Source organism: Solanum stenotomum, chromosome 11 (genome assembly GCF_019186545.1).
Source record: "Solanum stenotomum isolate F172 chromosome 11, ASM1918654v1, whole genome shotgun sequence".
Classification (NCBI taxonomy): domain Eukaryota; kingdom Viridiplantae; phylum Streptophyta; class Magnoliopsida; order Solanales; family Solanaceae; genus Solanum; species Solanum stenotomum.
In genome coordinates this window covers 45,055,998-45,113,116 of record NC_064292.1, presented here as the reverse complement: position 1 = coordinate 45,113,116, position 57,119 = coordinate 45,055,998, and the positions used below count along the sequence as shown (strand labels likewise).

Here is a 57,119-nt window from a genome sequence, read left to right as displayed (position 1 = left end):
GGGGGGGGGGGGGGGGGGGGGTAAGGGTGAGCGAAAAAAGAAATGATCTACCGTCTATATAATGAACAAGTACGGATAAGTATATTCACACTTTGTTAAGTAACAACAAAAAACTAGGCTGTCAAAAATTAACCCGGAAGTCCGTAATTTTCTTCTTTATTTTTTGGTCTGAACTCAGCTATCTGCCATAACTGGAATCATGATGCCACAAATAAACAGAATAGGAACAAATGGACACTTCAATAAACAGACCAACAGGGTAGAAATTAACATTCTGCAACCCAACCCCCCTCCCCAAAAAAATAACATGCTCCATGAACCATTTATGCATTCGAAGAAGAGGAAGAAGATAAGGACATGAAAATGCTCGGACAACTTAGGCATTTACCAAGTAGATGGCTGAAATCGATCTGCCAGCAAACCATCTCTTGTGCATGGCTTGTTGAGCACGAGATGCAGCCTCAACACTATCAAACCGCAAGTACACGTAACCAGAGGTGTTCCTGCCAAAAGATACATCTAGGATCAATAGCTGACGAAAATGACATTAATTGACCAGTAAGTAGCCAGCCAGTATAGCTGACTACTGGATCATGGTATTTAAGAATAAGAGTTGTCTAACAGGAATGGAGAACTAGCCACTTAAAAATCCACAGGTCAGTCAACAATCAAATTTGAAGCCACGTGTCATAGTTCAGTTTGATTGTCAAGCTAAAAATCTCTTTGGTCTTTCACCTTTTTAAGAACAAAAGCGAGCCTTATTACTGTCTAGTAGATAAAGAAAGACCGGCAGCTAAAAAGAGGAAAAGTATTATCCTATCCAGAAGTACTCAAACAAATTAAAGGATCTGCCAGGAAAAGAAATGAAGCATTTTACTATTTTAGAAGTCAAAACAGCACAAAACTCGACATCATATAAATTAACCACATACTTGTCCACGTGGATATGCTTGACCCTGCCATACTTCGAACATTCCTCCTTCACATCATCTTTAATATCCAAATCAAATTCTGGCTCCGTCTGCAGCACATAATTGGAAGATCAATATATTGTGAAATAACAGAGAATCAGATATGCACCTCCTCTATCCATGATGGTTCAGAAATGTGCTGTTAAATATGAAACTCCACAGGGACACAAACCTCAGTTGCAGGATCAAACATGTTTTTTAATAACAAACACTCGCTGGGAATTCCAATGGGTTCGGGAGCCATGGAAGCAATGAGTTGTGTTGGGAGCATATTCGGAAAAGCTGTTGCCCCACCCATTGGCATGCTCATTGCTGACTGAGCTGCTCCATTAAGTGCAGGAACTCCTAGTGTACCCGCAACACTGCAGAGGAAAAATTTGAGCATTAGATTTTGCCTGTAAAAACATGCTACAAATACACTCCCACTGCAAAAAAAAAATTGGGGGGGGTCAGCATAAAAGAGGGAGAAAGCTGGCAAACCCTGAAGCAACACCACTGCGGTCCAATTTTGCCATAAGCATGGCCCTTGACTGAGCATTCAATGCCTGGAATACAGAAAAATGATTCAGATAAGTGTGCACTTTATGATAGAGATAGCAATTACTAGAAGCCTACGGTTCTCATTTGACAGTTTTTTCCCAATCTCTGCACAAGTTTAATATCAAAGAGAACGAATTCATCAGATTTCTAATGTAACAGGCATCCATATGCAGGGGTACCAAGAGAAAAAAGAAGATCAAATATACATTTTCGTTAACTTACAGGAAAAGGAAGACTTCCCACTAATTTTCATATTATGAATGAAATTAGGCTATAGCTTACTGAGTAGCTTCAGAATGGACAGTCTTTTTGAAAAAAAATACAAAGTTCCATCCCCTATACTTCATACTTCCTAGAATGGATTAACTCAGATCCACTGCTATTGAGCTGCTTTGAGGATGGCTTGCCAAGTATAACAACAATGATATACTCATTGAAATCACACAAGTGGGGTCTGGTTTAGCCAAAAGTGAGAATTATGCACCAACTAGCTGAAAAAGGGCATTTGATGTGTGTGCACTTAAATAACTATTCTTTTACATGGCGTATTAGAAAGAACAAAGCATGATCCCCTATCGTAAACTCATTCAGTTTTTGCACAAGTTCCACACAAATTTCTGTTGCAAAAAATATATCATGGTAACGTTGAAGAAATTACATAGCACTCGCCTGTTGCACTTTTATATGAGTATTAAACTAGACAGAGTATAAGCTATTAATTGAACTTCTGCAATTACATTAATTGAAGGTAATGAAAGGAATATTAAAATGATGATTGAAAAGTTAGTTTGGTAATGCAAACATCACATCGATGTTTATGCAAAGATATGACACTTGGGCCCAACTCATGTCTCATCTCTAAAAGCTAGCTTATTTGTGGTGGTGGTGGGAGGGGTGGGGGTTGGGGGGGTGGGGGGGTAAGTCCAAGTCCATTTAACAAACCACCCGGCCATTCCACATAGGATGAGGAACTCTAACCCCTCACCCCAGCAGGAACATGGACCGGTAGCCCAAATAGGGATGGACCTAGCTTTGATACCATGTAAAGATATGCACCTGGGCCTAGCTCAACCCCATAGTTAGGGATTGAACTCTCGAGAAATTGTGGATATTGTATAATATATTATTACTTAACAAACCACCCGTCCATTCCACATAGGATGAGGGACTCTAACCCTTCACGCCTAGGCCCAACAGGAGCATGGACCGGTAGCCCAAATAGGGATGGACCTAGATTTGATACCATGTAAAGATATGCACTAGGCCTAGCTCAACCCCATAGTTAGGGATTGAACTCTCAAGAAATGGTGGATATTGTATAAAATAGTATTATTTATGGGGCCGTGCTAAAGTCTCACATTTTTTAACATCCCAAAATGGGAAAAAAGAAGTGCTGTAAATTTCCTAGAACATGTAAAAACAAGAACTAAAACTCGAGTAGAAATCTGCCTTACAGTGGCTTCATCACAAAATTAGAATTTCCCTAGGAGGAAGAGATATCACTCATTGACAACAACATAAACCAGATGGATGAAGTCAAAGCAGAACCTTCCTAGCCTTGATAATGGCTCCATGTTACATTCTTACTCGGTTTTATGCTTGGTGTTCATGGTTTTGTTTCTCTGTTTTCATCTGTGAACCAAACCCAGACCAAAACAAAGAACCACTTCCTTGTTTCGGTTTTGTTGGTTTTTCCCACATGAAAATACAAATTCATTTCATTATCTACTAGAGCTAAGGCATAATTTCTCATATGTCTATGTTTAGCGAGAATCAAACAACTTGATTAAACCTATTATCTATTAAAAGCATATATCTGCGACAAATTTCACTATGAGACGTGACAACTATTCACTTCCATAGAACAAACAAGTGAAACAACCATGATCCACAATTGTTTTCAAACTTATCTAGCCTCAATGGTTAAAACAATAAATAAATCACTTTGAAATAACTTCAGTATAGAAGATTAGAGTACTCAAGACGACATTGTTTATTTTCAAAAAAAAAAACATCTAAAACAACTTTTTATGGTTAAAGATATAATAAACATATTTTTTTATGATCATAAAATTTATATATTAATGAATTATTTAGTTGGTTTGGTTCATTTTTTCTTGAATACCGAACAAACCCCATAAATGAAAAAGGGAAAAATAGGAAGAAAGAAACAGAGACAAACAATAAAAATTAATGCAGCACACTGGTACTTTCTTAAAATTGTTTTTCTCAGGTCATATCTAACACCAAAACATGGATGGACCTTTTACCACCTCCATCATACTAATAATCTATGAAGTATTAAACCTACTTAAAAGGAAAAGATGGCTTGCAAGGTCCTTCTATAATGATTTAAGAGCAAACTCACCAGGCCACCCCCTTCATCATCATCAAAGTCTGCAGTTTTAGCTCCAGCATCTTGTACTCCAACATGTTCAGTAACGGATGAAACCTGCATTGAACCAAAAGGCCAGTCAAGGATCAGTAAATACTGTCATACAACAGTATTCAGAGAGGCAAGGTCTACAGAGACTATACATCAACGAGTTTGGTCTATCTACATACCTTGATGGTCCGACCCGCAATCTCAAGCTTACCATTCAAACTTTGAGCCGCCTTAGCATGTTCAAGTTGAGCAAACTAAGATGAACCACAAAGGCATTACTAAAAGGAATAAAATAATGATAGAGAAAACACAGGATAGAAATATTGCAGTTCACTAAATACTGACTTGGACAAACCCAAATCCTTTGCAATGTCCTGTTTCAGGATCTGTAGGTAATTGAACAAGCTCCACTGGCCCAAAAGCTTCAAAAATCTGACCACACCAGATATAACAGAATACAATTAGAATTAGAAGACTTTGCTTAGTCAGATTATTGTGGCAAGAACATTGGAAAAGTCAATAATACATGCTGGAAAAAAAAATTAGTGTTGTAGAAGAAATAAAGTTTAGGCAAACACATGTATGGGTGTCTGTATCATGTACTTAATTTACAAGAAAGACAAAATCCCAAAGAAAAATCTTAGGGATTTTTTCTTTCCTATAAATGAGGATTTGATACATACACAAACAGGCGTTTTCGTGAACTTTATTTCCTCTAAAACATAGATTTGTTCTGCAACATGTTATATTATACAAGTCAAGGTAGATTGGCATTGCAGAATATTGCGTCTTTAAGCCGCCACCATTATATATAGTGCATATGACAAGTGAATATTCTAGTGCCTATACACAGATAAAGAGAAGTCAGTCTTGTTACCTGTCTAAGCTGCAATTCTGTCATGTTAAAGTGAAGATTTCCAACATAAAGTTTTCTTTCTGAGGCAGCATTTGGCCCCGCCAACCCTGATCCACCACCAGATGCGGTTGACTGAACAAGGTTCTTTTCAGCTTCAGAAGGTTTGACCATTACTGGTTGGCCAAAAAGCAAGCGACCAGATAAAGCAATAGCCATTGGCACGGACATAGCATCATAAAACTCAATGTACCTGCATAGATACCAATAATTTATTAACGTAACTGAAACTCAATGAACCTGCATAAATCCCTTGTTTTTTTTGGTGCACCCATGAGATTCCTAGTTGTATAGATACTTGGGTGGCTTTTGTAGAAAATCATGCATTATGCAAGTTTCCTACTTTTAGGCATACACCTTGAATACGGGGTTAGATTTTCCCCGTGGTTAATAATAATTTTACTTCATCCAAAAATCATGGAAGTAACTAGGCCCTAGAACAGCAATAAGTAATCAATATCAACAACCAGATTAAACCCGTGTTGGAATTCCCAAAAGAAAAAGGTAAGGAGAGCCACAAGAAACTTCTCAGAATTCCACCAAGGTAAATACACAGACCTGGGTCCCACTGACATATCAGTAGTACTTAGGTAAATGCACTTGAAATCATACAGTTAGCATCTGATTCATAGCCCTATAACTTTAAATGCTCTCAGGACCAATTACTGCTGTGTGTTTTACTATGTTTGCAATTGTTATATTATCTACAGACCATATCTCATAACTATAAACTTCAAATGATGCAATCTTGGGATTCCAGTCAACTAAAATTGACAGTACTTGACAATCCAAATAAACCTCTTCATTTCGTAAGTACAATACAAATAACCTTTACTCCACCAATCATAATGATTTTCAAGGAAGTCAAAAATGCATGTTTACAACGACAACTACACAATCCCCGACTTTGGTCAGCATAGAACCCTCACTTTACATTTGCTCTGTTTGAACACATTTTATTTAAAACCAACAATCTTTCTCCCCCTATCCGGACTTGGGACTGGAAATATATCTTAGCTGTCAGACATCATAGAACAACCAAACAAAAGGAAGTTTCATAAAAAGCAAAAACAGCTATGAGAAACACAGTTTTTCTAAAGGCATAGAGTAAAAGAGACACACAGAAGTCGGAGGAACAAATCAAGAATACAGTTTAATTGCAACGCGGCAATTTTATTAACCATCATTAGTAGACAAACAACAATTCAGTTTGAATTAGGAAACGTGATATGCCCCAATGCTACAGTCAATCAAATATGATTAGCGTCTCCCTCAAAAAAGAAAGCTGCGCTACCTTAATCCTTGGGACTTTTAGGAGTACTTCACAAAGCAAGATGCACATTACTTTACTTGAGAAAGAAATGAAGGAAAAATTACATGCAAAATTGGAAGGTAGAGAGTTTGACAGACATACCCAACTCCTTTAGATCGCCTTGAATTCCGGTCCATGATTAACCGCACATCCCTCACCTAGAAATGTATAAAATGAATGTCAAAATATAGAAATCTTCAGGATAAACTGTATTTAGAGGGCCTTTTGGTACACTCATACTATATACACCACAAGACCTGCAATAGGTCATGCATAAAATCATCAGTTAAACCTGATCAGACTATATTGCTCATCCAATCAAGTATAGAATCTTGAGACATGAGAATGTAATTAAGCTACCTGATACCGAAGGCAGAGAAGCAGTTACTGCAACAGCAAGGAGATGCATACAGCATGCACTAATAGTTTACGGAAGAAGGGTCAAGCGAAGAACACAAATCATTTTTTGGGTCCTAAACATGAAGTATCATATCAATTCTAGAGGAACACAAGAAAATGAAATTCTAGGACAAGCATAACCAGCACACATTGATCATCAAGCCATAAATTTGCCAGCAGCATAGTTCATTTACCATGCAGCAATACGGAGGACCAAGTGAACTAACCTTTCCTGCTTGTGAGAAGAACTCATACACATCCCTTTCAGTCGCCTTCAAGGGCATCTATAAAAGTTCGAACCAAATACATCAGAGAATGAACCTTTTGACCAGATAAACCACCTAGCTAGAAATGACTATGTATGTCGATGAACAAGGCAGAAAAAAAGACATTGAAACTATCTACCTGGTAAGCAAAAACAGTTCTCTGGTCCCTTTCTGGATCAGCTTCTGGTTCTATTTTTTCTTTCTTCTCCTTGAATCTCCTGTATAAATGACTCAGACCATAATGAGAATCTGTATGGCATAGATCATAGCAAGGAATTATTTTAAACATGACTTCATTAACCAGCTAGAGCTCATGCAGACCCTTCACTTTCCTATGTCACAAACTATAGAACATATTGAAGCAAATCAACCTCTAAATCACATTAATCTCAAGGCTAGTGAAGAACGAAAAAGTATGAGGCTCTGGTTGTAAAATTTAAGTTGCACATAGTAGGGAGTGGATTTTCATTTCAAGTACTTTATGTAGCACCTGCTACATTGAAGGTAATCAACTACTATAAACATCAAAGCTCAACCAAACTTGCATAAATACATGGACATGCTACAAATTACATTATGACATGATGAATCATCATCCTCTAAAGCCTCCCTTGCTGTGCTAAATTTCACCTCTTTTCAATTAGATGGAGTAGCTACTGCAGCAGGATAGATCATCAAGGCAAGCCCTTTTGAGACAAATGTGGAAGAAGTCAACAAGATTCTAAAGTTTTGGATAGGCCGATAGGCTACTTGAAAATGTAAACTTCATTTATCTACTTGTTTAGCCGAATATAGCACGATCTCCTCATAAATGCTCAAGGACCCAAATGAGTTTCGTCTTTTATATCTAAACAGGAAGCAAATAGAATTCCAACCACCAGTAAAACACAACATTCCCAGAGAAAAAGAAAACAAGTACAAATAGAGCAAATTCTAGAAGATAATTTGAACTTTTGAAGCATCTCCAAGTATAAACTTCAAGTTAAGAATATGAATGCAGTATGTGTTGTGACATTATTCGCTGCCCAGCACCAAAATTTTGAGACTTTTCCCTGCTTTCACAAAAAAGAATCACATATAGGGTTAATGTATTTTCGTCTTCGAACAGAAGAAAAGGTTGAAAAACTGATACAGCCTCACACCATATGCGTTGCCAACCTAGAAATTCAATACATCATTTGTCAACATCTCAAATCAGATTTAAGAAAAAAGTAACCTTAAATCCATCAATGCAGAAACATTAGAAGGATTCAAGAGTGAGCGAAAATCTCAAAGACCAAAGGAAACTTAACAGACCTTATCATACTCAATATATGTGGGAATAAGCCACTTCTTCAATCAAGCCTTGAAGGGTTTCCGCATTGTTAGCCCATTAAGATGTGGAAACAATCCATCTACGATTTCAACCCAAGTCAGAATATTACATTCTTTGTGGATAAACTGACACTCTTTTACGCACTTAGACCACTTTAAATTGCCTTCTCCGTTTGAACCTACTAGAACTCAAAACACTCAGCAGAGTGTGTTCAAGCACATACTTAATCTCAGCCATTACCTAATTTTCTGTTTTTTGGGTTACAAAAACAGTCGACAGCCCAGTAAAAAAATTGATATAATTTGAGAAATAAAGATGATGAGATGCAAATATTGATCATTTCTTTTAGTTTTCGCAATGCCTTTCACCACATTAGCAGCTACATGATTGCAATTGCCAACCAACTACATAATTGCAGTTGCCAACCATATTGATGTACATTGGAAACTATTCATCAATCACTACAGCCTGAATTAATAATTATCATCAAAACACTAATCATTTTGAAATAAACTCAAAATTGTTAAGAGGCAACAAACAGCAGCACTTGATATGACAAGAGACTAATAATGTAGCATAAGATACAAGCAAAGCAAATAGTATAACCTGCTGTCCCGTGATTCAAAGTCACGCTCGCTGTCTCTCAACATCTCTTTCTCTCGCTCAATCCTCGAGCGACTACGGCTCCTCCTTGACCTCTCCCTCTCTCTATCTTTCTCCTTCTCTCGCTCCTTATCTCTATCTCTATCCCGATCTCTACTCTTCCTATCTCTATCACGTTCCTTCTCCTTCTCCCTGTCTCTATCCCTCTCTTTCTCTTTCTCCTTTTCCCTCTTCTCTCTGTCACGGTCTTTTGAGCTTCTCTCTTTGTCTCTCTCAGATTCCCGTTCCCTACTCCGATGCCTCGATGACCTTTCCCTATCTCTCTCCTTATCCTTCTCTCTGATGCTTTCGCCGTCGCCGCGAGACTTTTTGCTGCTCCGGCGCTCTCTATTGTCGTCGTCGGCGTATTCCTCACTTCCATCTCTCTCCCTTCGACGATAGCCTTTCTCGCTCTTCTCCTTCTCGGCGCTGCTGTTATTGTCTTTGTCTTTGCTCTTCGTAGAAGTGCCGTTAATCTCTTCCACAGTCTTCTCCAGATAATCGTACTCGTCGAAGTCCATTTGCGATGATGCTCTCTGCCGGTTGGCCGATGGCTCGGTGTTCCGCCGGTGAAGTACAGGTTAGCTTTGACGGAACCCTAGGCCGTAGCGAACTCTGAGATTAGGGTTTTTGCAACTGGTTCGAAGCTGAGAGGCTATCAGGTCAGTTTTTCAGTAGTACTTTGTATATGAGGACATTTTCAAGTTTTAATATACTAGTAATTTTTAACTCAAATGGTCCCTCATATCTTAAGATTGCTCTATTTTTGTCCTCCTTCTATAATACATTGCCAAGAACGTCCTTCATATATATAAAAAAAAATATGAGGATATTTTCAAGTTTTAATATACTAGTAATTTTTAACTCAAATGGTCCCTCAAATCTTAAGATTGCTCTATTTATGTCCTCCTTGTATAATACATTGCCAAGAAAGTCCTTCATATATATAAAAAATAAAAAAGGGAAAAGGATCAAATATGCCCCTAAACTATTCGAAAATGTCTAGATATACCCTATTTGAAGTTTGGATCACTTGTGCTCTCGCCGTCCAACTTTTCGCATAGATATGCCCTTATAGACGTTAGTTGGTTTGCTGGAAATATCCAGCTCACTTTCATTTTCTTTAAATGACAAATGGAATTGCCACGTCCTTTTTAAATTACCACATGAAATTTACATTAAAAATAACTACATTAATACACCTCTTTTAAATAACCTATCCGACTCGGATATCAACCCGTTCATATATCATATCCGACCCAAAAACCATCCCTTTTAACCCATTATCAAAGCCCTAATTTGTTGCAAACTTCTCCATTTCCATTAGTAAATTATATAAGTTTTGTTTTCCTGAAGGTACTGATTTATTCTCATATATTCAATTTTGTTACATTTTCGTGTTATGTTAGGGTTATCTAAATAAAGTCGACCTAGTGAGGCATCTGTTGTATTTGATTTGTGTCTACCAAAATCACATAAAATCTATTGTTTAATGTTAAATGATGTACTTTTTATGCCTTTGTAAGCTTTGTTTTGTTTGTCTTTTGATGGTCTCAAATGATGTTTGTCTTTTAGGGTTTAGTTTATTATATTTTTGTAGCTTTTAATGTGTTCAATTTGATGTGGTCCCTCTAATTTTACTGTTTCTTTCATGTATTTTTTAAGGATGATTGATGAAGTTGAAATTGTGTTCAACTACTAGGTCCCTAAAATTCACTAGTGGGTTCCTTTCATCCACTAGGTCCCTAGAATTCAGTCAGATTCTTGATTCGTTATATCTTGCTTAGATATTGGTTATGATTCAGCTTTTATAGTATTCGTAATCAATTTATCATGTTTTTGTGAAATCATTGCTTAGTTTCTTGCATGAAACTCAGAACCCTAGTTGTGTAGATTCTCTTAATTCATGAATTACACTTGTTAGGTCAGTTAAACAGATAAATAGGCTCTAGTATCCGAATGTTACATTGTCAATTCCTAAATGTTGCATTCTCAGATTTTCATGTTAAAACATTGAGCTATCCAATATTTCAGTTATGTTGTGTCATACATATTTCTAGTTGGGAGTAGACTTAGCATCAAGTTGGACTAGGGTTCAGCGTACTCTCATAGTCTCAGAACTACGTGCCCCCGTAGGTTTATAAGTCCCCTCTGTGGGCATCAGATTTAGTGATCATGTCAGTCATGCCTTTATACCCCTGGCAAGGTATATTGGGTCCTTTTGATGGGGCCTATACATCGGACTACACGTTTAGCTCACGTGGTTTTATGTCGGTTAATAGTAGCTCCCTCAGTTAGACTATCAGTGCATTTGACCAGGTTTTCAACGTGTTATTCTCATGATTAGTACTTGGTCATTGCATTCAGCTTGGCTTTTCAATTATGTTTCAGTATTTACATTCTTGCTTAGTTATGTTTTGTTCAGCTTATATATATTGTTCAGCTTAGTATATATATCTTGCATGCTAGTACATTCCAAGTACTGACGCATACTCTATGCTACATCATTTCATGATATAGGTTCATGTATTCAACATCCATATCACACTTAGATCGACTCTCGGTCCGCATTTCAGCAGCTTCAGTGGTGAGTCCTCATACTTCGAGGACAATAAACATGCTTTTCACTTTAGTTTTTTTATTCGATTTTCAATTTTGTTAGAGTTAGTTGGGGGGCATGTCCCAGCAACTCAACTCAGTTAGAGGTTTTCCAAACATAGTAATAGAATCAGCTTGAATTGTTAAGTTCATCTTTTGGTTGTTATTAAACTCTTAGTATGATTTATACATTCAAACTAGTTGGGTATTCCCCACTTTCAGTTATCCATTGTTTTAACTTCCGCATAGTACATATTTTATTCAGTTATTCTCAGTATGCTTGATATATGCCAGACACAGGGTTAGCTTGGGGTCACTCGTGATACGTCAAGAGGGTAGCTCAGGGAGTGACATTTTGTTTGTCTTTTAGTGGTCTCAAATGATGTTTGTCTTTTAGGGTTTAGTTTATTATATTTTTGTAGATTAATTTTAATGTGTTCGGTTTGATGTGGTCCCTCTGATTTTACTGTTTCTTTCATGGATTTTGAAGGATGATTGATGAAGTTGAAATTGTGTTCAACTATGAGGGTAGTTGGGTCATTTCACCTCAGTTGGTTTACACTAAGAAATTGGTGCACTCTTGGCTTAATTTTGACCATGAATTATTGAGTCATAAAGATATATGTGATGAGTTTACTTCCAAGCTAGGGCTTTCTCGGGTTAAACAATTGTTAGTGGGCCCTCTGATAAGTATTATATAGTAGAACTAGGGTCATCCTTAGCCTATTATATGAGAAATTTAAAGTCGGTAACTTCTTTGTTGTGGAGGAGGGTAAGCTCACAGTCTTTGCTCAAAATATCACACAATATTCTGAATCATGTTTTGTAGATGTTGAGTTTCACCCCCCGAAGCTACCCTAGGACGCGGACACGGGACTTAGGATCACGAGTGACCCCAAGCTAACCCTGCTGGCATATCATAAGCATACTAAATATAAACTGAAGTAATGAAATATTATGTGGAAGCTAATCATAAGATAATCTGAAATAATGGGAAATACCCATACTAAATTTGAATGTATAAATACTAAGAGTTTAACAACAACTGAAAAGTCAAACTCAAAGGCTAAAGTTGAATCTAACTATGTTTGAAATAAGCCTCTAACTAACTAAAAGTGTTGGGACATGCCCCAGCTAAATCTAGCAAAAACTGAAACTAAAGACTAAAAATAAAAAAGAAACATGTGTGTCGTCCTCGGAGAATGAGGACTCACCACTGATGCTGCTGAACTGAAGATCGAGAACCGATCTATGCGTGATTTGAAAGTTGAGGACCTGAACCTACATCACGAGAAAATGTAGTGCAGAGTATGCGTCAGTACTTGAAGGTACTGAGCATGCATGATAGAGTAAAGCTGAGCAATGATCATAACTGAACAATGATATAAGATAAGCATGATACTAAACTGAGAATACTGAACATGAACTAACTGAATGCAATGACTAAGTTTATAACATGCTGAAATTGAAATTTGAACTGTAACTGATAACATGGTCAATGCAATAGAATCAGATGGACTGTGGGAGCTACTAATAACCGGTATAAAACCATATGAGCTAAATGTGGAGTCTGATGTATACGCCCTATCGAGAGGACCCAATATACCTTGCCAGGGGTATAAAGGCATGGCTGGCGTGATCACTAACGTAGTTCTGGGATAATTCAGATACAATGAATGTACCCTAATCCACTCGGTCTAAGCATACTCTCAATTAGAATGTATAAAATATAACATAACTGAAATAAACTGGATAGCTCGAGATCTGACATGCTAACTGAAACTGCAACATTAAGTACTAATAATGAAACATTCTTAAACTGATGCATGTATTCCCAACTGGAGTATGTATATGATATATTATGACTGAAATACTGAATAACTCAAAATACTGACACGAAGATACTCATACTTGAAAGCTCTTTCACAAAAACAATTCAAAATCATATTATGCTATGATCATTGATCACTCGGAAAGTCATACTGCATAAACATTGATGGTATATCTGGATACCATACTGCTCATACATTGATGACATACTCAATTGTCATACTAATCATGTTTTAGAAAACTCTTTTCTCAAAACTCATCTTTATTTTTTCAAAACTCAATTTAAGAACTCAAGTGTTGGCTTTAAAAAGCTTCTCAAGATTTATAACTCAAAATAGGGCTCATGCTGAAATATACTGATAATGTGACATTCAAAACTGGAGCATGTATATCTGTTTAACTAACCTAGTATGTGTAATTCATGAACTAAGAGACTCTACACAACTAGGGTTCTGAGTTTCATCCAAAGAACTAAGCAATGATTCCACGAAAACATACTAATCTGATTAAGAATACTATAACAGCTAAATCACAACCAAATATCTAAGGTTTTAGAAACCCTAGGTCTAAGCAAGATATATGAATAAGAATCTGACTGAATTCTAGGGACCTAGTGGACGAAAAGAATCCACTAGTGAACCACATACCTGGTGACAAATTCCACAGAAAAATCTTTTGATTTTGGGGCTGAAACTGATGAAAACCTATTGCTTTTTGGACTAGGGCTTGGTCGACTCTTTCTCTTTCTTTTCGTTCAACTTGATGATTTTTTGGAGAATGAGTTGACTAGGGTAAGTTCTAATTAAGTTGCAAGGCTTAAACTGACCAAAATTGTAACACCCCGTAAAAACTAGTAAGACCTAGCTAATATTTGATAGAATTTAGTAGGTGAAACTAGAGCCTCACATATGAGTTTGAAGTTGGTGACTTGATTAAATGTTGTTAAATGGTTCCCGAGTGAAGGTCGAGGAATTTAGGGGTTAAACGTCAAGATACGACTATAATGCTTGGAAACTAGTAAGTTGAACTGGTGTGTTGTAGGGTCTTGTAGTGGAGTTTTGGAGTGTTGTATGAGGGTTAAAACTCATATAAGTGACTTCCGTGCTTAGAATGACATGTTTAGGGGTTAAAGGCCTGGGTACGACTCCCTAAGGACCACCCAAGGGGTCCTTGAGGAGGACCCCAACACTGCCCAAAAGCTATCAAAAACAGCTTGGTTCACAGAGGCAGATTACGCCTCTTAGACCAGTCCACGCCCCGTAGGTCATGGGCGTGGGTTAGGACTTAGTCTAAGAAGGCTTGGCCTTCAATTTTGATTCCCAGCCCCAAACCACAGAGCCACAAGATGGCTAATAGACCCATCCACGGTCCGTGGATGGGTGGTCGTGAATGGGAGCAGTTTTCCAGATTTTGCTTTGAGTTAGGGGTCTTAGTTTTAGTTAGTTATTTATTTAGGGGTTAGGAGGGACGATTAGGTAACTCATTAAATTCCTATATAAACTATTTTAAGTCATTAAAACACTTCATTAACTCATTATAACCCAAGACTCTAAATCAAAACCAAACTACCCTTCTCTCCCAAAAGCTTCTCTCTAGACCCCCCCCCCCCCCGCCCCCATTGAAGAACCAAGAAGGAAATCAAGTTAGATCTTGAAGAAGGAAGCTTCTCACTACGAATTTGGAAGGATTCTACACCTAAGGTATGGGAGTTCTTCATTCTTGGTTAGCTATCACCAAGAAGCCCCTTCAACTATATTTTCAAATTCCCCAAATCTAGGGTTTTCAAATCTAGTCATGGGTCTTCTTCCAAAACGAATTCAATTATTTAATTAAGGTTTATTATGATTGATTTTGATGATTTGTGATTGGATTATTGAAGTATTGATGGATTTTGATGAAAATCTCCCTTGTACCCATGATTTCCCTTTCTTCCTAAATTGTGAACTAAGGTGTGACTTAATTGATCATGGAGGCTTAACAATTGATTATGTTTATGTTTATTATGTTGTTGAATCATTATCTTTATCTATCTAACATGGTAATTCTAGTAAGTTAGGGTTGATCTTGATCCTTTGCCTTGAAAGGCAATTTGTTAGGGTTGCATTTGTTGATGAAGATTGTAGATGAACTTGTTGATCCACTTGAAAGGTGGAGGTGTTTAATTATGATGTAATTGCATGATCTAAGTGTGAATTTACATGTATACTTAATTAACCTAAGATTCTAGGGTTATGTCATAACAAAGGCAAATTGAGGGTTTGGATGTGAATCTCTAAGATTGAATAACTTCTTGATGAATTGCCTTAGACTAGATCACCTAGACTTGAATTGGTTTAGGGTAATGATTTTAAACATGAATTGACTTGATCATGATATTATGTGCATGTTGATGAATACTTGAAAGTATAAAGTGCCAATCATGATGTGATTAATGTATTAATGAGTTGTTGGATCATGGTATTCCCTTATCTATTGTGCTATTGCTATATGTTTGGGATGAGTTGGTCCATAGCCCTTGAAGGGCATATTGTGAAGGTTTGTGCATGCTGGTAAGATTGTGTGTGAACTCATGACTTACTTAGAAGTTGAAAGTCCTATGGCTATTGAGTATAATTGTGGTATTGTTGAAAATGTTATTTTACCCCTACCCCTATACTTGATATTGTATGAATGGTCTAGGATGATTATAATGTTGTTGTTGTGTCATTGCAAGGACAATTACACACACACTTCATGCATAAACATGATCATGATGTATCAATGATGTTAATTGAAAGTATATTTCTCATATGCACCTTTACATATTATTATGCATGAAATGTACATGACCAAGATATTGTGGTGTTTATTGTAAAAGATACTCTCATGAACATGATGTGAAAGACTTATTCACTTACAAAGGATTCTAAGAAATCCATGAGCTACCATGAAACCATGATGTTTGAGTGCTATGCATTCTGCCATGAACATGATTTTTAAAGTAAACACTTAACATGTTTTCTAAAAAGGGAATTAGGCTTAGCACCGAGTGGATAGGAACAAGATATGGAAACCTCGTACCTCAGTCAGACGGGTTTCTAGAAGCAATCTCCCTATCCCATAACCATGTGCCCCCATAGGTCTCTTAGCTAGTGGATCTACCTATAAGCTAACCATGTTAGTTCTATCTTAGGCAAGTGCAACACCTCTTTTCGGTGTGGGTTCATGACACCGAATTCCATGTAGCTCGCATGGTCTATGTCGATTAAAGTTAAACTTCCCTACATGAACAAGAACAAGATCCATGACATGACATGAACAAGAACATGAACTAATAATACAAACATAAGTCATATGCTATGATTACTTGAGGGGTCTTACTTGGTAACAGTGGGGGTATGAGACTTCATTCTTACATTGCACAAGTGAGCTTGGAGAGTGATTATGGTATGTGCTTGACAACATGATATTTATGAAGTTATTGTATACCATGCATGAACATGAACCATGAATGTGAATGTGAGCATGAACATGAGCTATATCTATGACTTTTTAGTAGGCTTTGCTTGGTATGAGTGGGGGTATGGGACTTCACTTGTACATTGCACAAGTAGACCTATAAAGGGGTTATGGTGTGGTTTACTTATGACATGAATGTATATAAATCCATATGTGCATGTACTGAGTTGGTATTTGGAATGACGGGCTTACTATGAACTATAAACATGATGTTTCCTTGTCTATGATTATTGACTTGGGTTGTACATTGCAAATGATGTTATTTACCATACATCGCACACGTGTTTCTTAGGAGTTGCTTAGGTGATGATTACCTATTACTGAAATGATCTTGGTATTTGACTTGTATTACCTTATGATTGGAAGCTATGTATTGTGAATATGGGGATTGGTATAATATTGATGTTAGAGACCATGCTTGTTATTATAATAATATCTCTCATGTTATAATGAAATGTATGTGAGTTGCCTTATTAGTTGCGTTCTCCAACTATTTCAAAGATGATGTTAAAAAATGGCATGTAGCATGATTTCAAATGAAATGTCCCTTTTCATGCATGTTTTAATGGTTTTGTGCATGGCTTCCATACTTAGTACTTTTTGTGCTAACCCCTTCTTTCTACATTTTCTATAAGTGTAGGCTTTGGAGATATTGAATTCCATCCTCGTGGCTAGGTTCATAGAAGATCAAGAAGAAGAAGATTGGTGAGTCCTCATTGTATTCGAGGGCTCAACCACATGTCCTCTATTGTCTTTAATTTTATGTTTTAGACCTTTGTAAGGGTCGTGTCCCTAAGATTTGTATTTCAAGAGTTTTATTCCAAGTATAATAGATGGTTTGAGACATAGTGTCATAAATACTCTTTCACTTTATTAAAAACTTCGATTGTAAAGAAAAGTTTTAAATTTTTCGCTATTTTCCTATGCTTTAATGTTCATGATATGCTAAGGGCTTGTATAAGATTCCTTCGGGGTCAAGTACGCCGTGTTACGACTAGGGGATGCTCTCGGGTCGTGACAAAAACTACGTAGTTTAGGAATTAAACGATGTAGTTTAGGTGTCCAACGCATAAGAAAAAGGACCAAAATAACCCTAACTTAATTCTGGCGAAGCCCATCAATGGAAGGAATGACAATCCGTCGTTTGACCTACCGGCCGTCGTTTGGGTCCGTAGGTCAATTCTACCCGACAGGGCTTCACTAAAACGAGCACAACTTTTTACTAGGAGATGGAATTTTAGCAAACTCGATGACGTTGGAAAGAGGATTCAATTATCTATCATTAGGTGGGTCATGGGACACCTAATTCCTTTTGTGCTAAGGGTGATGACCATTTGAAGTTGATCCATCATCAATTTCCCTCTAGCTGGTTGTTGACCCTCACCTATGGTCCGTAGGTCCAACCACGAACCGTACTTGTTGACCGTGGGTGGGATCAAAGACTATTAAGACTTGGACCTTAACGACGGAACCATACCTATGGTCTGTGGTCCTACTTACGGTCCGTGGGTGGTTCCGTTGGTACTCACACCAGATTTTCTGAAAACTAGGATTTTCTTCGTTTTGAGATCTGAGGTGTTACATTGAGGTTGGTACGGATTGTGAACACAATGTTGGTTATGATTGTGAATGGGATCTTTCTGAGGGTGAGGATTGTGATTATAAGTGGATGAAGGCTATTAGCAAGAAAGTAGAAGAGTAGTAGGTGACAAGTTGGAAAACTTCAAGAAATTGTAAGTTGGTATGACATTTAAGGACATTAAAAAAGGTAGACATGTTCTGAATTATTATGCATTAGCTAACAAAAGGGCTTTGACTATAATCAAAGGTGATACAAAAAGAACTAGATATGATTGTGATGAGGGGTGTCCCTTTAGGTGTTTGATTTCAAAAGATGGCAAAACCGAAAGGTTTAAGATAACGACTTTCATCAATTAACACATGTGAGAAGGCAGTTTTTAATCCTAGATATGATTCAACCACTTTAGCTCAATACTTCAAGAACAAGCTTCAAAATAACCCCACGTATAAAGTAAAAGATATGAGAAGAGAGCTTGAAAATGATTTAAAATTGAATGTGTGTCAATCGATCCAAACTTAAAATGGCTAAGAGGATGGCTCTTGAGAAGTTGGAGGGTAGTTTTATAGATGACTATAACAAACTTGAGGCCTATGCAATACAATCCCGAAAGTGATGTTTTGATAAATTTCTCTAAGGATTCCCTAACTGAAGGAAAAATAATTATTTTGAGGATGTACATGTGTTTTGATGCTTAAAAAAGGCTAGAAATCTGGTTAGAGGCCATTAATTGGACTTTAAGGTACATTCTTGAAAGGTATATGTAAGGGCATGTTGTTGGTTGCACTAGGATCAAATTCTATGAACAGTTTCAATCCACTAGTATGAGAAATAGTGAACAAAGAAACAAGCAGGACAAAACAAACAAAACATGGTGTTGGTTCATTGAGTTATTGAAGGGATCTTTGGACCTTAAAGATGGTGCAGGAATCACATTCATTTTAGATATGCAAAAAGTATGATTCTCAATTTTTACTTTCTATTTTTGACTATCAGATTCTCATAGTTGAATTTCATGTTCTCATTTGTTTTGTTTCATTATTACAGGGATTGTTAGATGCTATTGACAAAGTGTTGCCGCAAGCTTAGCATAGGTATTATGTGAGACATATGGAGAGTAACTGGTGCAAAAAATGGAGGAGTGATCAAATGAGGAAGCTTATGTGGTGGTTTGCTTGGAGCTCATATGATGAAAAGTTTAAGGACCAGTTGAATAAATTGGGAAAATTTTCAAAAGATGGTGCAAGAGATTTGGTGAATTATCCACCAAAGGCATGGTGTAGAGCTTATTTTTATATTCACTGTAAGAACATGATGGTTGATAACAACTTCACTAGGTCATTCAATACATGGATTCTTGAGGCTAGAGCAAAGCCAATAATCAAGATATTAGAAGACATAAGAGTACAAGTGATGAGATTGCTAGGGAAAATGAAAAAAAAATTGAGGACTTAGGTTAGTGATTTCGATTTGAGAATGCATGAAGTTGTACATTGACTTTAGGGCCATAGCACATGGTTGTAAGGTGGAATTCAATGAAAGATTGGGGCTATGAATTTCTGTTGCTAGAGCAAAAAAATGCACATGCAGAATTTGGGATTTATTAGGTCTTCCCTGCCCTCATGCCATCAAAGCATTGACACATAAAAAAATAAATCCCATAACTGAAATACATTGATGGTATAGCAAGAAGGCTTACATGTTATAACCTATAAAAACAACAAGATACAACCTATACGAGGTTAGAAGTTCTGGAAGGTTGATCCTTCAAGTGCAATGTTGCCTCTTGATGTAGTGAAACAAATGGGTAGACCTAAAATGAAGAGAAATAGAGAACCAAACGAAGCAAGAAAAAGAAAAGTTTAATGGTCTCAGTCGAGAAATGGCACTCAAATGAAATGTAGTAACTGTGGTGAACCAAACCACAATGTGAGGGGTTGTTACAAGGTAAGCTACAAAATACTTATTGGCAATATTTCATGTTTTTTATTGTAAGCTAATTGACAATATGCTTAATAATAATAAAAATATAGGAAAAATGTACTAAAAATAATGCACATTCAAGGAAGGAAAAAGACCATGTCTGGAATATGAGAACGAGGTTGGTATACAAAAGTCTACTTATCGACCACAAACTGCAACACAAGAGTTTGAACCTCCTGATGTTGAAAATGAATAAGACACACCTCTAAGATCAATGGTGATTTGTGAATCAGAGTTAAGGGGTGAGAAGTTGAAGACAAGAACTGTTCCAACTGGTACAAGAAAAATTGAATGTGCTGGAGATCACACTGGTGCCTCGGTGCCAACTAATATGTCTTATTCTCCGGTCAAAATAACATGGAAGGGAAAAGAAGATGTTTCTGTTGGACATGTGCAGATGGAGGCAAAAAGGAAAAGAATCAAGATGATGGGGTTAAGGGGAGAGGACAACCTACACCCGATGATGATTCATCATAATTTATTTATATGTTAATTTTTGTGTTAATGTTCATGGTTAACCACAGTTGGTTGACATACAATATATCTAATAGTAATTTTTCGAGGCTAGTTCATGAGGGTTAAGTTAGGTGAAATTTTTATATGCCTTTATAGAATGACATTAATGACACCTTATTTTGGTTGTGTTTATCTTATTTGTCCTTTTCAATTTATGTGGATTTATGACATCTGTTTTATTTAAAAATATGTTTGGACTAGTGTAGAGTCGCCACTTAATTTTTTAAAGGGAAATTAAAAAAACCAATTTTTTCAAAAGATTAAAAACAGAAAATCTAATGAAAAATTGTAAAGGGGTTCGAGGTTCTTATTAACATTCTAGGAAGGTTTTAAAAACATCTAGAACGTCCACTAATGTGGTTATCCGACAATTAATCCTTTGGCTAAAACGATTTTAACTTAGCTTGACTTTGCAAAATTGAACTATTTAGTTAGTTAGGACCGTTTTAAGGGAGGAACAGAAAAATATTGCAATATTATTTAAATGAAGTATTTTGTAAACTTATTTATTTATTTTTAAGTCAAGTGAGAAACGCCTAATTTAGTTAAGTGATTAATTCAAAATGGGTGTTTTCTGGGGTTTTGAATGTTCGAAACCTAAAGATCGATAACAAATAAACAAACATAATAAATAAAGAGAGAGAGACTCGGACCCAAGTCTGGTTTTCCTGTCTGCCTGGGCCAGTACTTGAGCCCATTTTCGTTATCTGCACCTGTCCTAAACTAACATAAAAAGAAATATATTTTTTGCCCTTGGGTAAGGCCCAATTCTTTCACCTGTCCTAGATTCTAACAAGATAATAACAAGGGCTTATGCCCAAAATAACAAAAATACAATTTCCAGAACTAAGAGTGGTCCTTTGGCCCAAATCTTTCAAATTCTCGATTTGCTTCATACTCTTTCAACTATGGGACCTGCTCGTCAATTTTTAGGATCGGCCGATTCGATGAAGGCGGAATTTAAGCCTTTATGGCTCTCCAAAATGCAAAGGGAAGGATGAGTTCATAGTGAACTCGGACAAATTTCGCATGCAAAGAAAGGGTGATAAGATTAGCATTCACACTTAAATTTGTTCACAAAAATAACATCTCTAGTAAAAATAAATAAATAAAATAATAATAAAAAAAGGTATGAGTTTGATTCATAACAAGGTAAACTAGGAATTTCACAATAAAATAAGGCTACTACCAATGTATACTTGACAGATTTCAAGGAGACACAAATTAAGAAGAGAAGAAGTCTATATTTGACCGTAAGAAAGCACATTTGAGTTGACCAAAGAAGACATATCACTGCTTCTCACACTAAAAATAAATAAATGCCTCACACATGTTCATTCTAGAAGGTAATAGCACATTAATATTAATAATCAATAAAATGGGGGAATATTAGATGACGCACAATAATCTAGCATGCTTGAATATAATGAAAATATATTAAATGTTCAAACTAATATAACAATGACAATTAGACCGCGGGAGGCAACCTTAATAATAATCATTGAGGCAAGGCAAGCTATTTGTTATTACCATTATTCATATACTTAGCCATCTATAGCTAGACAGTAAACGATTTAGACAAGATCCAGATTCGAATAGAAGGGACAATAAATTTTAACAACAACATGATCTTACACAACGGTTCATGAAATCTCAATTTTTGCACCTTGCTGGAATGTGACCGAGCATAAATTAGCTCATTTGCTTCAAAAAGGGGGAGCTAAGGGATCGACATCAAGAGAAGTTTACTACAAAAATAAATCGTGCATCAAATAATCTTAAAGGCTAAGCTCCAACAAACTAAGATCCGAAAAATAAAATAAGAAACTCAGACTTTATACCATTTTTACTTACAAACAGTGCACTATTTCGAACTGGATTAGAGGGCAAAGAGATTCGAAACACATAGGCAAACTAGAGTAATTTTCTACTGAACTTTGTATCATGGCTTAAGCAAATATGATGAACAAAGTATCAAAACCAAAGACCATAAACAATTTGATAATCATTTTTACACTCAACCTAGATCGGAATAAGAGAAATACAACAAAAGGAAATCGAACCGCGAAGAGCTCATGACCAAACAAGAATGAGATCTGACATGCTAGCAAATAGCAGTAAACTGCTCCAAAACAGGATGCATACACAAATGATCTCAAATAGGAAGAAAAAAACAGTACTAGCTAATACTCATTTACCAAATCCTAACCTGTAGTGACCGAAACAAAGCCATCACATGAACAAAATGCAAACACAACCGAGAAACACGTCATAAAAAGAACAACATGGACGAATTAAAGTCGAATAGAGCTAAGAAAGGATTTACCTCTTTTCGGGCAGCGAACGAAACGAAACGAGCTAGCGACCACGGTCTTCTTACCACATAACCCAAATGTGAACAGCAACAAGAAAACAGAGCAAAACCTCGAATTTCAGATGAAACTTGAAGGAATCTTGGTAAAACGGAATGGAGACGTAGTATTCCGATTTGAAACTCAAAAGTTTTCTGCCTTGAACGCCCCCCTCTTTCTTTTCTTTATATATATTTTAGCACAAATTTTTGTTTAAGCTCTCTTGGTATATATTTTTTGTTTTGCTCTAGAAAAATCCAACTCTTTTCCTTATATTTTTCTCCACTTTTCTCTTCGTCCCCCCTTAACAGTAATAAACCAAATATATATAGCAGGGAAATAGGGTTTCGAAAATGGGGGGAGAAAAGGATCAAAAATTCGATTCAAAAAGGCCAAAAATTAAAATTCAAAAACTCCCCCAAAGCTTTCACCTTTATGGCTAAACACCTTTTTTATTGAGATTTCAACCCATTCCGAAAGAGGAAAGGGGAGAAACACGTGTTGTACGGATTGAGAGGGACGGGCAGAAGACGACAACTAGAGGCAGTGTACTTCTTGTATGCATAGACACCGTGTAGTGATGCCGTGAGCTGGAACCGTTCGCTCGCTGTGAATTCGAACGTCTCTAGTTGAAATTGTGAAGATGCCGCGTGAAGAGACATTGGAAGCTGCTGAAAGCATGGACTTTGACACGTGCAGTTGTACGCTCTTAGGTTTTCTTTTTAAAGGGAAAGGAAGGTGGGCCGGGTTCTGGGTCATATGGGAGTGGGCTGCTGGAGTTGGGAATTAAATTGGCATAAAGGAAATTGGGCCAAAATGGTTTGAGTTGGCTGAAATTGGAAGTTGATGGGATGAGTTGATTTAAGAGAAAGGCCCAAACTTTGGTCTTGCAAGCTAAGTTGGGAGGAGGAAATAAATGGCTAAAATTGCAATAAAAGGATTAGGCAAATGAATTAACAATCTAGCCAAATTGACTTTAATTGATGATTCGGCTAAAAAACTAAATAAGACGAATTAATATAAATTAATCAATGAGCTTCTTAATTTTAACGAGATAAAATAATTAACTTAATTATACACTAATAACTCACAAATATAAGTATTTACTAACTAAACCAATTAACCAACTAATTAAAAAAAATTCTTTTTGACGCGATTTTCGAATATTCATAAAATATACTAATTTATATACATAAATATGTAAAACAAGTATATTATTCAAAAAATTGTAAAAATGACGAAATTACTTTAAGCTAACTTGAAAAATATTTTGAATTTTATAAAGTCAATTATTTCAACTCGTTTGGAATTTAAGAAGCTCGATGATTAATTTACATCGGGGAGGGTCAAAATTGGGTGTCAACAACATCATTGCAGTATTATTGATATTTTCAAATTATTTATACAATATGTGTCATGCCTCTTAAGTAATACATGTTACAAGGCCTAAAGTACTACAATAAGAATGTAAATTCCAAACTGTAGTTTATCTTCAAGAAATTTGGTGGCTTGAGTTCCAATTTTGTGCCTATTCTTTTGACTTTGATTTGGTAAGGTGACAAAGTAGTACAAACGTTGTACCAACAAAGTTATCCAATTAAAATTGAATTATCAAATATGTTTGCTACAACATAACAATTGTTGCTATATTGAAATTAACATATCATATAAACAAAAATATATACTAGAATTCAAAAGTCATGAACCACATCACAGATGTTTAACGTTTTCTAAGTTAAAGATTACAAAATACACATGACAAAAGTTTAGAAATTCCTATTTCATCACCAAAAATGTGATGAATGTTGCAAAACAACAACGCAACGTAGCTATCACAATCCACATTTTATAAACTTTTTTCTTAGACTTATTGACTTCAACCTCTGCATTGTTGACAACAACCTCCTCACTCTTGGTAATTTCATCTAGACGTTCATAATTTTCTTCAATAGCAGATGTCAAACACTTTTCAAAATTAGTCATCCTCGTCTCCAAAACTTTCTTTTCACGATGAAGATTATCGTTTTCCTTATTTATATTGTGGATGAGATTTGCAACTATAAGATGAAGCGTATCATCAACCCATTTCTGATAATCACATTTATAACCCTGCACAATTATGAACTTGAAATCAACAGTAGCCAAAAGTATAAAAATTAATGAAATTGTATGATAAATTTACATTAGACTTAGAAAACTTATAAAAGCGTCTTCCAGCATTCGTTAGAGTAAAAGCCGTGAAAATACTCGTTGCAATACCACATTGGCAGTTCATTGTCGACCGACTTGAAACACTCGAGTCCTGACTCATTTTTTTGAAACTTGAATGGTGGAAGATGACTTTAACACTCTTCTTATTGTCGTGCGAGCTTCTTGAAATGAAATCGATGGGGGTAATAAGGGCTCTCAAGACCCCTAGAGCCGCGATTTTGATGGTAATAAAAAAGAGACATGATATACGAACGGGTTAAATAGGTTGATACCCAGGTCATATAAGTTATTTAAAAGAAGTGTATTAATTTATTTATTTATAATACGGAAAAGGCTCAAAAATACCCCTGAACTATCGGAAATAGCTGCTATATACCCTTGAACTATATTATGGCTAGAAAATACCCTTCCGTTAAAGTATCGGGTCACTTTTACCCTTACTATTAACAGGTGTGTTAAGTGTCATGTGGACGCCACGTCGACGCTACATAAGCACCAAACAATTCTCACCTCCACATAGACTCATACATCCTAATTACTAATTTTGTTCTCATTTCTTTTGGGACATACAATTTGACCTCTCATTTCTCTAAAATACATTTCCCCTTTTCTCTCTAATAGGATTTCACCTAGGGTTTCAGATTTCTCTCATGGACGCCATTCCATTTCAATGTTGATTTCACCTCTTTGTTCATTTCACTTCTAGGGTTTCGAAGTGGATTTTGGCGGCTGAGGTTAGTAAATTCGTTGTTCTTATTTCGCGATGGTTCTAGTTTTGCGATTCCAAAGATATTTTTTTGGTTAGGGTTGCAACTTTGTTTATAATATTTGGGTATGTTAGATTTAGGGGAAAATTTCGCGGCTGTAGCAAAAGATTATCGTTTTCTGAAAATAGATCATAAAAGGAAAATGACTCACAAGATCACAAGTATTATGGAAACAAAATTTAATAGCACTTCAGAAAATACATAGAATGTAACTCTTACAGGTTATTAGTCACATAGGTGTCTTCATCTGAGTTATTTGAACCTCCGTTGCTATTGCAGGTGTAGTCCCTTCTAAAAAAAGGGATAAAGGCTCTTAACGTAGATTTCTGCCTCAACATATGGAGCAAAGTTAGTAACATCTAGATATGTGATCGTGTCATCCTTTGGATTATATTTCCTCTCTAGGGTTCACAGATTTTCGTGGTTGGATTTCAAAATTGACTTCGCGGATGGTTTTCAAAGTGATCTTCGCGGCTGTAGGTTAGTTAATCTTTGTTTTTATTTTATGATATTTATGATTTCAAAGTTGTGGATAGTTAGGCTTTGCGACTTTGTTTATAATATTTTGGTATGTTAGATTTATGGAAAAATTATTTGTTTATTTGAGTTAAGCAAATAATCTATTGTTTATTCCAAATAGTTTAAACTATTACTAAAAGTTTTGATCCTTTTTCGGAATATGGTGTAAGGGATATTTAAGAAGGGCGTGTGGTTTCGTATCTTATTGAATTGTGGTCCAATAGCTACAATTTTTGTAATCTTTTGAGGATGTTGTCTCGTATGTTGGTCCTATTCTGTCAAGGTTGGATTTAAGGAATACTTGAGTTAAAGTAGTAGTATTTAATGGACTAGTATATGAATATATATTGTTTAGTCCTAGTCTGAATTTGATGTGTGTGGTCCCAAATGCCCCTTTTCATTGTTTATTATTCCCTTTTTGTAATCTTTTGAGAATGTTGTCTTATATGTTGTGGTCCTATTGTTTATCCTAAATGTCCTCTGTATATTATGGCTTGTTTATTATGGACTGTTTATTATGAAATAGTTGAATATACTAATATTTGTTGCTTACAAAAACTAAAGACAAGAATAATCAAATGGAAACAAAAGGAATACTTTTTTCATATGAGGCATCACTTCATTGAACAAGAAACACAACAAAAATAGTAACTTAAAAGGAGCCGAGTCATTTACTTGTCTAGTTGTCCTACTATGTAAATGAATATTGTAGCAGATAGACTTGACTACTTTCAAAACACTTGCAAAAGTTAACAATAATGCATACTACTACTAGACCTCACTATTCTGTTTATGCCCCACTGTATGTTTTTTCTTTATTTTAGTTTAGATGCCTAAAGTTTAAGACATGTTTGTTCACATTTTTTCCCACAATTGTTTATGTTGTAAAACATGTGGCCCCTGTATGTTTTTTTTCTTTCTTTTACTTCATTTCTGCATAACAGTCAGGACTTGGTCCCAAATGTCCTTTTTCATTATTTATTATGACCTTTTTGTTTAGAGCTTTTACATCTATTATTTATGTTGTATTAAACATGTGGCCCCTATATGTTTTTTCTTTCTTTCAATATAGATTCCTAAAGTTTAAGGCCTATTTGGTCATATATTTTCCCACTATTGTTTATGTTATAAAACATGTGGCCCCTGTAAGGACTTGATGTGTGGGGTTCCAATGCCCAAGTGTAATGACTTATTTATTGTGTATCTTATTCATTTATGTTTGTTGAGTTATTTTTACTCCATTCTTTATGTTGTAATAAATATGTGGTCACTGTTTGTTTTTCTCTTTTAGTATAGATTTCTAAAGTGTAATGACTTGTTTATTTAGCTCTTGTGTGTTTGTGTTTCTTATTCATTTATCTTGTAATAACCTGTAGCTCATGTGTGTTTTATGGCAATAAAGAGTTATTTAGCTCATCTGTATTTGTGTATCTTATTTATTTATGTTTGTTGAGTGATTTTCACTCCATTCTTTATGTTGTAATATATATGTGGTCACTGTTTGTTTTTTCTCTTTTAGTATAGATTTCTAAAGTGTAATGACTTGTTTATTTAGCTCTTGTGTGTTTGTGTTTCTTATTCATTTATGTTGTAATAAACCTATAGCTCATGTGTGTTTTATAGCAGTAAGGAGTTATTTAGCTCATTTGTGTTTGTGTATCTTATTTATTTATGTTTGTTGTGCTATTTTCACTCCATTCTTTATTTAGCTCTTGTGTGTTTGTGTTTCTTATTCATTTATGTTTGCTTTTCTTTCTCAGTTCAATATGAAAGATCTTTTGGTTGACCTTATGTTGCATTATGGGGGTAAATGGATTACAAAACCACTACTAGTATATGACAAGAAGTATGTTGCTACTAGGAGAGACACTAGTGCAGATCTCTTAGACTATGAGAAGATAGTGGAAGAGTACACAAAAAATTTAGGATTTGTGCTTGTGAAACAAATACTAGTGAAAGGGCCTTCTGGGAAATTTTACTTGCTTGAGGGATCTGAAGGAATTAAGACACTCCAATGCCTATTAAATGAACAATTTAAGGTGGTTAATTTCTTTGCTGTGGATGACTTTGAAGAAACTATTTTTGCACCAAATATTATTCACCATAGTGAAACATACTTGGTAGAGTGTGAATATGGAGCTGATGCTGAAACAGAAAGTGATGATGACCAGTCTAGTGATGATGATTGATGAATATAACTTTGATGAGTTAAAGCTTATTAAGATGTTGAAATCTAAAGAAGTAAATGCTGATCTCAGTCACTACAAAGAACTTCATCCCTCAATGACATTCAAGGACTTGAATGAAGCAAGAAAAATTGTGAATTTATATTCTCTTGCAAATTCCAAGCCTATAGTAGTGGAAAAAAGTGACAGAACTAGACTAAGGTATAAATGCATGATTGGTTGTCCATTTGTCTTGCTTATTTCACAAGATGGTAAAGGTCCAGGTTTTAAGGTTAAAACACTGAAATAAATCACAACTGTGAGGATGCATTTAAAAATCCTAGAGCTTGCACAAGTACTTTAGCACAATATTTCAATAGTAAACTGCAGAATAATCCTCAGTACAAGCTAAAGGATATGAGAAAAGACTTGAAGGATCAGTTCAACTTGAATGCTAGTACCTCTAAGTTGAAAAGAGCCAAGAGGATGGCCCTTCAAAAATTGCTGGGAAGTTTCTTAGATGATTTCAACAGAATTGAAGCTTATGCAAATGAGCTTAGGCTAAGCAATCCTGGTAGTGATATTGTGATTAATTTATCAAAGGATGCATTGGAACAAGGTAAAAGAAAGTTCCTTAGGATGTACATCTTCTTTAATGCTCTGAAGTTGGGATGGAAAGAAGGTTTGAGACCCTTTATTAGACTAGATGGGACCTTCTTGAAGGGTCAATGCAAGAGACAACTTTTGGTGGCTATGACACAAGATTCTCAGAATTGCTTCTATCCATTGGCATGGGCTGTAGTTGATAAGGAGACAACTAGGACATGGATATGGTTTCTACAACTGCTGAACAATTCATTAAATTTGAAAGATGGTCAAACTATCACCTTTATGTCTGATATGCAGAAGGTAAATAATTTTTTCTGTTTATTTGAATAATTTTGTCTTCTTTATATAACAGTTTGTAACTGTATATTTGCTTATTTGACATGTACAGGGACTGATAAATGCAGTCAAAAATGTCCTTCATTTGTCTCACCATAGGTACTTTAAGTTGCTTTAATTATTTTGTTCTCTTGAACATATTAACTAACTATTCATTTTTTACTGATTATAGGTACTGTGTTGGGCATATTGAGGCCAACTAGATGAAGAGATTTAGGTCAGGAGAGATGAAGAAACTGCTTTGGTGGGCTGCTTGGAGTACTTATGAGGAAGATTTCAAGGATCAGTTGAGTGCACTTGGTGCATTGTCAAAAAGTGCTGCCAAGGATTTGCTTAAGTATCCACCACAGACATGGTGCATGGCATATTTGGATACTATATGCAAAAATCAAATAGTGGATAATAATTTCACAGATTCTTTCAACTCTTGGATCCTGGAAGCAAGAGGTAAGCCAATCTTAAAAATGCTTGAAGATATAAGAATCAAGATAATGAACAGGTTAAGAGAGAAGGAAGAAGATGCAAGCAAATGGACTACTGATTATAGTCCTAAGTGCATGAAATTGTTCACTACATATATGAGAATAGCTCAATTATGTAGTGTCTATTTTAATGGTGATCTTGGATATGAAGTGTCTGAGGGTGAAGATAGGCACACAATGAACTTGGTTGAGAAAAAATGCACATGTAGGTCATGGCAGTTGACTGGCATTCCATGCCCTCATGCCATCAAAGCTATGTTGTACCAGAAGATAGAACCAAATAATGAAATTAATTGGTGGTACAGTAAGGAAGCTTATTTGATGACATATAGGGAAAAGTTGATGCCTGTAAGAGGTGAACAATTCTGGAATGTATTGCCAGAACATGCAATGGTTCCACCTGATCTTGTGAAAACAGTGGGAAGACCAAAGACCAAAAGAACTAGGGAAAAAGATGCAGCAATTAAAAGAGCTGGAGAGTGGGCTCACTCAAGAAAAGGAACTAAAATGACATGTAGTAAGTGTGGTGAAACAACTCACAATGCAGGAACATACAATGTAAGAACATTACATATTTACATATCTCACTGTTATTAGTACTATCTAGTTAACTGCACATAAACATTGTATTTTCAGTTTGTTGAAGGAGAACAAGGGGCAACATTGAAGAGAAAAAGGGGCAGAACTGAGGAAGAGTCTGAAGAAGAATCTGAAGAAGAGGTTGAAGAACCCCATGGAGAAGATTATGATGTTAATAGCTCAGCCCCTAGACCAACACAAGATGAAGAATGCCATTTCATGTCCTCACTACAGTATGAACCATTTGGACATGCTAGAGAGCCTGAAAGTGATTCAGATATAAGGCCTCAAGTCATATCTGAAAATAGTACAAAACTAAAAATGAGGATGAATCAACAAAGAGCAACTGGAAATAGAGTTATATCTTTTAGAGGTGATCATGCTGGAATTAGTGAGCCTACAGATTTACCTTACTCACCCACTAATCTCACTTGGAAAGGAAAAGAAGTTGTCACTGGCAATCAGTTGGAAAGAGAGAGACAGAAAAAGGTGGACAAGTTGAAGACAAGAAAAACTAATGGGAAATCCCAGATTTGAAGTGTTTTGGATAGTGCAAAAAGTTGTCTAGTTTGTTTATTTTTGCTTGAAGCTGGTAAATGCAAAACAATGCATGTGTTTTGTTTATTTTGGGTTGAAGTTGGTAGATGCAAAACAATAAATGTTTTTGTTTATTTTGGGTTGAAGTTGGTAGATACAAAACAATGAATGCTTATGTTTATTTTGGGTTGAAATTGGTAGATGCAAAACAATGAATGCTTATGTTTATTTTGGGTTGAATTTGGTAGCTACAAAACAATGAATGCATTTCTTATTATTTTGAGTTGAGTTTGGTGAAGATTTTTGTTACTGGTTACTGTCCAAATTTTGGTAAGGACTGTAAGGTTCTTTACTTAGTTGATGTCCAGCTTTTGTGTGAAGTTTATTTCCCGTTTTAGTTAATGTTGGTAATGCATTATGGTTTTAGTGACTGCTCAAAGTGAAACTTAAGCACATTGAAACAAAATTGTTACCAACCATAACTGAAAAAGCACAGTGAAATTTGTTGATTTATGAAACATTATTGTTGTTGCTCTTGCTAGTGCATTTGTTTTCTCGAATAAAAGATCTTGTATGTGGATTTGCCAACTGTTGTGAAGATGCCTAACAAGGTTTTTGAATATTAAGTGGCCTGCAATTGCTATAGCTGTTGCACGGTCTTTGGTAGTAGAAGTTTATAAAATATTTCTCTACTTATGTCTCATAATTGTGAAATTCTATAAAGCTTAAAGAAGTTGTTAATCTTTCTGTTAATCTTTTAGATGTTGCAGTAAAGCTTAGAGAAGTTATCAGCAAGGCTGCTGCCACAGCCAAAGAAGCCAATTCATTTTTTTTTTGTCTTAACCCTTCAATTAGATATTATAACATTCTGATAAGAAACAAGAATTAAATGCTTTCAAACTATGAGTGCAAGCATTTCTAACAACTTGCCTGCACATTAGTCTCACCAGCAAGCCCAAAGAGTTTGGCCAAACCTTCCTGAAAACACGTATCCACAGGTACATACTTCAACTTTTCCACTTCATTCATATAAGATACAATAACAGTAAAATCCATATCCATATTGACAAAAGCAAGATGACCAGTAACGCAAGATGACAAGCTGGTGAACATATATTTTTTTTCCCTGTACAACTACTCTCCATAATGCATAATACATAATTCAAATTCCATAAGTACTACAACTTCATTACAAAATACAAATTCAATAATACATAAACTTGTAATTCAAACTCCATAAGTACTAAAACAACAAATATTCAATTCATACATTGAGTCTTAAAGTGTTTGATCCTTACATACATTCATTTCACGATCTTTACAACAAACACAACGAACAAAGCATATGAAATAAAAATGATAGTTTTCAATTTTTTGATCTTCTTCTCCAAAAGCATAACTTTTCCAGCTTCTTGGGCTGAAATAAATTTCGTTTCTTCAAACAAAATTTCCAGATTGTCCCTTTCAGCTTTTTCCATTCCATCGACAATCTGTTTCAATTTGTTTCTTTCAACCTTCATAACATCCAATTTACCCTTTAAGTCCATTATAACAGTTACTGCTCTTGGTGTGAGTTGTTGTTTGTCTTGCCATTCCCAATATCCACATGAAGTGGCCTACATGTAGTGTACAAATTCAACTATCAAGTTTACATAATAATTTAGAGAAATACTTAATGTTAATTTAACAAATAAAAGTTTGTATATAAACATACAAACATCAAACTAATTTACAACTTACTTTGGGTCTAGGAAATTTGTAGAACCTTCTCCCTGCATTCAAATCAGTCCAAGCCATCAAATTTAAAGCATTGAGATCATAATGACATCTTCTTGCATATAATTTTTCAAGTTAATCGATAGAGGATTCAGACATTGTTTTGAAATTTTTGTCTACTTCGATACCCTAGCAATGAAATGAAGAAAAGGGTGAAATAGTTTCTTAAATGAAGAAAGGGGTGAAATTTTCCCCTAAATCTAACATACCCAAATATTATAAACAAAGTTGCAACCCTAACCAAAAAAATATCTTTGGAATTGCAAAACTAGAACCATCGTGAAATAAGAACAACAAATTTACTAACCTCAGCCGCCAAAATCCACTTCGAAACCCTAGCAGTGAAATGAACAAAGAGGTGAAATTAACTTTGAAATGGAATGGCGTCCATGAGAGAAATCTGAAACCCTAGGTGAAATCCTATTAGAAAGAAGAGGGGAAATGTATTTTAGAGAAATGAGAGGTCAAATTGTATGTCCCAAAAGAAATGAGAACAAAATTAGTAATTAGGATATATGAGTCTATGTGGAGGTGAGAATTGTTTGGTGCTTATGTGGCGTCGATGTGGCGTCCACATGGCACTTAACACACCTCTGTTAATAGTAAGGGTAAAAGTGACCCAATACTTTAATAGAAGGGTATTTTTGAGCCAGAATATAATTCAAGGGTAAATGTGAGCTCTTTCCAATAGTTCAGGGGTTTTTTGAGCCTTTTCCATTTTTAATATAAATTTCACGTGTTAATTTAAAAAGGACGTGGCAATTCCATTTGTCATTTAAAGAAAGGGTAAATGAGTTGGATATTTCCATTAAACCAACTAACGTTTATAAGGCATATCTATGCGAAACTTTGGACGACTGTAAAGACCGGGTTCCATCGTTATAGAAATACCAATGGTGAAAAATTTGGGGTCGAAAAATCTTTTTCGTAGTATTTGGATTTTCCCAACCTTATCCAGATTTGGAGGAAATCAAAGTCACCAAGGTATAGGGAAATCTGGTAACAATCAGGTGGAGTAATTATGGTTTTGATTGCATGAGTGGTTAGATAACTTGTTAAAGAATCTGCACGACTTTACGGAATTGAATTTGGGTGAGTATATCTCCGGGAATTGATCTTAGCGTGAAAGGTATTTTCTGAGAGTCATGGGTTAGAAGTGTGTTGTGGAATGAGGATTTGGAATTCTTTAAACTAGCTTTCTATTTCAAAAATGCCGTTTTGGCGCTGGGTTTGGCCGCTCTGGCGGGGACGCTACAACGGGATATGGGGCATTGTGGCGGGTATGACGAGACTCAAAATCATAGGTGAAAGACGAAGGGAGCACTGTTAAGCGAAAGCCGTTGGGGCGGGGTTTCTGGTCGCCTTGGCGGGACTGCTACAACGGGATGAGGGCCGCTGCAGCGGGCTCGACACGACTTAAACTCGTTAATAAACCCCTAAACGACCTCATTATGCACTTTTAAACTTTTTGATCTAAGGAATGACCCCATGCGACTTTTATTAGTTTTTCACCATTCTTGAGGCTAAAAGTAAGTTTTTCACTCCCCGAATCCATTTTTCGATCCGTAGAACGTAATAAAATGGGTGAATATTGATGGGAAATGGTTTTGTGATAAATTCTATGATGGAAATAACCCTAAATTAGATGATTGGGATCATGATTTTGATCTAGGGTTTGTAGAATTGTTATAGTTTCGGGTAATTAACGATTGTTTATTGATTGCTGTATTATATTGATTATTTGTAGACTAAGAACAAGAGGAACAAATTCGGAAAGGGAAGGATCAAGTTTCTTAGGGTTTCAAGTTTGTTTCGAGGTAGGTGATAGTTGTGATTCTATGTTTGTGTGATATATGCTTGTTCTTGCTTCATTATGATACTTGTATATGTATGAATGTTGCAATGTTGATCACACTTGTTGTAAATGAGATAGATGAAATATCATTGCCATGAAATCATGGCATAAATATATGATCTTGATGATGTACTTGTTTTTGTGATTGTGATGTGTGAATGGGATCAGATTGCCATGTTCCGGCATAACTAACTTGGATTGGATTGCCACGTTTCGGTATAATATTGAATCGGATTGCCACGTTTCGGCATAATATTAGATCGGATTGCCACGTTTCGGCATGCTAACTGTTTGGGTTTGGGTTCCATGAGAGGACCAATGATGTGACATAAAATGTGAAATGCGTTGTTGATTCTTCATGTTGATAATATTGTATATGTTGATTTATATGCATGTAATTATGATGTTGCTTGACTTGTTTATGTTGCACTAGTGGGATAGCCGCGTGATCCTACCTGTACACTGTATTTGTGTACTGATACTGCACTTGCTCATATTTTGTTGAGTACAGGGAATCTTCAAGCGACTATTGACAAATCTCATTTAGAAGATCAGTGATCATCGCTTCGAATTCAAGGGTGAGCCAATTCTTCCGAGTTGCCATGGGATTTTCTTTCGTCTATGTCCATCATTTACGGAATTAGATATTTGTTCTAGTTAGTTGATTAGTTCATTAGTTGGGGATGTATCCCTTCATGTTTAGACTTGGATAATTTGTTTAGATATTTTGGTAAATTGACTTTCAGATTCTAGATTGTTTCTTCTGCATTTGTTTAGTATAGTTCTTCAGATTTCTTGTTGAAGTTTATGAGAATTTCATCAATTAGTTATTTAATATGTTTTCGTAGTTTAAATGCCTTAGTTTTTTGTTTAGTTGCTTGTTTTGAGTTGTAGTAATGGTTCTTCCACCAGAGGGTTAGTGTGGGTGTCAATCACGACGGTCTGGGTCGTGACAAAGTTGGTATCAAAGCCTAGATTTGTTGATCTCGATGTACCAAAATGAGTCTAATAGAGTCTCGCGGAATGGGACGGGAACGCCTTCTTCGAGAGGCTATAGGACTTTAGGAAATCTCTATTTTTTTCTTGTCTCCTTTCGTGGTATGACTTGATTCCAATTGGTATCTAGCGATTCAAATTGGTGTTTAACCTCATTCACTCTTCTATTTGCAGATGGTTAATACTAGGTATAACGGTGTTAGGCCCATAGCTCCTGTCAATGCTCCAGCTAAGGAATCTGCAGCGAGAGGTCGCGGTCGAGGCAGAGGTAGAGGAAGAGCTAGGGGTAGAGGCCGTGGGAGAGTAGCGCCTGCTGTGAATGAGGCACCAATTGATAATGTTCCTATGAATGAGAACCCTCTTGCGCATAATGAAGAGATAGAAGAGGATATTGAGGCTGTAAATGTTGAGGAAAATGGACAAGAGGAAGAGGTGCCAGCAGAGACTGCGGTTGTTCCTCCCATCGATCTGGTGTTAGCTCAGCAGATTATGGCATTCTTGAAAGGGTTGGCTGGTCCTGGAGTGCTTCCATCTGCTCAAGCAACTCAATCTCCTACTAATCCTCCTGCTGCTAGCACTCCGCCTAATACCGGTGGAAATGTAGGTACTGATGCTTTCTTCCATCCTTTGTTAGGTTCTGTTATGATTAGGAACGAGCATGATATGCCCGTCTCTACAGCTACCTACTCGGAAACTCTATCTCATAATTTTCAGGATAGTCAGAGTGTCGTGCCTTCGACGGGCGGCAACCCATCTTTTGATCGTACTTGCTACAACTGTGGTGAACCTGGGCATGTGAGGAGATATTGTCCCCACCCACGGGTGTTAGATTAGAGCAGTGGTACCCGCGGGGAATGGTAATAATGGTAGAGGACATCCACAAAGTGGGCGAAGAGGTAATCAGTGAGGCAGTGGAGGTAGAGGAAATGGTAATGGTAATGGTAATGGAGGTAGGGGTAACGCGCAACCAGGCAGGAAAGTGGCTCATCAAGATGATAGAGCTCAATGTTATGCTTTTTCGGGGAAAAATGAGGCAGATACATCCGACACAGTGATTACAGGTACTATTCTTATCTGTGGCCGGATGACTAATGTGTTATTTGATCCGGGTTCCACTTATTCTTATGTATCTGTGTGATTTGCCTCCGAGTTTGATATGATTTGTGATGTACTTGATGCTCTCATTCGTGTTTCTACCCCTCTTGGAGAGTCAGTCATAGTCACCCATGTCTATCATACTTGTCCTATTTTGTTCATAGGTTTTCAGACTTGGGATGATTTGGTGATTTTTGATATGATTGACTTTGACATAATCTTAGGCATGACTTGGTTTTTCCCCCCTATTATGTTGTGCTTAATTGTAATACTAAGTATGTAACTCTAGAAATTCCGGGAATGGAAAAATTAGAGTGGGAAGGGGTGTTTAAGCCTAAGCAAACTAAGATTATATCCTCCATTCGGGTTAGTAAATTGGTAAAACATGGTTGTTTGGCTTACTTGGCTCATGTTAGGGATGTTGAGATTGAGGCTCCATCCATTGGGTCTATTCATGTGGTGTCTGAATTTAGTGAAGTGTTCCCAAATGATTTCCCAGATATGCCTCCGGATAGGTTTATAGATTTTTTCATCGATTTAGAGCCTGGTACGTGCCCCATTTCTATCCCTCCATATCGCATTGCTCCGGCGGAATTAAGAGAGCTTAAGGCTCAAATCAAAGAGCTTCTTAATAAGGGATTTATTCATCCTAGTGCTTCTTCATGGGGTGCTCCAATTTTGTTTGTTAAGAAAAAAAATGGTAGCATGAGAATGTGTATAGATTATCGGTAATTAAATAGAGTCACTATTCGAAATAAACATCATTTGCCTCGAATAGATGATCTCTTTGACCAATTGCAGGGGCAACAATTTTCTCTAAGATTGATCTTAGATCCGGTTACCATCAATTAAAAATTAAATCGAAAGATGTGTCTAAGACGACGTTTAGAACTCGTTATGGGCACTATGAGTTTTTGGTTATGTCTTTTGGTTTGACCAATGCGTCTGCAGCTTTCATGAGTTTGATAATAGGGTGTTCAAGCCATTTCTTGATTCCTTTGTGATAGTCTTTATTGATGATATTTTGGTTTATTCGAAAAGTGAAGAAGAGCATGTCAACCATCTTCGTACTGTTTTGGGTGTTCTTGGGAAGTAAAAGTTATATGCTAAATTTTTTAAGTGTGAATTTTTGGGACATGTAGTTTCAAAAGAATGGTAATGGTGGATCCTCAAAAGATTGAGGCGGTTAGGAATTGGGTTCGACTTAGTTTTGTGACGAAAGTTAGGAGTTTTATGGGACTCACTAGCTATTATCGTCGATTTGTTAGGAATTTTGCTTCCATTGCTACTCACTTAACTAATTTGACCAAAAAAGAGATACCATTTGAATGGACTGAAAAGTGTGAAGAGAGCTTTCAAAAGCTCAAGACTCTCTTGACCACCGCGCCCATCCTAGCGTTACCGGTTGAAAGTAAAGATTTTATTGTTTATTGTGATGTTTCACATTATGGTTTGGGTGATGTGTTGATGCAAGATAAGAATGTTATAGCTTATGCCTTGCGTCAATTGAAGGTGCATGAGAGGAATTATCCAACGCATGATTTAGAGTTGGCGTGGTAGTGTTTGCTCTTAAGATCTGGCGACATTACCTTTATGGTGTTAAGTGTGAGGTATTTACTGATCATCGTAGTTTGCAGCATGTATTCACTCAAAAGGATCTGAATTTGAGATATCGAAGATGGATGGAGTTACTCAAAGATTATGATGTGACCATTCAATACCATCCGGGTAAGGCTAATGTTGTGGCAGACTCTTTGAGTCGAAAAACGATAAGTATAGGTAGCTTAACTTACTTGAGTGTAACCAAACGACCTTTGGCCAAAGAAATTCAAACCTTAAAGTCTAAATTCATGCAGTTGGGCATCTCTGAAAGAGGTGGAATGTTAGCCAGTGTTGAAGTTAAGGCCACGTTCATTGAGAAGATCAAGGCTAAACAATTTGAAGATGAAAATTTGAAAGAACTCAAGGAGAAAATGGTGAATGGTAAGGCACAAGAGACCACTCTTGATGCGGATGGTGTATTGAGTGTTAAAGGAGGATTATTGTTCCTCGAGTTGATGACTTGATTAAAAAATTGTTGGCAGAATCTCATGGTTCGTGATATTCTATTCATCCGGGTGTGACCAAGATGTATAGAGATCTGAAACTAATTTATTGGTGGTCGGGCATGAAGAAAGACATAGTGGAGTTTGTGGCGGAAATGTCAAAATTGCCAACAAGTGAAATATGAGCATCAAAGGCCTGCAAGTTTACTTCAAAAAATGCCAATTCCGAAATGGAAGTGGGAAAGAATAGCTATGGATTTTGTGGTTGGTCTTCCCAAGACTTTGGGGTAGTTCAATTCTATTTGGGTAGTAGTTGATAGATTGACCAAGTCAGCCATTTTATTCCGATAAGAATAGATTATAATGCTAAACAATTGGCTAAGATTTATGTGAAAGAGATAGTGAGGCTACATGGAGTGCCCCTTTCTATCATCTCAGATCGTGGTACCCAATTCACTTCCAAGCTTTGAAGGTAATTACATGATGAATTGGGTACATGACTCACTTTTAGTACAACCTTTCATCCACAAATGGATGGACAATCTGAGAGGACTATTCAAGTGTTGTAAGACATGTTAAGGGCATATGTGATTGATTTTGGAGGACATTGGGATAAATTCATACCTTTATGTGAGTTCTCCTATAATAATAGTTATCACTCCAGCATTGATATGACACTATTTGAGGCATTATATGTGAGGGGATGTAGATCACCCATAGGTTAGTTTGAGGCTGGAGATGTGAAACCTTTGGGGGTTGATTTAGTGAAGGATGCTCAAGATAAGGTGAGGAGTATTCAAGCTAAACTTCTAGCAGCCCAGAGTAGACAAAAGAAGTATGCGAATCATAAGGTAAGAGAAATGGAATTTCAGACTAGTGAGAACGTTCTTCTTAAGGTATCACCCATGAAAGGGGTGATGAGATTTGGTAAGAAGGGTAAGGTAAGTCCGCGATATATTGGTCCCTTTGAGGTTCCTTAACGTGTAGGGCTAGTGGCGTATAAATTGGCTCTACCCCCTAATCTATCCGGTGTTCATCCGGTATTTCATGTGTCTATGTTGAAGAGATATCATGGTGACGAAGATTATATCGTTAAGTGAGACTCAATTGTGCTAGACAAAGATCTCCAATATGTGGAGGAACCGATTGATATTATTGATCGTGATTTGCGTAAGTTGAGTACGAAGGAGATTAAGTCCGTGAAAGTTATAGAAGCATCGTCCAGTTGAGAAAGCAACTTGGAAAATCGAGAGGGACATGCGAGACAAGTATCCCCAACTGTTCATCGAATCAGGTACTACATCTTTCTTTCCTTAGCCTATTTCTTAAGTTTTGTCACTCAGGGACGAGTGATGGGTAAATTGGTATATATTGTAATGATCGGGTTCCGTCGTTATAGAAGTGTCAACCAGGGAAAATTTGGGGCCGAAAAAACCTTTTCGTAGTATTTGGATTTTCCCAACCTTGCCCAGATTTGGAGAAAATCAGAGTCACCAAGGTGTAGGAAAATTTGGTAATAATCGGGTGGAGTAATTATGGTTTTGATTGCATGAGTGGTTAGATAACTTGTTAAGGAATCCGTACGACTTTACATAATTGAATTTGGGTGAGTAGATCTCCGGGAATTGATCTTAGTGTGAAAGGTATTTCTGAGCGTCGTGGGTTAGAAGTGTGTTGTGGAATAGGGATTTGAAATTCTTTAAAATAACTTTATATTTCGAAAATGCCGTTTTGGCGTTGGGTTTGGCCGCTCTGGCGGGGACGCTACAACGGGATATGGGGCGCTATGGCGGGTACGATGAGACTCAAAATCGTAGGTGAAAGACGAAGGACTTACTGTTAAGCGAAAGCCGCTGGGGCGGGGTTTCTGGTCGCCTTGGCGGGACCGCTACAGCGGGATGAGGGCCGCTGCAGCGGGCTCGACATGACTTAAACTCGTTAATAAACCCCTAAACGACCTCATTATGCACTTTTAAACTTTTTGATCTAAGGAATGACCCCATGCGACTTTTATTAGTTTTTCACCATTCTTGAGGCTAAAAGTAAGTTTTTCACTCCCCGAATCCATTTTTCGATCCGTAGAACGTAATAAAATGGGTGAATATTGATGGGAAATGGTTTTGTGATAAATTCTATGATGGAAATAACCCTAAATTAGATGATTGGGATCATGATTTTGATCTAGGGTTTATAGAATTGTTATAGTTTCGGGTAATTAACGATTGTTTATTGATTGCTGTATTATATTGATTATTTGTAGACTAAGAACAAGCGGAACAAATTCGGAAAGGGAAGGATCAAGTTTCTTAGGGTTTCAAGTTTGTTTCGAGGTAAGTGATAGTTGTGATTCTATGTTTGTGTGATATATGCTTGTTCTTGCTTCATTATGATACTTGTATATGTATGAATGTTGCAATGTTGATCACACTTGTTATAAATGAGATAGATGAAATATCATTGCCATGAAATCATGGCTTAAATATATGATCTTGATGATGTACTTGTTTTTGTGATTGTGATGTGTGAATGGGATCAGATTGCCACGTTCCAGCATAACTAACTTGGATCGGATTGCCACGTTCCGGCATAATATTGAATCGGATTGCCACGTTTCGGCATAACATTAGATCGGATTGCCACGTTTCAGCATAACATTAGATCGGATTGCCATGTTTCGGCATGCTAACTGTTTGGGTTTGGGTTCCATGAGAGGACCAATGATGTGACATAAAATGTGAAATGCGTTGTTGATTCTTCATGTTGATAATATTGTATATGTTGATTTATATGCATGTAATTATGATGTTGCTTGACTTGTTTATGTTGCACTAGTGGGATAGCCGCGTGATCCTACCTGTACACTGTATTTGTGTACTGATACTGCACTTGCTCATATTTTGTTGAGTACAGGGAATCTTCACGCGACTATTGACAAACCTCATTTAGAATATCAGTGATCATCGCTTCGAATTCAAGGGTGAGCCAATTCTTCCGGGCTGCCATGGGATTCTCTTTCGTCTATGTCCATCATTTACGGAATTAGATATTTGTTCTAGTTAGTTGATTAGTTCATTAGTTGGGGATGTATCCCTTCATGTTTAGACTTGGATAATTTGTTTAGATATTTTGGTAAATTGACTTTCAGGTTCTAGATTGTTTCTTCCGCATTTGTTTAGTATAGTTCTCCAGATTTCTTGTTGAAGTTTATGAGAACTTCATTAATTAGTTATTTAATCTGTTTTCGTAGTTTAAATGCCTTAGTTTTTTGTTTAGTTGCTTGTTTTGAGTTGTAGTAATGGTTCTTCCACCGGAGGGCTAGTGTGGATGCCAATCACGACGGTCTGGATCGTGACAAAGACGAGGGCACGAGTGAGCCAAACTTCAAACATAGGATATATCTAGACATTTTCGAATAGTTTAGGGACATATTTAACCCCTTTCCCTATAAAAAAATTATATATGAGCACTTTTTTACCAAAAAAATAGCTTCCCTTTAAAATAAATTAACCATCTTCTTTTAGTGGGCGTTTTGATCCTAAAGTCCAAATATTTTTAATTTTATTTAAATTTATGAATTTGCATTTAGTTATATTTTTTGTAAATCATATTTATATTTGAATGTATGTAATCATAATTTCAAAAAGTGAGCCAAAAAAGTTATAAGATTTTACAAATTTGAAATATAATTTTAAGTTGGTTTTGAAATTTTCATGATCAAACGCCAATTTTTAAGATCAAACATCCGTATAATTTTCAAATAAAGTGAAAAAATATTTCGAAAAAATAATTAGTTTTTTTATGAATGTATGTAATTATAATTTCAAAAGGTGAGCTAAAAAATTATAAAATCTTACAAATTCAAGTTGGATTTGAAATTTTCATGATCAAATGTCAATTTTCAAGATTAAACGCCTATAATTTTCAAATAAAGTGAAAAATATTTCAAAAAAATTAATTATGTTTCGCCAATATAATTTTTCAAAAAGTGAGCTAAAAAAATTATAAGATTTTATAAATTTGAAATATAATTTCAAGTTGGATTTGAAATTTTAATGATCAAACATTAATATAATTTTTAAATAAAGTGAAAATATTTCGAAAAATAATTAGTTATTTATGATTAAATTAATTTGTGTCTCACAATGTCCACCTTTACCACACCTTTATCATATAAAGTTAATGAAATCTGTCATTAAATTCAATTTTTATAGTGGTATTATAATTCATTTTCTTCCTATAATATTAACACTTAAATTTCTTTTAGAAAAATATATAATTATTCTCTTGAATCCTGAAGTCTGATTTTTATAAACACACTTGAATTTTGTAGGGGGGTCTTATTATCCCTAAACAATTCGAATGGTATAATTACATCATTCTTTTGGACCAATTCCAATTTTAAAAAAGTAAGTAGTATCATGCACCAATCATTATATGACATGTGTTAATTTAATTTAAAATATAATATTTTTTATTCTATATTTTTCTTTATATACGTTTTATTTATTTATTCTTTCTCTCTATCTTACTTTTTGACTTTTTCTCCTTTTATTTTAGTTTTGATTTCATCTTCATTGAATTTTCAACCCCCCCTCCCCCCATTTTCGTTACAATTTAATTTTTTATTTTCTCATTTTAAAAAAAAACTAATTAAGTTTGTTAGGTATTGTTAGGATTCTAATTCAACTTTCTAATTCTATGTCGGTACATGGATCTTGCGAGTCCCTTAATAGTCACAAACTCTCGATTATTTTTCAAGAAATATCGTGTATATATGTTTGAGAGGTTATTTGGCATTTTGAGGCATATCTCATGATTTTGCATTGCATCTCATTTTGTCTTTCATTCTTGTTTTATTGTGTGTGTTAACTGAATTTGGATTAGAGAATGATTTCTTATATACTATTGTCACTATTTCTTCGTTATTGGTCTACGAGACATACTGGGTACACGTGATTTTGTACTCATATTACACTTGTTGCATTCTTTTGTGGTGTAGATTCAATTTCAAATACGAGTGCATCTCTTAAAGCTCTTTAAGTCCAAGTTTGGATTATCTTGGAGTTGTTGTGAGCTGCTTGGTGGTTCCGCTGCCCACACCTTCCTCCATCTCTTTATTTATTCTGTTGTTTTAGTGTTTAAACAGGATATTTCTTACATCTAAACTTGTCATTTTAGTTTCAAATTTGAATCATATTTTAGAAGTTCTTGTGCTTATTACACCAAATTTTGAGGGTGATATTTTAACTTTCCACATCTCAAACTCATGAAAGACTTAGTATTTGAGAAATTTTGCTTGTCGCTTATCTTTCTACTTAGTCATTTAGTTAATTGGGTAAAACTAGCGAATTGACTTAAAAATTAACTATAAATTAGAAATATATGTACAATCACTAAGTTTAATAAGGAAACTGATACGGAGCATAAAAAAGAATACAATATGCTATTAGTTATAGAGTCCTTGATTAATGAGAAGTATAATTAATCATTAATTTTTGGCGAAATGGTCTGACAGACCCTTGTACTTGTATGAGTTTGTATTCTAGACTCTTCTACTTAATATTTTGTCAATTGAACCCTTAAACTCAATCAAAATGAGACTTTTAAACCCTTCTGACCATTGACTGAGCTTATGTGACATTTTTTTGCCAACTCATTATAGCGCTTGCTATCACATTTTAAAAGGCGAGTGAGAGCTCTGAATTTGCTTTAGAAAATATTAAATAATAAAAAAGAAAAAAAAAGTTTCCAACCCCTCCTTCCATTGTCGTCCCCAAAACCCTAGCCACTATCAAATTTACTAGCTTCAACAAACCATCAATTAAAGTATCATAAACAACCTCATTTGGTTCTACACATACTTTGGACATTTCATCAAAGACATCAACAACCCTACTCATGCACACATAACTAGTAATTAGTGCAGAGAAGGTAGAATAGAACATGAAGGTTTAAATCTCAATTGGGTGTTTTTTGTGAGTTTTAGCGATGTCGAAAGTTACGAATGTTGAACAAGACAACATTCAATGGCGATTTTGCTTCAGTACCTATGGATCTTCAATGGTGGTTATTTGGTGATATGAGTGATGACGATGAACAGAAATTGAGCGATTTCGCTCCGATAGCTATGAATCTTCCATGGTGGTTGGTTATTTATTGTTCTAAGTGACGGATAATTAAGAGACATTGAGAAGAGAGTAAATAGATTTATTTTTCAGTGTTGAAATCTGGGTTTGAGTTTTGACTGTGTGTGGTCTTGTTCTTTGAGACTAAAAAATCTGCCACAATCCAACATTAAGAAAACGTTGTCGATTCATGTTAGTTAGTCAAATGCTACCTACCAAGAAACCCCAACTTGTGGTTTTGTTGATATTCATTTTCATTTTTCGAAGAAGAAAGAAATTAGGGGAATGGAGATGGTGTTAATGGTGGTTGTGAGTTGAGGGAGGCGGAGGAATGGTGAAAAATACAACTATTTTATTTTATTTTTTAAATCAGAAACTTCTTATTTTTATCTCTTTTATGGAGTGACATTTTTGGTTAATAATTTAAAAATAAATTTGAAACAATTATGACATGGCATTAATATATCTGATGTAGATATGACATGTCATTTATGTAAGGGAGAGTGAGCTACACACATGGTTGGAGGGGCTTAAAAGTTTTATTTTAGTTGAGCTTAAGGGTTCAATAGATGATTAAGTAGAAGAGTCTGAAATACAAACGTATACAAGTACAAGGGTCCATCAAACCATTTCGTCTTAATTTTTTACTAGTTATTTTTTTTTATTTTCTAATTCGGATATTAAATATGTTATTCAACTTTGTCATTCTTAACTATGATTGAAAAAAGTTTTATGGCTCCTTGGTGAGATATTCCGATAGAACTTATTGAAAGAATTGGTAAATTCGTCAACAACCTTATTGATATCCTTCGCATTCGTGCAATCTGCAGTTCATGGTGTTCAACATTTTCTCCTAAATTCAAAACTCCCAAAATCTCAATTTCCCATCAAATTATCCATCAATTCTCATTCTTATTTAATCGAAAACACAGTTTATCTTTTTCCAACTTCCTCGTCTTCCTCACCCAGGCTGGTTGGTCAAGATTCTAAAAGCCCTAGACGAAACATTCATGATTTTGAATCCTCTAACCAACAGAGGAATCAAGATTGTGTCTGATGATAAGAGATTGAATTTATGAAATTTTCGTGTTTCTCAAGTTTCTAAATCCTATCATGTGAAGTTGATCTTAAACTGTAACCTAAATTGTCACCCTTATGTCAGATGGACTATTTTTAATAAAATCTTGCCTATTCAGAATGATCAAACCAATCATTTTCTCTAACGGTAATTAGTCTTTGGGATCACTTATTGTGTTTTAAGTCAGGGGATGACAACTGGACTACCTAGAAAGATCTCACTAGTAAGATTTTTGATATTAGTGTGTATGAAGGGAATTTTTATGTTGTTGACACTTATGGAGAGACGATAATGTATGACCCCTTCTTGTTTAACGAGATCAATGTATCTTCCACCGTAAAAATATTATCTTCAAGCTTTTTAATGAGTGGGTAGTATGAAACGATTGGTTGAATCAGGTGGGGAGTTGTTTCTAGTTAATATGTCTCTAGATACTGATGTTAAGATGAAGTTACAAGGTTTTGGACCTTCAAGGAACGATCCCATGGAATTAGGATTTACCGGCTTGATGAAGAATAACATTAATGGATTAGAGTGCATACGTTATGTCACGCCCCAAGCCTACACCCTGGACGTGGCCGGCACTCGAGAACCATTATTGTCCCCAAGCGAACCCTTGGCCTGGCTCAACTCTCAGCAGAAGACTTACTTAACATAGAATAGTGTCACATACTTAGAGTTTTGGCTAAAGCTCTGTGCGGCACTTGACAACTTACTCACTACTCTTTCAAGATCTTATAAGCTCAAGTAAGCCTTTGAAACTAAGATCGCTAAGAGAATGCAAAGAAAGACTTAGAAGATTAGAGGCTTTTTAAGAAGACTTTTGTATTGCTTAGAAGATTTGCTTACAACTTGTGTGATTGCTTGCTTCAAGCTTTGATGCCTTACAAATGAGAGGCCCTTTTATTTATACTACCTCATAAGGGCCTAAGTGTAAATAATATTTACTTAACAAGTCCCTACTTATTTACACTTTAGTCCATGTTCTAGAATTCTCTACTAATTATAGGAAATTCTAAAGCTTTCTTGGAAAATATCCAGTCCCCCTTCTAGAACTCTCTACTAGTCTAGAGAATTCCAAGGCATTCTTTAGGCTTCTAAGGAAAGATATAGGGAATTCTAGAGTCTTCCACTATCCTCTCCATAACGCTAGATTCTTCCCACTTATTTTTATGCCGAATTTGAATTACAAAGTGGTGGGTCATGACACTTTCCCCACCTATTAATACGACGACCGCGTCGCATTGCTACTGCGTGGACAACCGAGTCTTGTCTTCTCGCGTGCGCGACCAGTAGCCCTTGTGCAACTTCCTCAGTTGTTTCTTTATCTCTTCTAGCTCAGTCTTGCGATCTAACTCCTTCCTAGGAGGTAAGCGCCTTGGTGGCTTATTTGGCATCACGACATTGTTCTTTTCTAGAACTTTCTCAATGCATGGTGGCAAAGACTCTTTAGCACCATTGTATTTTTTCTAACTTGTAATGGTGGCTAAAAGCGTCGACTCTTTCTTCTTAGGGTTTCCCTCGAGCTGCATGACTGTTAGACGAACTTGTTCATCCGTCTTTCGTACATTAACCAAGGGCATCACACATGATCTTCCTTTCTTCATGACTAAGAGTCATTGGAGGTAAGGGTCTATCACCTCGTGGCACTTTTGGAAGAATTCCTGCCCTAGAATGATATCAAAAAGATCTAAATGAGCGACAATGAATATGGTCTTACCTTGCCACTCGCCTAGCGTGATGCTTACTCCATACGCTACTCCACACACGGGAGTTGGTGGTGCATTGACCGTCCTGAGTTGGACGTTACGTAGACTGTAACTCAGCCCCAACCTTGTCTCTTCCATCTTGGTCATGATATTGGCCTTTTCACCCATGTCGGCCATAGCACAAACGGGTCTTTCATTGATCATAATGTCGACATACTGCGCGCTATATTCTTTCGGCATTCCTGGTTGCTTGGTGATAGCTCTGCATAGTCTTATCAAGCCCAAATGCGTCATCTCTACACATTGTCTTTGCTCTTGTGCATCCTTCTCCTTCTACTCTCGCATGATAGGACCAATGCTCTTCAATTCAGGGCACCTTGCATAGCCATGCGGCCCACCGCATATATAACAACTATTTTTCTTTGTAGGCTCTATCTTCCTCTCGACATTGCTTTGACGTCCAAACTTTCTGCCATCAGACTTATAGGTATCATGTTTCTTGGGATGTGGCCGCTGCTCCTCAACTTTGCCACGATCTCCCCCACCATGGTTATGACTACCTCTCTTCTATTTTCCTCTGGTGTTGTCGGGTTTTTCATGCCTGAAGTCTGTCAAAGCTTCAGCCTGCATGATGGCTTCATGATAGTCCTAACCAGTCGGCATTCCAACTCCGTCCTGACCCAATTTTGCAGCCCATCCATGAAGTGGAACAACATATCATCATCTGTGAGGTTAGCAATCTGAAGCGTGCGGGTGGTGAACTCATTCACATATGTGGGTATGCTGCCCATTTGCTTCAGCTCCCTAAACTTGCGTTTCGCCTCATAAATGACATTGTTGGGGAAGAAAGCCTTCTTGAACTCCACTTGAAATTGCTCCCAAGTGTTGATGGTGAAAAGTCCCTTCCCCATTTCTGACTCTTTACGCCTCCACCATAGCATGGCCATCTCTAAGAGGTACAACACAACAATGTTGATCGTACTCTCATCACTTTTCACCTTGTTGCACGTGAAATAATTCTCCAAATTCCAAAGGAAATTCTCTACCTCTTGCGCGTCACAGATGCCTTTGAACATAGGTGGCTTGGGGGCCTCGACCTTGGCCTCTCTATCTCAGTCAAGCGACTATAATCTTCCAACTTCAACGCCCTCCTTGAGTGCTTTCATCTCGGCCTTCATGGTCTCAATCATGCTCAATGCCTCCATGAGTCGACACTCCAAGGAAGTGATAACCTCCTTCATCTCAAACTTGGCACGATGGCGGCCCTCCAACTCCTTGTGGATGTTGTCGGTCTCCTCAAGGGTGAAGTCCTCCAGAATTTTGAACTTGCCATCGACCCTGTTCAAGCGTCTGCCTACGATCTCCATGGCCTACCTTGCCATTTCAACCCTTGCGATCCACTCATCTCCGGGTGTGACGTTAATGGGCTTCTCGCCACGGTCATCGTCACTTGCTTCAGTGGTAGAATGTGGGTGCAATGTTAGCGCCTCGCTTGGTGTAAGGTCGAGCATCATTTCCTCGTTACTCTTAAGGTGCTTTTTTCCCTTGCGATTCTTCTTTCCACCATCCGAACAGACGTTGGTGGTGCTAGCGGCGTTTACGTCTCATTGGTTAGTCATTTCCTTAGTACAAACCTTTGCTCTGATACCACGTTGTCATGGACTTAGAGTTTTGGCTAAAGCTCCGTGTGACACTTGACAACTTACTCACTACTCTTTCAAGATCTTGTAAGCTTAAGTAAGCCTTTGAAACTAAGATCACTAAGAGAATGCAAAGAAAGACTTAGAAGATTAGAGAGCTTTTGAAAAAGGCTTTTGTATTGCTTGGAATATTTGCTTACAACTTGTGTGATTGCTTGCTTCAAGCTTTGATGCCTTACAAATAAGAGGCCCTTTTATTTACTACCTCCTAAGGGCCTAAGTGTAAATAATATTTACTTTACAAGTCCCTACTTATTTACACTTTAGTCCATGTTCTAGAATTCTCTACTAATTCTAGGAAATTCTAAAGCTTTCTTGGAAAATATCTAGTCCCCCTTCTAGAACTCTCTACTAGTCTAGAGAATTCCAAGGCATTCTCTAGGCTTCTAAGGAAAGATCTAGAAAATTCTAGAGTCTTCCACTATCCTCTCCATAACTCTAGATTCTTCCCACTTATTTTTATGCCGAATTTGAATTACAAAGTGGCGGGTCATGACAATAGTCTCAAAAGATAAATTCAAATAATAAACTCAGAATGTTTTAAAAGAAACATTCAACTGGCCAAAGAGGAAACTCAAGTCTTAGAACAAAACAACCGAAATGAACAAGACTCATAAACTATTGTCTATCTATCTATGGAGTCTCTATTACTATGAGGGATGTCGGGACAAGATCCCGATCATCCTAATAACAAAACTGGAATGATAAAACAAAATGAGGGATCCTCCGAAAGCAATGAGGCTCACCAAACAACTCTGGAACTCTACTGGATCAATGAAACGTTGGATGCTGATCCTGGTTACCTGTATCTGCATCATAAAAGATGCAGGCCATATAGCGTCAATACATGGAATGTACGAGAATGTGAGGGGAAATCTAAACAAGACATAAGCTTGAACTGGAACTAAAAGTAACACTTACCTCATATTAACTCAACTCTTTTCAATATAAAGTAGTAGTAAAGAATACAGTATACAGAAAAACTTTTAAAACAGTTTGTAACAACTCAATGTATTTAAAAATACAATATACTCAAAATACAAAATAAGCTCATTGGGAGATTTTCTAGCTGACAACCAGCACTATGAGCTATGTGATGATACAACGTCTAGCCCACGCTGCCAGAATTGTCCTATACTTTGCCGAGGTATAGGACCTACTAACTAAGTGGTTCCACTAGTCAATGCTTAAAAGTAATAAGTAATCATCTAAAAAGTATGACCCTTTCTACCCACACTGGCTACATGGTTTATGATGGATGTGAGTTGTTAGAACTTTATCCCATATCGGTGCTCAATACTACTCCCAAAAGATAACTTAGCTCATTATGTTTTAAATAAAACATTTCATGTTCCTCAACTTTGAGATTATTACTTAAAAGGTTTTCTCTTAAAAGAGATAGTACCTCAAAACTGCTCATGAACTCTTTTGGAAATCGGTGTTTCCTCTTTTCTTAATTGTAAAAAAACATTTCTCTTGGGAATACTTAGTTGTCATATAGCATTTTAAAGAAAATGAACTCAGCTCTACTTTTCCTCAAACTCTATGCTCAAGTCTTTAAAACAAGTTTAAAAGATTGTAAAATGACTTCTTATAATGACTCGAAGAACCCTCAAGATTTTACTTTTAGCTCTACCTTGAATTTGAATTATGAATTATGAATTATGAATTCAAGGTTATGATACATATTGTGAATGATTCCTAGATGTTTAGAAGTAGTTTAGAGTGTTTAGAATCAATAGGAATTGAAGGAACACTTCTAAGGAACTCAGATGGGTTAAACAACTGAAGACAGGACGGGGCAGACTATAACACCCCGCAACCAGAAAGAGCTAGAATTAGAAAGAGTCATTTTTGGAAGGATGAAAAATCTTGAAATTTGACAAAATTAAGCTAAGTATGAGTTTTGGGTCAACTTCAAATGACCAAAAATCCTAACTCAGGATGAGTTAGGTGTGATGAAAGATACCGTAGGAAATACCTTTGAATTATCTTTCCGACGCCGCCGAGTTTGCACAATTTTGAGTTTGTATGAGGGAGATATGCCTATTTGAAGTTGGATTGTCTAGATAAGGAAAGTCAAAACCGGATTTTAGAAGGGCATTATGGTCTTTTCGCTATCCAATTAATTAATTTCATTTTTAGTAACTAATTTGGGGTCTAAACTGATTGGATTCAATTTACGCTTTATCAAAACAAGTTAGGGTTTGAAAAGAAGAGGAGAAAGAGGAGAAGGAGCAAGGAATTGCCCCGTTCTTGAAGAATTGGTTGTGGATTTCGTCAAGGTGTGATCCCTACAAGGTATGTGAGAGCACATAGCATTGGGTTAGTTCACCCACATGTCAATCATGTTTTATTCAACGAAATTATGTTCTTGAAAGCATTGAAATTGAGTTCTTGATGGATTTGTTTGAAGTTTCTTTTGGGTTCTTGATTATTGAAGTTGTTGAGGAGTTCTTGATTTTAATTCATGAATTTGATGTCGTTTAGAGTAGATTCTTGCATATTTTGGTTATGTAGTCGAATCTAAGTGTTTGGGAATAGACCCAATTGAGTTTAGAGTTGAAAAATGAGCAAGAAAAATTAGGGATTTTCTGGGCAGGGGCTTGGGGCGCCGAGCCTCTCAGAGCGCCCCACTTCAGTGTCTAAAGTTTGGGCTCTGAAGCGCAGCGCCACTCAGAGCGCCCAACCCCAGACTCTGAAGTTTGGGTTCTGGCGCCCCGCACCATTCAGAGCGCCAGGGACGCCATGTCTTCTATTTTCCCCCACTTCTTTCCGCACTAGTTCCCTTGAAATATACCTATGTTATCTAGTCGATTACTACACGCTAAGGTACGTTTAAACAACATGAAATCATCAATAACATGAGATCATGAGCCTTGAATCCATAATTTAATTAAAGGAAAGTTAAGAGTCAAGTCAAGAGAAGTTCTTAGAGTTTTCCAAAAGTCTTTTACAAACGTTTTAACTTTGTTTTAAGACTTGAATTTTGAGTTGAGTAAAGAGTAAAGATTTGAAGTTCATTTCTTCAAAAGAGCATATGGGGACTATGTATTCCCAGAGAGCAATATGTTTTCACATTTAAACAAGAAAGGAAATCTTGATTTCCAAAAGAGCCTTTGAGCTAGTTTTTAGTAAAGAGTAAATGCTTTCACAATTAAGCAAGAGAGAAAACTTTGATTTCCAAGAGGAGCCTTTGAGCTAAGTTTTGAGCAATTATCTCAAACCACATAAAGAAATATGTGTTTAAACATAAGAGCTAGTATCATATTTTGGGAGTAGTATTGAGCACCGATATGGGGGAGAGTCCAGACAACTCTCAGCCCCATAAACCATGTAGCCACCATAGGTAGAAAAGGGTCATACTTTTTAGATGATTCCTTAGTAATTTTTAGCATAGACTAGTGGATCCACTTAGTAGTCAGGTTCTATACCCTCGGTAAGGTATATGACGACCCTGGCAGCGTGAGGCAAAACGTTATATCATCACAATAGCTCTGAAGTGATGGTTGTCATTTAGAGAAACTCCCATTACAGTATTTTGTATTTTTATATACATTTCAGAGTTTATGTTGTATCCTTGCATACATACAGAGTATTATTGTATTTTTAAATACACATAGTTGATATCCGTGTTTTAAAAGTTTTTCTTTATATTGCATTTATGTTATTGCTTTGTATCGAAATCAGTTGAGTTGAGTTAAGACCAGGTTTGTTCTTTCAGTTCCTTTCAAGCGTATGTCTTGTTTTAAATTTCCCATCGCATACTCGTATATTGATGCCATTTGGCCTACATCTTTTAATGATGCAGATACAGGTAACCAGGATCAGCATCTAGTGCATCATTGATTCTAGTTGAGCTCCAGAGTTTATTGGTAAGCCTCTTTGCTTCTAGAGGATCCCTTTTTATTGCTTTCAATATTTTTAGTTCATTAGGATGTTGTGGATCTTGTCCCGACATCCATCTCAATTGTTTTAGAGGCTTCATAGACAGTCAGATGATAGTTCTTTAGTCTTTTCATTTTCATTCTATTATGTTGAGACTTGAGTTTGCCTTATTGGCCAGTTGAATGTTCCCTTATAACATTCGATTTTATTACATAGATTTGTCTTTGTTGAGTAAAAGTCTTCCACTCAGTAAGTAAGTCAGGCCAAGGATTCGCTTGGGGCCAACAATGGTTCTCGAGTGTCAGTTCCGCCCAGGGTGTAGGATCGGGGCGTGACACAAATGACCCTGGCACACTGAGTGGCACTGTGCGCCAGCCCCTAAACTACTGAAAGGTAGTTGGGGCGCACTAACCCCACTTCGCCTAGAATCAAATGGTTTCTTCCCAACTCACTAAGATTCGAATACCCAACATTAGTATATGATAATCTACTCAAAACGACTCTCAAAATACACAAACTCATCCCAAGAACTCATCAACACTTCAACAATCAAGATTACGAAAGGAAATTCAAGAAAACTCATCAAGAACTCTAACTCTTCAACTTCAAGAACAAAATTTTGCTAAAAATAATATGATTGGCGTGTAGGTGAACGAACCCAACACTATGAGAACTCACATACCTCTTACGGATTAAACCCTTGGCGAAACAACCTTCGAATCACAAGAAAACTTGATGAATGCCTTGACTTTTCACCTTTTCTCCTCTTCTTGAACTTCTCTCAAAACCCTAGCGTAAATTAGAATTTGAAAAATTGAACCAAGTCAGTTTAGACCCCTAAGTATTACCAAAATTTGCTTAAATCTGAGAGGGTAAGGAAAAGACCAAAACACCCTTCTTAAATTCGGGTAACTTTCCTTAACTGGATTAAACATACTTCAAATGATCATATCTCCCTCATACAAGTTTGAAAATTAGCAAACTTGGTGGGGTTGGAAAGAGGATTCCAAGACCTTTCATTTGATATCTTATGGTACATCTAACTCATCCTGTATTGAAAGTTATGGTCGTTTGAAGTTGACCCAAAACTCATACTTAGCATAACTTGCCAAAATTTCCAAATTTACTCTTTCCAAAATCGTTCTTTCTAATTTAGCTCTTTCTAAGACGGGATGTTACACGTGAGTTGATCGAATTTTTTTTGCCAGTGACGACTGTTGTTTCTTTGTTTCTTCATCTGATTTTAGTGATCAGTGTAGAGGAAACTATATTTACTATGAGAATGGAGATATAATTGTTGACATCTCGGGAAATGACCTTACAACACACATGTATCATTACCTTACAAGATGGTAAACTTGGTTCCTTGTCATCCTTCCTCGAACATGCAGATATTTTTTGGCCATTTCCATCTTGGCTTTTTATTGACGATCTGTCAGCTTCTAAAATGTTTTCTCCTCGAATGTTTATTTGAATTACTAGACATGTAAGGTCGTGTAAGGACTATCCCAATTACAAATGTTTTAACTCGATTCAATTGTATACAAATTCAAATTTTATGCAGATATACAAACACAATCATTGATACAAATATATATATAGTTGGTATATATATATATACACACACACACACTCTCTCTCTCTCGCTAGCATCTGCCCTCTCTCTCCTAATCTCGCTCGCCACTCTAGCCTAATACAAAGAACATATACATATACAAACACAATTTTCATAGACACAGACATCCGATTATACAAATCACCGTGATTTATACAAATCAGGTGCTCCATAGAAAACTATGTCTGTTATGCAGCGTAAATAACAAAATTGTAGCTATAGAGCGCTAATATGATTTTTATGTTTGTTATTCATAAAATTTACTCTACAAAAAACTAAGATTTGTTTGCTTGATTAGCACAATTAGAAACACAACAAAACTTGGTCCGAGTAATCCACGAATCAATATTGAAGAAAAGTAGATTAGAGTAGAAGTTAAAGAAGATATTTTTGCTTGTCATGGATTTTTCATATGGACATTATATTATAGGCTAAATATTGTTTGAGATATGTAGTTTTCAGTAGCAATGTCAAGCATGCTCTTAGTGTTTGAGAAATTATGCTTGTCGCTTATCTTTCTACTTTAGTTATTTAATTAATTTGATAGAACTAGTGGATTGACTTAACTATCGATTGAGAACATAAGTGCCATCATGATTTGTGATTTTGGATCGCGATACATGCAAAAAAAAATTCAAAAATCAGGGAAACAGGGAATGTAGTATCCAATTTCAGCTGACACCTTACTACAATAAGATCAAAATCAATACACACCCCCACAAAAGAACTACATATATCTATAAATCTGAAAATAAACATGCTGACGTGGCATGCGACCTCTATTATTATTTATCTATTGTCTCAGAAGTTTGGAGTTTTTCTTCTTTTTCTATGCAAAAATCTTTTTTAAAAATTAATCTCTTTCCTCGTTATGAGCATTCATATATTACCTTTAACTCTTTCTTCGAAAAGGGATTAGAAAAATGACAGTAATTATTAAAAAAACTTTCCTATTCTAAGATGTAACTGATTGACTAAAATTTAGCAGTAATCACAAAAATATAATCTTTTCCTAATTAGCTTATTGTAACGATTTTTTCCATTAACTTATCAACTAGGTATCTTTATTACTCCACTTTTCACATGTGAACCCAAAAACGCTAATTAAATTCTCTTAATTACCGTTTTCATTCTTCGTCTTCTTTCTTTGATTTATAATTCACAAATGAATATGATTTATTTCATCAAAATTCCATTGTGTCTATAGAATATGATCATGTAGTTTGTTTTTTAATTATCGCCTTTTGACTTTGAACTATAGGATAATGGATTTTTCTAAATTTCTTTGGATTTAACGGGACTCCTACAATTTTTTGTTTGATCTAGGAAATGATAAAAAGAGAAAACTATAGATCATTAAGGGTGTTTTTGGCTTTCCAATTTTCCCATATTTGGTTGACTTAAAATGTTTTTCAAATCAACTCATTTTCCTCAAATTTAAGAAAAATTACTTCCCTACCAAAATTAAGGAAAAGATTTTCCAAAACTCTACTTCATTCTTCATTTTTTAAATTTAAAATATATTTTCATCCCTACCCCAAACCAGTCACCCCATAAAAAAGTAAAAAAATTAAAAATTATTTTTGAAAAATGTTTGAAGTTTTAAGATTTTTTTTACCTCACCCAACCCCTACCCCTACCCCTACCCCCTAAGAAAAAAATTCTTTTGAAAAATATTTCAAATTTAATTTTTTAAATATTTTTACGCCACTCCCTCCGCCACCCCCATTCAGGTCACCCCCTCCCCCGCCGCCCCAATCAATTTTTTTTTAAAAAAATTATTTTTAGGAAGTATTTCAAATTTAATTTTTTTTATACCGCCCCTATCCCCCTGGCCACCCCACCCAGGTCATTTCCGTCAATTTGTTTTTTTTTTTTTAAAGAAATTATTTTTGGAAAATATTTCAAATGTTAAAAATTTCATTTTTATGCC

At 36.1% G+C, this 57,119-nt stretch overlaps 3 protein-coding genes and 1 pseudogene across 5 annotated transcripts in view; 3 read left to right on the top strand and 1 right to left on the bottom strand.

Annotated features, from left to right (window-relative positions):
* Positions 1-9,429, bottom strand: part of LOC125845314 (uncharacterized) — a 10,154-nt gene extending 725 nt beyond the window's left edge. Inside the window, exons 1-13 of one of the 3 annotated variants that reach the window (XM_049524797.1) lie at positions 8,709-8,953; positions 8,084-8,181; positions 6,927-7,945; positions 6,749-6,805; positions 6,225-6,280; positions 4,775-5,003; positions 4,243-4,329; positions 4,077-4,151; positions 3,880-3,963; positions 1,452-1,516; positions 1,144-1,333; positions 933-1,021; positions 389-503 (exon numbers count right to left, since the gene is read on the bottom strand). In XM_049524797.1, coding sequence (XP_049380754.1) covers positions 389-503; positions 933-1,021; positions 1,144-1,333; positions 1,452-1,516; positions 3,880-3,963; positions 4,077-4,151; positions 4,243-4,329; positions 4,775-5,003; positions 6,225-6,280; positions 6,749-6,805; positions 6,927-7,076 — 1,197 coding nt within the window. In that variant the 5' untranslated portion in view covers positions 7,077-7,945; positions 8,084-8,181; positions 8,709-8,953. Of the gene's footprint in view, positions 1-388; positions 504-932; positions 1,022-1,143; positions 1,334-1,451; positions 1,517-3,879; positions 3,964-4,076; positions 4,152-4,242; positions 4,330-4,774; positions 5,004-6,224; positions 6,281-6,748; positions 6,806-6,926; positions 7,946-8,083; positions 8,182-8,708 lie in introns of all 3 variants that reach the window. The other 2 variants (XM_049524798.1, XM_049524796.1) reach the window with 2 other exon arrangements.
* A 9,930-nt stretch (positions 9,430-19,359) lies between these two features.
* On the top strand, positions 19,360-28,785 carry LOC125845960 (uncharacterized; annotated as a pseudogene).
* A 34-nt stretch (positions 28,786-28,819) lies between these two features.
* LOC125845958 (uncharacterized) lies at positions 28,820-29,909 on the top strand. Its single transcript, XM_049525440.1, has 4 exons — positions 28,820-29,053; positions 29,152-29,670; positions 29,759-29,805; positions 29,879-29,909. Exons 1-4 carry the CDS (start codon positions 28,820-28,822, stop codon positions 29,907-29,909), a joined length of 831 nt encoding a protein of 276 aa, XP_049381397.1.
* Positions 29,910-29,933: 24 nt separating this feature from the next.
* On the top strand, positions 29,934-31,304 carry LOC125845957 (uncharacterized). The gene is made up of 2 exons (XM_049525439.1): positions 29,934-30,746; positions 30,825-31,304. The coding sequence occupies exons 1-2, from the start codon at positions 29,934-29,936 to the stop codon at positions 31,302-31,304; spliced, it is 1,293 nt and encodes a 430-aa protein (XP_049381396.1).
* Positions 31,305-57,119: the final 25,815 nt, after the last annotated feature.

Coding starts and splice junctions, on each gene's coding strand:
- LOC125845958 (XM_049525440.1), top strand. CDS start 28,820: ATGTTGAAATCTAAAGAAGTAAATGCTGATCTCAGTCACTACAAAGAA. Junction 29,671..29,758: donor TTATGTCTGATATGCAGAAG/GTAAATAATTTT, acceptor TGACATGTACAG/GGACTGATAAATGCAGTCAA. Junction 29,806..29,878: donor CTTCATTTGTCTCACCATAG/GTACTTTAAGTT, acceptor TACTGATTATAG/GTACTGTGTTGGGCATATTG.
- LOC125845957 (XM_049525439.1), top strand. CDS start 29,934: ATGAAGAAACTGCTTTGGTGGGCTGCTTGGAGTACTTATGAGGAAGAT. Junction 30,747..30,824: donor ACAATGCAGGAACATACAAT/GTAAGAACATTA, acceptor TTGTATTTTCAG/TTTGTTGAAGGAGAACAAGG.